This window comes from Helianthus annuus, chromosome 15 (genome assembly GCF_002127325.2).
Source record: "Helianthus annuus cultivar XRQ/B chromosome 15, HanXRQr2.0-SUNRISE, whole genome shotgun sequence".
NCBI classification, from domain to species: Eukaryota; Viridiplantae; Streptophyta; class Magnoliopsida; order Asterales; family Asteraceae; genus Helianthus; species Helianthus annuus.
The window spans coordinates 168230326-168302414 of NC_035447.2; the positions used below are offsets into that span (position 1 = coordinate 168230326).

A 72089-nucleotide genomic window follows, 5' to 3' on the forward strand; every position below is an offset into this window, starting at 1 on the left:
TATTTATTGCAATTGTTTTGTCGACTTCAAGGGCACATCTTATTTTCTTAGTTTTACACCATATGTGGTGGTGAGGTATGTAGTTTTGTCTTTTCTGACAAATAGTGTTCACGTCATCTTAATCAGACCACTTGATAAAAAAGTGTAGTGGTGAGATATGGTAAAAGATTTTGGTGCCAATTTAGATGGAACGGTGGTCAAGTTTTTCCCATCAGTGGCAGATCCAAGATTTTTTTCCAGTTGGTTCACCTTTTTCCGGTGGTCAAGTTTCTCGCTGTTAAACTAAGTTATTGGTTTGTCAATTTATTTATTGTTAAGGGTATTCAATTGTAATTAGTATTATCTATATATAGGACCTTTGTAATCTCCTTTATTCAATAATACAATTTTATGTTCTGATTTGGTATCAGAGCAAATCAAATCAAATTCTATCTCCTTCAAAAAAAATCACGACTCCTAACCCTAATACAGCCGCCACTCAATTTTGACCTGCAACACAACAACATAAAATCTGACCAGCAACATTATATACTCCAGCAGCAACACAACAACAGAATTCCGACCAGCAATATCATATACTCCAGCAGCAACACAGCAACAGTAAGTTTATCTCTTCAATTTCTTCATGGCTGCTATCACAACCTTCACCAACCAGGAGAAAACAACTCATAATTCCCACAAGTTTGCTTTTACCCTAAAACCTACGAACTATGGCTACTGGAAACAGATGGTTGAACCGTTTCTGATCTCTCATAACCTTTTCGGTTATGTGGACGGGACGATTCCATGTCCGTCATCCAAGGTTACTACAGGAACCACAACCACTGACAATCCCAGCTATGCTCCGTGGATATCCAACGATGCTCATATGCGTATGCTAATCATCTCTACAGTGTCTGAAGAATCATTTCAGCACGTTCTGGGACAGACCTCTCGTCAGGTATGGTTGTATCTCGAACGTGCCTATGCACCAGTCTCCTCCTCAAATGAATTCACACTTAAAAGCCAGCTCCTTCGAATCATCATGAAGGGTGATGAGAAACCTGCAGAGTACCTAAGTCGTGCTCAAGAATATGCAACCGCTCTAGCGAACATAGGTGAACCAATGAAGGATAAGGATCTTGTCATGCTTACTATCAGTGGTCTTCGTGAAGAATATAACGGTCTCAAGGCGAATCTTTAAGCCCACTCTCCACCAGTTGACTTTAATGAGCTTCATGGCCTTCTTTGCGACCGTGATTACCAAGTTTTTACCAACCTAAGCAACCAGCCCGCAGGCCTTTGTGGCTACGGCCACACCACAACCGCCACAACCGAACTTGTAGGCCATTCAGAATCAACTCAGCAGTCTTGATGTCTGTCGTTATGGACATGCAAAAACCGAAATAAACTAGTAGCTAGAGTAAGTCGGATATCGAACCAGAGGAGGATTGTGGAAAGTGTGTAATGTTAAGTATTTATTAACAACTATAAAAAATAAACTGATGATTGTTTGATTTGTGGATTAACTAAAAATTACAAACTAAATGTGAGATTTAAATCAATAGAAAGCACAATGGTTCCTCCAGATTTCAGGTTTTATAACTAGATTTAATTATGTGTTTAATCGAAACACTCACATAGACATAAGTGTTTAACCTAATTCATCAATTGTGATGACCAACGACTAAGTACTCCGGTCAATACATAACGGGAGGTTATCGAATGATTATCAATTACAATTACAAACCCTAACCTCATGTCAAATATATCCCAATTACTAGAACTCTCGGGAACTGAATTCTTAGAAATTAAGGTTTAAATAAATGCAATTCTTTACAACCAATAAATCAAATCAAATCAAGGTGAAAAGCATCGAATGCTTAGATCACCAAGTTATACGATTGTCACAAACACATAAAATTGTCTAACTTACAAAAACCCTCCATCCGGAGGAAACCACAAAAAGTTTAGCCGCTCATGTTGGTGGGATGATCTTCACCCCGTCGAACCATCGTTCAACCCTTCTGCCGTAAAGATAATGATGTATTGATGTATGATTATAACATTCCTAGTCCACGTGATTGATCCAAAACAAAAGCCCAGCCGTCACTTCCAAGAAGTCGGCCCATCAGTGATGATATTTGTGTTGTTCACTCTCGATCATTGTGCCTCCTAAACTGTCGTGATGATGATGTATGATGTGATCCGATTATCGGCCCAATCCATGACCTCCAAGTCCACCCTCTTGTCAGCCCACTTAGACTTTAGTGAATGCCCCCAAAACAAAGAATATTAATGATAAAAATGTTGACTTTGTGTGATGGCTGCCAATTAAGTCCACGTGAATCACCCTCTCAATTTTGTAAATGATTCCCACTAATATTATGATAACCATCATATATCTCCATGTGATGTTACTGCCTTACCTCTCCTTTTTAATTGACGGCTCCCCTTGCATGCGTGTGATGTGATATGATCATGTGCCCTTCTCTTATTCGGCCCCCAAAAGAAAAACCAAGCAGTCCACGTGAGTTGATGATATTGTTCATTTAGTTGTTGACTTTTGTGTCACGGCTCCCAAAAGAAGTCCACGTAGCCGCCAATGTTCACCTCTCCATATTTCATGTGACTACCTGCTGTTGTCGGCCTACTTATATCTCTTTGATGTTTCTTTTTATTCTAACCGTAGGCTACACAACAAAACCGTAGCTTACGGTTTTTACATTCTGTTTCCGTTTCTTATTTTGGTCGTAGACTACGACATATATTCCATAAGCTACGTTCGAACTTACTAGAAATCCCTTGTATGCATTGCAACTTTCATTTAGTGACTAAATGGCCCTCAAACTTTGTCACGTCATATTCTAGCATCTCCGAATTCTATCTCGACTCGAATCAATACCCAATCAACATGAAATATCTTGTTCAACATCCTCAGACACTCCGCATCATCTTTAATCACCTTAGCATAACCGAATTATGAGTTTTACCTGCAATAACACAAACTCTCGCACTTACTGTATTCAACGTACATAATTGCTTAAAACACAATAACACGCGTAATATAAGCACTTTAACGCTTGTGTTTTACACTCTCCATCACATCCCCACACTTAACATTGATTGTCCTCAATCAACCATCACAAACACTACTCACCTTATTCACAAATCAACATTAAATCCCCTACCGAATTAACAGTTTAAGGTCCCAAGTCATACCCGTCCCATAGACTGACACAATCGAGGTTGACAATCTGACAAATAAATGATATGCATTTAAAACATTTAAGACTTACCTAACTAAAACTAACATGCTTATGATACTACACACATGCCACACGCCCCTCACAATAATCACTCCTCTCGGTTCAATCAAGACTAGCGTGTAATGTGCTAGTATATATTTCACTCAAAACCAAATATGCTACTTTGTAATCATAAGCTTGTATAGCAATCACACCTCCACTGTATCAAACAACGTAACACATATCAAAAGGACTCTCGGGTTTTGGGTTAAAGGTAAAGGTAAGGAAATATTTTTGGCTTTTTGTATTTATATGGCGAATACAATTGAATATACCAAACCATGATAACTTATTCACAATACTACTAACACATTGGGTGATTTTTCAACCCATTTATTTAACACGAACATAATACTATTTTTTTTTCTTTTTCTTTCTTTTCTCTTTTTTTTTCTTTTCTTTTTTTATTCAACAAACATCTAACACGTACTTGTCATTCATGGTTGGTAAGCAAACGGGTCAAACAAGGTGTATCAAACGAAGGGTAAAAGGCTCAACATGGTTAACTACGGTGGGTGAAATCAACAATCAATATACAGCACAATGGAAGGAATCCTAATGCCTTTATCATTTATGTGCATACGCTAAACCACAGTCTCGGCACGTATCAAACCACACAAGTTCTAACACAAAGCAACATATGGCCTACACTCAACAAATGAACAATTATTGAAATTCAACTAACAATCTAGTAGGCTCAAATATCTCACCGAATAAAAGGAATAAGGGTTGCCGACACGTAGCATGTGTAATTCCTAAAGCATGTTACCCCTAGTTAGGCATCTCTTCTCAACTTGTCAGAAATACTCTCATGAAACTTAAAGGGACAACCATGACTAGGGATCTAAGTTAGCTTAATATCAGTAGGAACCCTTTAGCAATTGAAAATGTTGGTTTTCATGTAGTTCAAGCATACTTGAGAAACAAAAAAAAAATTCAAAAATTTCAATTTTTTCCAATTTCAACCAATTCAAGCATTTAAGATCATCAATCCTACCAACCCTCTCTCGAGTTACCGCATCCCCACACTTGGGATACATTGTCCCCAATGTATGGTGCAATTTATAATCTAAACACGAGAGATACCACCCGCAAACCATGAACGGCTAATACCTAGACGACACAACACAAGGAAACCACTCCCAACACAAAAATTTCACACCACCAAGTACACAAAAACAAATAAAATAAAGGATAGAGAGACACATTGACCTGATCAGTAAATCAGCAAGTGTCTGTAGCGGTCCAGCGGTTGTGATCAACAGAGACGTAAACTCCTCTTGGATTCTCTGACATCTCATCAGGGATGTTGCCAAACATCCCCACACTTGAATCATTGCATCCGGGGGAATTAAACTTAGTAACCTGCCAAACACAACACACACCAAAACAAAACAATACTCTACATCCTCGGGCTGCCTCCCGAGAGCGCTAAGTTTAAAGGTCTTCAGCCAGACCGTACCTGATATGCGCTATGGTGGTCTTAGTGCACATTTACCCCTTGTATTTCCCATGAATGCACGGTACCTGACATTACTGATCCAGCGGGGTCTAATTTTTATCAAGATGTCCACTGACGCACTGCAATCCGGCCTCAGTCCGCACTTTCCTATCGAGTTCCCAACATACACTCGATAGTTAACTCTCCACAAGCTTTTCTTTTTACTCAATATCGGCAAATAAGTCGGATTGTTGCACAACCACTTTTTGATGATCTGCCCGATGTCCTTCACCGTCACCTTCCTCGTCTCTATATGTGCCTCCCCACACTTATTTTGTGGAATGTCTTCTTTCACCTCATCACCTTCTACAATTTTCTCCACATTGGACTGTTCAACAATTGGGGGAATCACCGGTGTGGTATTAACCTCCACAACCTCATCCCTTACTTGAGAACGAGACATCTGTAGAGACACCCATCTATCCCTGGCTTGGCGTTTTTCCATTGGAGTCATTCTTGGCCCATCATCCTTCACTTCAGCCATCAAAAGGTTATACTTAGTAATCCACATCTCCAACTGGTCCTCTATTGACAGGTCAGGTTTCGCCAATTCCTTTTCAATGTATGCCAGTTCTCGTTGTCTCATATATTCCATAAGACTTCTAAATTGGGGTGATTGATAGTAACTAGGTGACTGGGGTGCACATTCAGACTCACCCTGATCAACTGTATACTGGGTATGATAGCCATCCTGATAGTGTACCGGATAGTCTTCATAAGAAAGTCGAGAGTAGTCATCATAACAATGGTCATACTCCTCTTGGTAACTCATGCTTTGTACCATCCCCGGATCATAGCTACTCTCATACCATGTCTGCTCATCATAACAATAATCCGTATCTGACTGGTAATCATATGCAACTCGCTGCGAATCAGAATAAGAATAGTATGGGTGGACATCATCATCAGAATAAAAACCCAACTCATCTGCTCTCCTTTGTTCGTCCTCACACATTTTACGGAACACAGGACAATCGTCACGTGTGTGACATGGACTACCACAACCTCGGCATGACCAGTAAGCACTTTCCATAATAAGATCTGCAATAAATCTGCACAGACAAAACTAGTATACCCAAGGTAAAAGCAAACAGTGGAATATGTGACGAATAAAATACTATTTTTGGATTTTTTTTTTTTTGAAAATTTTTTTTTATCATGAGGGTTTTTGCAACGGCGCCATTTTGATGTCTGTCGTTATGGACATGCAAAAACCGAAATAAACTAGTAGCTAGAGTAAGTCGGATATCGAACCAGAGGAGGATTGTGGAAAGTGTGTAATGTTAAGTATTTATTAACAACTATAAAAAATAAACTGATGATTGTTTGATTTGTGGATTAACTAAAAATTACAAACTAAATGTGAGATTTAAATCAATAGAAAGCATAATGGTTCCTCCAGATTTCAGGTTTTATAACTAGATTCAATTATGTGTTTAATCGAAACACTCACATAGACATAAGTGTTTAACCTAATTCATCAATTGTGATGACCAACGACTAAGTACTCCGGTCAATACATAACGGGAGGTTATCAAATGATTATCAATTACAATTACAAACCCTAACCTCATGTCAAATATATCCCAATTACTAGAACTCTCGGGAACTGAATGCTTAGAAATTAAGGTTTAAATAAATGCAATTCTTTACAACCAATAAATCAAATCAAATCAAGGTGAAAAGCATCGAATGCTTAGATCACCAAGTTATACGATTGTCACAAACACATAAAATTGTCTAACTTACAAAAACCCTCCATCCGGAGGAAACCACAAAAAGTTTAGCCGCTCATGTTGGTGGGATGATCTTCACCCCGTCGAACCATCGTTCAACCCTTCTGCCGTAAAGATAATGATGTATTGATGTATGATTATAACATTCCTAGTCCACGTGATTGATCCAAAACAAAAGCCCAGCCGTCACTTCCAAGAAGTCGGCCCATCAGTGATGATATTTGTGTTGTTCACTCTCGATCATTGTGCCTCCTAAACTGTCGTGATGATGATGTATGATGTGATCCGATTATCGGCCCAATCCATGACCTCCAAGTCCACCCTCTTGTCAGCCCACTTAGACTTTAGTGAATGCCCCCAAAACAAAGAATATTAATGATAAAAATGTTGACTTTGTGTGATGGCTGCCAATTAAGTCCACGTGAATCACCCTCTCAATTTTGTAAATGATTCCCACTAATATTATGATAACCATCATATATCTCCATGTGATGTTACTGCCTTACCTCTCCTTTTTAATTGACGGCTCCCCTTGCATGCGTGTGATGTGATATGATCATGTGCCCTTCTCTTATTCGGCCCCCAAAAGAAAAACCAAGCAGTCCACCTGAGTTGATGATATTGTTCATTTAGTTGTTGACTTTTGTGTCACGGCTCCCAAAAGAAGTCCACGTAGCCGCCAATGTTCACCTCTCTATATTTCATGTGACTACCTGCTGTTGTCGGCCTACTTATATCTCTTTGATGTTTCTTTTGATTCTAACCGTAGGCTACACAACAAAACCGTAGCTTACGGTTTTTACATTTTGTTTCCGTTTCTTGTTTTGGCCGTAGACTACGACATATATTCCATAAGCTACGTTTGAACTTACTAGAAATCCCTTGTATGCATTGCAACTTTCATTTAGTGACTAAATGGCCCTCAAACTTTGTCACATCATATTCTAGCATCTCCGAATTCTATCTCGGCTCGAATCAATACCCAATCAACATGAAATATCTTGTTCAACATCCTCAGACACTCCGCATCATCTTTAATCACCTTAGCATAACCGAATTATGAGTTTTACCTGCAATAACACAAACTCTCGCAGTTACTGTATTCAACGTACATAATTGCTTAAAACACAATAACACGCGTAATATAAGCACTTTAACGCTTGTGTTTTACACTCTCCATCAAGTCTCCAACTAATGGCTGCTCAACTTGGTTACCAATTAAATCCAGTTACTCCAGCCTCCTCCCAACAGCCACAGGCTTTCTATGCTCCTCGGTCTTCCAACAATCATCGAGGAGGTCGTGGCTCCCGTGGATCTTATCGAGGCTATTCTCGCAACAACAACACTGGTCGCAACAACAACAATGGTGGTTCTCGTCAATTCTCTTGGGCCTCTACTCAAAACATGGTGTATGGTCACTGCAATCGCTGTAGCATCGGACACCTCCCATCTCAATGTCCAAGTCAATCAAATCAGCCTCGTATGCAGCCACAAGCCAACTATGCAACTCGTTCAGATGTTGATTCTCAGTCAGGCTTTACTTGGCTTCCTGACACGGGAGCTAATGATCATGGCACTCCAGATGTAGCTAGTCTAGACAACTCTGAGGCGTACTATGGTAACGACTCTCTCCTTGTTGGTAACGATCAATCTTTACCTATTTTAAATATTGGCTCAACTAAACTTTACTCACCTAATAAAACCCTTGTCCTTTCCAACGTTCTTCATGTCCCTGAACTTCAACAAAATCTTTTATCTGTTCAAAAATTTTGTGTTGATAATAACGTTTTCTTTGAATTTCATGCGTCTTATTTTGTTGTGAAGGACGAGTCTACACACAACATCCTTCTCACTGGACCAAGTGAACATGGCTTATATTCTATCCGTCTTCCTCAGCTCAAGTCTTGTCCAAAAGTTTCCTTTACTGCCACCAAAGCATCTTCTTACACCTGGCATCAACGCCTAGGCCATCCTCATGCTCAAGTTTTTCGTTCTGTTATTTCGCATTGTTCTTTACCTGTTTTAGACAAAATATCTACTGATTTATGTACTTCTTGTCAAATGGGCAAGTCTTCTAAGTTATCTTTATCAGACTCAACTTTTCGTAGCAAAAATTTCTTGGATCTTGTTTATTGTGATGTTTGGGGCCCTGCCCCTACTTTGTCTAGTGATGGTTGTCGTTTCTTTTTGCTTTGTGTTGACCACCACTCTAGGTACATGTGGTTTTACCCACTAGTTCATAAATCCGATGTTTATCCTATTTTAACAAACTTTATTAAAATGGTTGAGCGAAAATTTAACACCAAATTAAAAACTATTCAATCGGACTGGGGAGGGGAGTTTCGTAGCCTCGCGTCCTACTGTCACAACCATGGCATACTTCACCGACGTTCTTGTCCCCATACAAGTGAACAAAATGGGATTGTAGAACGCCGTCATCGACACGTTGTGGAAACGGGACTTACTCTCTTGGCACAGTCCAGTCTTCCTCAACGTTTCTGGCAATTTGCCTTTGAAACCGCCTTTTATTTGATCAATCGGCTTCCTTCTCGTGTCTCCTCCAACGAGTCTCCCTTTGAACACGTTTTTAAACGCAAACCTGATTATTCTTTCCTTCGAGTTTTTGGATGTCAATGTTTCCCTTATCTTCGTCCGTATAACCACCACAAAATCGAGTTTCGCTCTACCCCGTGTGTCATCCTTGGTTATAGCCCTGTTTACCATGGTTACCGTTGTTTCGATCCTTATACCGAACGGGTATATATTGTCCAGCATGTTCGCTTCAACGAACATGTTTTTCCCTACCATAAAGTCCCATCTACCGAATCAACATCCTCACACACCAACACACCATACATCTCTGTTTTTCCACACCCACCACCAGGTTTTCCCACCGAACCACCCCACTCCCGTCCACCCTCTACTACTACCACCGATCAAATTCAGCCTACTACTACCGAACCCACTTCCATAGCTCATCATGATCCCACTTCCTCTCCGTCACCTATTACCGAACCCATTTTACATTCCCAGAACAATCTTTCGACCGACCCAGCACCACAGCCCAATATAACCCATTCCAACCCACCACCACGCACTCGCCCCTCCAACCTTCGGCCCAACCCCAAACCTACCACCCGCTATAACCCTGCTGCTTACACTACTACCACCACTCACACTTTACCTGTTGAGCCTACCCCATTTACCGTTGCCAACAAATCTTCGGAGTGGCGTCAAGCCATGGCTGAAGAGTTGACTTCACTACATACTAATGGGATGTGGTCATTAGTTCCTCCTGTTAGGAATGCTAATATTGTTGATTGCAGATGGGTTTACAGGTTGAAAACAGATCCAAATAGGAAGATCAGTCGTTACAAAGCTCGACTAGTGGCTAAAGGTTTTCACCAACAACCTGGTGTGGATTATCATGAAACATTCAGTCCAGTAGTTAAACCTACTACTATTCACACTGTTTTGTCTATTGCTGTTATGAATAAGTGGTCATTTCGCCAATTGGACGTTCAAAATGCTTTCTTGCATGGTGATATTCAAGAAACAGTGTATATGAAACAACCTCCTAGTTTCGTTGATCCCACCAAACCTGATCATGTGTGCCTATTACACAAGTCCTTATATGGGCTCAAGCAAGCTCCACGTGCCTGGTTTACTCGGTTGTCCACGGCACTTTAGCAGCTTGGTTTTTACGGGTCCAAAACTGACCCGTCACTCTTTATTCTTAACTCAAATGGCACTATTATCTATGTCCTTGTGTATGTGGATGATATTATAATCATAGGAAATCAACCTCAAGCTGTTGCTGATATCATTCAACGTCTCAGTTCTTTATTTGCTATCAAGGATCTTGGACAACTGCCTTTTTTTGGGGGAATTGAAGTTCTACATCATGGCACTGATCTTATCCTGTCTCAACGCAAATATATTCTGGATATTCTTCAATGAGTAGGTCTCTCTGATTGCAAACCGGTTGCTTCTCCTATGAGTACTTCTGATGTTTTGCTTCCTGATGATAGTCCCCTCCTTGATGACCCGTCTAAATATCGGCAAACTGTAGGTGCGCTTCTTTGTCCAGACCGGATATTGCTTTTACAGTTAACAAAGTTTGTCAATTTATGCATGCACCTACTGAAAACCATTGGGCTGCGGTCAAACGCATTCTACGCTACCTAAAAGGAACGACTCAACTTGGTTTACTATTCCATCATGATTCAGGTTGTCATCTACAAGCCTTTTCTGATTCAACATGGCCCAATCTTCAGGCTTTCTCCGATTCAGATTGGGCTGGTTGCCCTATCGATCGTCGATCCACGGGGAGATACGCTATTTACTTGGGCTCCAATCTTGTTTCATGGGCTGCTAGAAAGCAACGCACCGTCTCTCGATCTTCTACAGAATCAGAGTATAAGGCTATCACTGATATTGTGGCAGAACTGATCTGGTTAAGATCCCTTCTTCATGAACTTGGTATGGTTGATAAACCACCGACACTTTGGTGTGACAACCTTGGTGCGACATATCTTTCTGCAAATCCGATTTTTCATGCACAAACAAAGCATGTTGAAGTCGATTATCATTTTGTTCGTGAATAAGTTGCTCATAGGATGTTGAAGGTTAACTTTATTTCTACTGATGATCAAATAGCTGATATCTTTACAAAGCCATTGTCCACACAGAGATTCTTATCATTACGGTCCAAGTTGCAGGTCGTTCCCCGCCCTCAACTTGCGGGGGAATGTTAAACTAAGTTATTGGTTTGTCAGTTTATTTATTGTTAAGGGTATTCGATTGTAATTAGTATTATCTATATATAGGACCTTTGTAATCTCCTTTATTCAATAATACAATTTTATGTTTTGATTCTCGCAACCAAACATTAAAATTTTCGAGTCGGATCAGGTCGAATTTCTCATAAAACGTTAAATTTTTTGATTCGTTAGCCCTAAAATTCAAGTTTTAACAAAACTATATCACAAATTCTAAATTGATATTCACAATGACACCAGTACCGCATACTGTATCGAATGTATTTGTTCGGTATGTATTGGAACGGTTCTTGTATCATTAGTTAACATTGGTGTATTGGAATCTATTTGTTCGGTATGACATTGGTGTTTTCCATTTTTACTAGTCTTACTTTGTGATCTGAAATCTAGTTTCGGCCTGTTCTAATATGACATGAAAGTTTTATGAATATTGAAGATTCTATCCATGGCTATGTAACAAGTATAATCAGAAAGGCAGAAACAAAGGAAGAGTTCAAATTCCTTCAATTCAAAGTGCTAACTAATAAAAAAAAATAGAATCTCTATAGACATATGATAAATACAATAATGCAGGTGATTTAATTGAAGGAAATATTCTACCTAATATTCTAGCAAAATGTTAACTTGCTTAGATATTATGTATGTAAATTTAATGGTGCATTTAACTTGGTTAGTATTGTGTAAATTTACACTTAATTTAATGGTGCATTTAAAAAAACTTTGGTTAGTATTGTGTAAAAGAATACGGGCCTGAATTTGACAATCGTTTTTGTATAAATTACCAACAATTTAGTCTTCAACACAACAGAAAAGGGCATGAATTCGACAATAACTAATCGCCTAAACAAGGGCCTGAATTCGAAAAAAAAAGAAACATAATAATTAATAACTAATAAGGGCCTGAATGAGTGAATTCGGCTAAAAACAAAACATAACAACTTAAGTACTGAACAAGGGCCGATTGACGATTGATGATTTGATGTTTACCTGAATACGTGATTCGTGATCGTGAGACTGAGTTCGTCGAACAGACTCTATGCGTGGTGGCCCGTGGTTGCATGCAAGACTGAAATCGAAGAAGAAAAGAGTGCAGACTCTGTGGCTTCTATGGGTGTAGACTCTGTGAGTTCTTCGTCGAACTAGATATGTCTCCTACTACGTTTCAATATTCACAGAGCTCTAGTTGCCGCTCAACAATAATTGTTTTTTATTAGTTTTTAAAAATCATTTAGATATTAGGATCACTAATCTAATCCCAATGGGCTAACTAATCTAAACCACATGATCTTTTTGTAAATGGCCCTATATTATGTTAGTATATACTACGAAATCACGGGCCCCGGCCGGTGGTCCTCCCTGCCCACCTCCAGGGCCGGCCCTGCCTAAGCCTTTCACATCTTCAAAATACCATTAGGCTATAATCTCATGATCAGAAAAATTGTTACAATATTTTAACATACTAATATGAAATTGCAAATTTCTGTATGCAAAATACGATAGTAATTGCATAATCATGTATTTATCAAAAAATATAACACTCCTTTAAGACGCTTTATTTATAAAATTAAAAATATATTTAATGTTATACTTTTTTTGGATATGATAGCTTTTTTTTAAGTAAACTTCATTATTATTTTGGATATGATGATATTGTTCAAATTTTAAATAGTATAAATGATAATATCCTTTTAATTACTTTTTCCCATTTTAATGACACTAACCTTTTTATAAGTATATATCTAGGGTTACGTGTGTTTGTGTGAGAGAGAACGGACACATGCATTCATGGATTAACAGGGTTGTGTGTTGAGACTTCATGCTGGTATTGTTTAACATATCCCAAAAATATATAGTTTTTTTTTTCATATTTTTGTTTTAAAGAAAAAGTTTGATCCAAAACTAAAGTTATGTTTTAGAAAAAGAAAAAGGCTTCTTAGTTCTTACCTTGCCCTCTGAAAATGTGGATCCTGATGACGTAAACAGATTCAAGAAAACAAAAACACCTGAAAAATGTTCAAATCAGGAAGATGGAAGGGTCAAAACAACAAGATCAAAATCATGTTTCAACTGCAGTTTCAGGCAACTCAGGTATGAAACTATTCTTTGGTAAAAACATGATTTTAATCTTTAAAATCACCCTTTTTTATTATGTCATATCCCTGAGATACCTTAATCTTTAATACACATACACAAATGTACATGCGCTTGCGGTACGCGTATATAATGTATATATGTGTGGGCGCTCGGCGGCAAAAGTGAAAGTGCACTAATTTCGTGATGGTTAATCATGCATCATGTGGTGGCGTTGATAGCCGAAAGACAAGTGTACATTTGTCTTAATTGCCAAGTGTTATGTGCCTTATGTCTAAGGTTTGATGCAAAACTACCATCGAGCCGAGGGTCAGTGGAAGCAATCTCTCTATTCCTACAGGGTAGAGGTAAGGCTGTCCACATCTTACCCTCCTCAGACCCTACCTTAGCTTTGCTATTGGCGGGATTTACTGAGTATGATGATGATGATGATGAAATCTACATGCGATATGGTGTCACATACCACGTTAGTTTAATACGAAAAAAAAATACCAAAATTTTGTGCCCCGTATTTTCCCTGTACTTGGAAGTGTTTTCTTTTCACTAAAACTCACTCCAACTCTAATACGTGTGTTTTAGAATTCATTTACAAAAAAAGTGTCATTGTATATACATATTCCCACGTGTTAAATCCCAAGCGAGACAATATATTTCTTTTTATGAAAAACAGCCCGTCCCGATTTTAGAATCTGCTTTAGGCTCCAAACAGAATAAACCGGAACTTAGTCATGGGAAAAAAGTTTGATGCGTTGATGACGAAACGAATGATTTGTTTCTGACATGTCTAATATAAGTATAACGCGTCCAAGAAAATTACATTTTTTTAAAAAAAAAATATATGGTAATTTACATGTGGGTAGATGTGTTGATTCCAGGTGCCAAAGATGAAAGGAAAAGGTTTGATGATAGCTTTGCTTCAGGAAGATACCGCGAAACCCGCAGCTAAACTGAAGAAAGTTCCAATAGTTGATGGAACTTGTACATGGGAAGAACCTGTTTATGAGATGGTTAAATTGGTTAAGGATCAAAAAACAGAAACATATAAGGAGAGAATTTATTACTTTAATGTGCAAACAGTAAGTAGAATATATTTTCAAAAGAAAGATGATGTCATTTTACTTGAAATTTGTTGTAAATTTGTAATGTGTTTGTGGGTTTTCACAGGGATCTTCAAAATCAGGATTTGTAGGAGAAGTGGGAGTTGATTTTGCTAACTTTGTAGGGATAACTGAACCTGTTCAGCTTTCTTTGCCACTCACAACTTCAAACAATGGTGCAATTCTACATGTAAGTGTTATTAGGCAACTTATTGTCATCGTGGGGTGTCCTTATCTCATATGCGTGTGATGGAAGTTCATTTGTTTCGTCCTGCCTTAGACTCATTAAGGGAGTGGCAATCATGTTGGATTGGTGGGTTGAACTAATGAATCTGAACATGACCCGTATATTTATTTGTGTCGAATATAATAACCCTAATCCGGAGACACTTAAAAATCGTGTAACCTAACACAACCCATATATTTAAATGAGTCAAAGTTACTTGTAAACGGGTTGGTGTATTGTAAATGGGTTGACGGGTTGTAAATGGAATGTAATCAAGTTATAAAAATGGGTTAAACTAGTTGGAGGGTTGTAATAAATGAGTTAAACGGGACACAAACTAGTTGACCATATGAAATTTTTTTATTTATTTTTTTCTTCTTTTATTCTAAATTAGAACGGGTTGACGGGTACAGGGGAGGAGCTTAGAGGAGGCCGGACCGGGCCTCGGCCCGTGCAGTTTTTTCGGCTAGTAGTGTTAAATTTCAGGTTTTCGAGAATTTTTTTAAATGTGTATTGGTTCGGCCCAGGCTGATTTTATCTGTAAAAAACATCGGCCCATGCTGAGTTTTAGGTCAAGATCCGCCACTGGACGGGTAGACCTGTTTATCTAAACAAGTTAAAGAAGTCAACCCGAACTCAACCTGTTTATTCAATGGGTTAGCCATGAAACCCCAAACTCAAAATGTGAATGTGAATGTTGTAGATTTTTACTGATACTTATAACATGAGACAGGTTTACATTCAAAAGATGCAAAGAACAGATGAACTGAGGTAAAAGAAAGTGACATTGTTCAATCTAATCTCATCGATATCATATTCGTTAATATTCGGGGGTATTACAGGACGTTTGGAGAGAATGAGTCTCTATCGTCTGAATCATTCAGATCAAAGAATCAAGCAAGTGATAGCATTGAAAATGGCAACTCAAACCCTGTGAATAAACAAAGATCAAGCACCGATTGGTCTTTCGGTTCTCTTTCAGACAGAAGTATGGGTGATACATTAAAAAGCCCGCAACACAGCTACACCGAAGCATCAAAAGATGACGTACACGCGTTAAAAAGTGAGGTTTCCAGGTTGGAAAAACAAGCGGAATTATCTGCGCTGGAGTTAGAATCGCTTCGTAAGCAAATTCTAAAAGAGAATAAACGATCACAAGATTTGTCGACAAAAATGAGTGAACTCAACGAAGAAAATGAAGCGCTGGAAACAGAATGTGATGAGATAAAGGAAGAGTTAAAGTACGAAAAAAGTTTAAATAAAGATTTGGTTAGAAAAATGGAGGGAAAGAATATAGAAATATCTCATCTTGCCGAAAATATTGATGCGTTGTATGCTCGATTAGAACTCGAAAGGAAAGAGAAGGAGGAATTAAAGATCCATATTGAAGATAATGAACTTCAGATTAAGAGATTAGAGGAAAAGATAATGAATCAGGCATTGGAGATCTCGAAATCGTTGGATAAAAACGAAGAATTCGAGACACATATTATAAGATTAGAGAAAGAATTAGAGAAACAAGCACATGAATTTGAAAATGATGTACAAGATCTAATGAAACTTAAAATAGAGCAAGAGGAAAGAGTTGTACAAGCAGAAGAGGCTTTAAAAAAGTCAACGTTGACCAATGCTGCAGAAGTAGAGAAACTTTGTGACCAAATTAATCAGCAAATGGAACAAATTAAGCAAATTTCATTAGAGATTGAAGCTTATAAAGAACATGGAGAACATAACTATGATTTGAAAGAATTAAATTCATTAAAGAAGGAATCGACAAGTTGGAAAAGTTCAATAAGCGAAAAAAACGTTATGATTAGAACTTTGAAGTTGGAACTGAAAATGCTAAGAGGTGATTACAGTGGATTGAAAGAAAAGTTGTCCGAAATCGAGTCGGAGAAAGATAACCTACAGAAAGAGGTTTCTAAATTAGAGAAAAAACATCTGAATCTGGTAAAGGTAAGTACTTGAATTCAGATTTCAGGCTTGCATATAATATTTTTGAGACATTTTTATAGTTTTTTTTGCAAATTAAACATCTTTCTACTTAAATAGCAGAAATACAGAATAAGTAGTACGAGTAAAGTACACGGATGGTCCCTATGGTATACCAAAATTTTGGATTTGGTCCCCAGCTTTCCAAAAGTTCATGGATGGTCCTTGTGGTTTGCACTTTGTAACGCATTTAGTCCCTAACTTGGACATGCTAAAACCCTTAGACCACCCGTAGTGGGCCGTGATCCGGCGTTTTCTCCCCCCAAAACACGCCCCAAAACGCCCTCCCCCAACCCCTCCGGCGTGATCCGGCGTGTTTTCGCAAAAAATCCCCCACCGGCGTGTTTTGAATAACGCTAAAATGGTATTATATGAAGGTTTTTGGCCAATAGCATTTTTTGAAGGTTTTTTTTTATTTAATTATATTTATACCCCCTTTTAACATAATGCCCCATAACCCACATCCCCACTACATCCCTTTTAACATAATGCCCCATAATGCCCCTTTGCTGACTGGACCGCCACATGGCGCAAAACGCCCTAGGGTGGGGGCATTATCTTCCCCTTCCACTACACATGGTCTTAGATTTGTTGGCTGGGGACTAAATGCGTTACAAAGTGCAAACCACAGGGTCCATCTTTGTACTTTTGAAAAGCTAAGGACCAAATCCTTAGTTTTGGTAAACCACAGGGACCATTTGTGTATTTTACTCGCCTCATGATCAATCTTCAACCTGCAGGAAAAGGAAAGTAAAGTAGCTTGTGATGTCACCACTGGGAAGCATGATGAGAGAAGATCTATATTGGAATTAGAAAAAAGGTTCACACAGTTAAGTTTAAAAAAAAAAGTGTTAACCCAACCTGACTCGTTTTCACCCGAACCAAAGTTATCCGTTTTGATCCGTATTCATTTGAAGGCACGAATATACACTAAAAGACTCTTGATCTTTTGTGTTTCGCAGCAATGAAGGAAGATGCTCCGAGGAAAAGCCGTTAACGCACATTTTTAGTCACAATGATGAGCAGAAACTCAACAACTTACTGCATGAAATATCATCAATGGATGAAAGGAACAGACACATGGAAAGTGAGCTGAAAGAAATGCAAGAAAAGTATTCAGAAGTAAGTCTTAGATTTGCTGAGGTGGAAAGTGAAAGGCAACAACTGGTAATGGCCTTGCGTAATCTGCAAAACAGTAAGAAGAAATAACACTATTCTAGATGCTCGATGAATAAAATCATAGCAGTTTTGGATAGGAAATGAGATACGTTAGGCCACCAATAACGTATTAAATTCAACATTATTCTTGTTTTTTAGTCTGTCAGCTTACGTCGAGTAATGTCATAAGCACATTTCATTTGGTAATGAATTTGATTGAAACACGTCATCTCGTGGAAGAAGAGTTTGCGTATACCAACATTTGTTTTACGATCAAGTTGAAAATAGTGAACTATCAAGACTATCTTTGACTACATCTTACAGCTGAAAGCTTGTAGTATAATAAACCTGTTCAGGCGATGAAAGAATGTCTAAACACGTTTATCTGTCCATGCTCAATGACGCAAGATTACAATCTTCCTTTCATTGTTTGATTAGCCTTATCGCTCCACATCAACTTGCTTTGTCCCTTGCTTCCAGTGGTGGAAAAGGTTAGCTTCTGTCTTAACACAAAACAACTTTTCGTTAGATACACACCCACACACACACACACACACACACACACACAAATAGAAGTATGGATAACACACCCTTTTTGCCCTCTTATCAATTGGAGTCTGTACAGCTTTTGATGAACTTGGTGCTTGTATATGACCTTTTTGCCCTTTGTGTTCCATACTTTTCACCGTACTGCCACTCGTGTACCTGTAGAAGTCGAGTATAGACGGGCTTTTTCTCTTTCTACACTTTAATGCATTATTCCCTGAGTAGCCAAAACACGGGGCCGACGATATGTTCGGTAGAGATTGGTGACGCGTCCTACTCTTTTCCTTTATTCTGTTAAGGAAATCTATAGTCCACGGTGAGCCTTTCTGCGGTTGATCACAGGATATCGCTTTCGATAGCGGTGTCCTACCGTAACACGAAACCTTCCCTTTGAAAGGCGCGAAATTGTTCATTAAATCTGAATCTAAATCGGAGTTAATCTCAGCAGCTGTAGAAAAACTAGGAAGACCGAACCACTCAGATGTCATATCATCATCATTAATGTTGATAATTTCCCCTTTATTAGTCTGGGCATTAAACATGTCCGAAACAGGCATATGCGCCTTCTTGCGTTGACCAAATGATGACTCGGTCAAACTAGGATGATTCGGCATCATACGAGCATCCGATCTTTGATTTTTACTAAAGTCAAATATGTCTTCACCATCATCAATGTGAATAATTTCCCGTTTATTAGTGTGGCTGCGTATCTTGTCCGGAATCGGCATGCTTTGACCAAACGATGCATCAGTCAAAGTAGGACGATTCGGCATCATACGAGCATCAGATCTAAAGTAAATCTCATCAAAATCTATATTAGACTTTTCAATACCATCACATATCTCGTCACCTTCTGAATTCCAAAACATATGCGAATTAACGGATTTCGGATGATCCCATTGGAACACGTAATCGACAGGCATGGCTTTCGTCTCGGGACTCGCGACGTACTTTCGTTTCTTTTTCTCATGATCAACCTTAGGACAACAGTAGCCGGAGTCATGACCAGAAGAAACCGAAGAACAACAATCCGTCATTCCCGATCTAGAATCTTCTCTCTCTCCATATCTACACAAAGAACTAAACAACAAAACACTTGCTTGCGGAACAAGATACTTTTGCAGAGCACAAACCCTTTGCTGATGAGACATTTCGAAAAACTCAAGGAGCGTTCCAACCGAAGATAATATCGCATGAGCTGATAGTGGATTAAGTGAAGTAAATTTCGATAGAAATGATTCAGCTAGCGTTTCTGATTCCGGCATCCTAGGATATACGCCTCTAGTTGACTTTGCAGCATTCGCGATACAGTTTAGTATTATCGCATCGGTTGTTTCAGATGAATACGAATAAAAAAGCTGCAAGTCGATTCCTAAACTTGCTGCTGCAGCATATAGTTCATCTGATGATTCCATTATACCACCGAGGAATCCCACTTCTCCTTCGAATATCTACAAAATGTTTAAGAAAAATAAAAAATAAAATATGGTTAAATCAATATTGAATAGGGCTACGAACGAACCGAACAATTCATGAACCGTTCGGCAGGAAGTTTGTTTGTGATCGTTCGTTTAATAAATGAATGAAGATGAACAAGAAATTCCGTTCGTTTAATTAAATGAACGAACATGAACATGAACAGAGGCCGCGTTCGTTCATTTATGTTCGTGAACGTTCGGTAACGTGTTTGTTTGTGTTCACTTGTGTGTAGGGTTTTTTTTTATTTATGTTCGTTCATGAGTGGATCCACTTAATGTCTGTGATGCCGATTATTTAATATATGTTCGAATGTGTTCAGTTTTGTTCATTCGTTCACGTTTGTTTGTGTTCGTTTGTGTTCATGAATGCTCATTTGTATCCATTTCTGTTCATGAACGCTTGTTTGTGTTCGTTTGTGCTCATAAACGCTCGTTTGTGTTCGTGTGCATTCATGAACGTTCGTTTGTGTTCAGTACCAAAAACTAACGAACGAACACAAACTAGTCCATTTCCTTATTGAACAAACATGAACATAAAATCTTGTTCTATAAGTGTTCACGCACGGTTCGTGAAGACGTGAACATATGTATTTCCTTAACAAACGAATTCGTTCGGTTTGTTTGCAACCCTAATATTGAATAATCACATATCACTTTTATACGATACTTACCAGAACACAGCCACTGAGAGCGAAACTGAGTGACATTAAAACATTTGCTGCAATATTTTCAACACATGAAGATAACGAAGAAGCACCATCTGACGAATTCGTCTTTTTTATAATGTTGTTGCTGTCATACAGCACTAAACAAACTGCAGCACTAATTATAACATCAACCGGAAGATTTAGATCCCTTTCAACAACCTGTATGCCTTCTTTTTCCATTGCAAGAATTTTTTGGTATGTGCTTCTTCTGGAAATTATCATTTCGGTTTCACCATTTTGGGTATTTACGATTATAGGCGTGTTTGTGTTGACCTTCTTTGACTCTGTAAGTAACGGCAGTTGTGGTACTTCATAGGTTGCTTCGGTAGATTCCATGCTGTTCTTTAACTCAGTGTGTGTAGAATGTAATGGTCCTTCTAAGTTCTTGCTGATCTCGTTTAGTATTGAAGTAGAATGAAAATCTCCTCTCTAGACCAAATCAAAAACGTACATTCAAATGAGGAAGATTAATTAACCATCACTATGGATATTAAGTGCCAGAATACGTAAAAATTAAAGAGTAAAATGTCATTTTCGTCCCTGAGGTTTGGCAAGGACGAAATGGCATTTTACTCATAAATAAAACTTAATGCAAAGAAAAACCTTAACTGAACGGGTCTCGTTCTCCAAGGTCTGATGTTGTTTTCTTCCGGCATCATGTGTCTCAATCGGGTCGTTTTCCAAAACCATAGGAAGGGCAACATCCGTTTCGTGTATTGTATCAACAGACTTTTGCTTTTTCACACATGTAGCCTCTAAAGGGTTCAAGAAAAAGTCAAGATCATCAAACTGTGACATTGATTCAACAAACTGATGAGCCTTGTTAACCACATGCTTCTTGCATATTTCACCTGAATAAATTTTATCACTAACGACATGCTCCATCAAATTTCCAAACCTTTCGATGTTCAGAACCTCGGTGTTCTCTTTTGTCGTTTGCTCATTTGAGCATGCATCAGATAAAACAAACTCCAAAACCAGACTATCACAAGAACTGATGTCTGCATTGATATGGTAAGTATCGATATCCTCAAACATTTTCAAAGACGCGTGTTTATTACGACTGCAAATATCTTCTTCCAATAGATGCCAGTCCAAGTATATGTCATCTGAAGTGGAGGAAGGCTGCAGCTTCAACCTTACGAATATTTCCTCAACAATCGTTTGTACCGACAGTATGTTTTCATGATCGGAAATAATAGGAACAGGGAGTGATTTGAAAGAGTCATCTGTTAGAACAAGTTCATGTGTAACAATTAAGTTGTTGAAAACGCTTAATGATGTGTTGCCATTGCCAAACATCTGTTCGCAATGTTCTACTTCGCTTATACTTTCAATGTCGGAGAACACTTGAGAGAAATGTGCAGTCTTTGTATCAAAGAATTCGAGTTGTTCAAGGGCAAGTGGGATTAACATTAATGGCTGTTCTATGGCATCTATTATGTACTCAGGAGAAACATTCACACATGGTACCTCAAATTTACGACATTCGGAAGAAGAGTGGTTTAAAAGATTTTCTGATATGTCGAATTTCATGGAAAGCAAAAGCTCGTTGGAATCACACGTCAATTCATCTTTTAGCATCCATTGTTGGAGATCGTTGCTTTCAAATATCGTATATTTGTCCTCGTATATATAGCTGTTGATTCCCAGACTAATCTCGTCTACTTCCAAAACAGGAAATGATCTAAGATCAGATCGTGTTTGGTCCCTGACCGAACTGCCATCTTTAAACAGATCGGATTTATGCTCTTCCTGGATTTCTACACAAATATCTTCTACGTAGAAAATCGACTTGTGTATATCCATAACTGGCTGCAGCTCAAGTGAAAAATCAAGCAGATCCTGTAAAAAAAGTATTCATAACTGAAGTGGCTCTGAAGTTCAGTGTGTGACTAATTATGCAACAGATAGACCGATAACTATTATGCAAAAAATAAATCAAAGAGGGACTATTTGAAATAGTATTAATAATACCAAAAGTATAGAGAAAAAAATGTTTAAGTGAACTTCATACAGTAGGAAATTCTGAATCTGTAACTTCAAAGAAAATTTGTATCTTCTCTTCATGTAAAACGCTAGAATCTTCCTGCAGGTGACATAGATAAGGTGATAAGATATATCGTTACATGTATATGACTGATTCTGTCCTTGAGTACTTAGTATACAAACTAATAATGATGGTAAAAAGTGGGTTACCAAGGATATACAAAGCTCAGGAGTTTCGAATTCAACCAGTGTAAAAGTACCTTCTTCTTTGATTTTCACCTGCACAAGCATATACCATAAATGAAGAGTCTATCACAAATATTAAAATTGAAATGCATGATGAGATGAGCACCCTATTAGTGCTATTAGGAAATTCTGTTTCTCCAGCTTTATAGCACAACAGATGTTGATGATTAACCTGGCCATTACCTAACATAAAAATTATTTATGCTTCCAGGGTAATATCATAAATACAGTCGATATTTCTCACTTTTTTCTATACCAAAATTGCTTTAAATCTTCTAAGTACGAGATTTGTTAAGTTTTAGTGCCATATGATATAAATGACAACACAAAGGTATTGACAATGACTAATCCTGCGGTTGCGACACTTCAAGTTCTTCATCTCACAATCCATTGATACTATACTCAACAAACTTCTATATTCAAAACTACAAATCAGTAAAACCGAATCCTCATAGCAAATGACCTTCGTGATAACTGAAACAAAGTCAAAATTCGGAATCCTGCTTGCTATTACACCGGATATCATCATATCATAGCAAACGATCTTCGTACAACTACTCTAAATTCAACATTCCGCGTTCCTAATCTCTGAACTTAACAAAACATATTCAATCTAAACAACATAAATTTCACTAACAGGTCCAAATCAAACTCATCCAAATCAAATCGTTCATATATCCACTACAAAATCACAACAAATAACCTAACAAACTGACGGAAATCTATTAGATCATTACCTCCGGTGATATTTCCTTCTATATTTATAAATCATAGCAAATGACCTTCGTGATAACTGAAACAAGTCAAATTCGGCATCCTGCTAGCGATTACACCAGATATCATAGCAAACGATCTTCATAACAACTACTCTAAATTCAACATTCCGCGTTTCTAATCTCTAAACTTCACAAAACATATTCAATCAAAACAACATACATTTCACTAACAGATTCAAATCAAACTCGTCCAAATCAGATCGTTTATACAGCAACAACAAAATCACAACAAATAACCTAAAAAACTGACGGAAAATTTACTAGATCATTAGTTCATTACCTCCGATGCTACTTCCGTAACAATCTGCCGATCGATCTCGGTACTGACAGCTTGAGGAAGAACGTCGGATAAGAACTTACAGAGCGATTCATTGACGGAAATTGTATCGATTTCAGGAGCTAGGGTGATGAAATTGAGTTGATCGAAGCACGAGATGCTGTTGAAGATGAATTGATCGGCGGACGGGAGCTCAGGAGGTGGAAATCGGAGGAAGTCTAGGGTTTGTAGGCGGTTAGATGCGGCGGAGGAGTTGAAAACGTCGGTGAGGAAGCGTGTTCTCATGGCGGAGATGTGTCAATTTGCAGGTGGATTCAGTGAGGGCAGTTTTTTTAGTTCTTTTGAGTATTAACGGAATGTTTTCGCACGGATTTGGCGCCCACGTACAAGGGGTGAAAGAGAGAATAAATTTATTAGGGGACTACGGGTGGTTCACTAGTGATGGAATTCCATCACTCCCACTATCCAAACAAGTAATGCCATGTCATCAATCCAATTTCCATCACTAGTGATAGAAATGTAGGAGGGGTGGAATCACTAGTGATGGAATTCTATCACTCCCTCCCAATTTTTTTAATTTTTTATTTTAAATTAGAAATTAACAATAAAACACTAAAATTAAAAATTTCATTAATTTTAAAACATACTACTTCAATTTCACATACTAGAAACATACAATTTGTAAAAAAAAAAAAAAAAAAAAAACCTACTCCTCGAATTTAACATACTAGGAACATACAATTTAAAAAAAAAAAAACCTACTCCTCGTCCGAATCCGGAAACTCCAAACCTAGAGAACCTACTAGTTCGATTAAATCGTATCTCAACCGAAAGTGAGTTTCTTCGTTACGCAATTGTAAATTGATATCTTGTGAAACTTGAACTTGTGTAGGAGGATCCGGTACCCAATCCGGGGATATTGCACGTCCGTCGTGTTTGATCAACATATTGTGCAATATGATACACGCATACACTATGCTATGTATTGCTTTCTTGGTCATCGAACGAACCGGTCGGTGTAGTATACCCCATCTACCTTTTAAAACACCAAACGCCCTCTCAACATCTTTTCTTGCCGATTCTTGCAATTTTTTGAACGCCTTTTCTTTAGCCTCGACGGGAAATGAGGGAGCTTTCACAAAAACAGACCAAGACGGGTAGATACCATCCACAAGATAAAAGCCTCGTCTGTAATGTCGACCGTTAACATAGAAAGGAGAGGAAGGTGCGGTACCATCCGTTACGCTTTGGAACAACGGCGACGTGTGCAACACATTGATGTTGTTGTTTGAACCTGGGACACCGAAATACGAATGCCAAATCCATAAATCATTCGACGCCACCGCTTCTAGTATGATGGTTGGTCTTTTGATGTCTCCCCTCACATACGCCCCTCGCAACTCTCTTGGACAATTTTTCCACTCGATATGTGTACAATCGATGCTACCGAGCATCCCGGGAAAATGCCATCTAGCCTCGTGTGCGGCGTAAATACGTGAGATGTCGTGGCTCGTCGGTTTACGTAAAAACTCGTTAGAATACAACTTAATGACCGCATTGCAAAAAAATTGCAAACACTCACGTGAAGTTCTTTCAGACATAGCTAGGTATTCATCATATTGATCGGGTGGGTTACCTGTCGCTAGTTGGCGAATGGCGGACGTGCATTTTTGAATCGGCGTGAAACTTGGTTTGCCCCTCGCATCGTAACCTTCTTGAAACCATCCCTCGCTTGCCTCGATGTCTCCAACAATCTTTAAAAATAATTCTTTGGGTAAACGAAAACGATCTCTAAACGTTTCGGCATTGTATAGCGGGTTTTCCACAAAATAATCGTTCATCAAAACTTCGTTGGCACGTATACGATCACGGCCGACCATCTTCTTCTTTGGGCGGGATGACTCGGCATCAAGCTCGTTATACACCGACACAAAATAGTTTAGCGTGTCGTTGTCGGAAGACGACTCGGTATCGGTATCGCTAGACATCGGAAACGTCGAATCGGTAGGGAATTCCATTTGCGAAAGATATAAAAATTGTGTGAAATGGGTTTAAAATGGTTTAAAAGATAGAGTTTGGTGTGTGGAAAAATGGTTAAAATGTGGATATATATATAAATAAAATGGATTATTTTTTTTTATTAAAGTTACCGTTCATCAACAACGGTCATGTGCCAACGGTCGATTTTTTAAATTTTCAACGCGTTGTGTGGTTAACGCGTTATATGTTGTGCGGCGGCGGTGTGCCGTTTGATTTTCACGCGTGACCGGTGGCCATCACGTTACCGCCCCGGGTCACCTTAGGGGGTTGGGTGGTCACTGGTAATAGAATTCCATCACTCAGAAGCACTTAATCAAGTTTCGCCATGTTATCAATCATTTTTCCATCACTCACAACCTTTTTTGGTGGCAATGGTCATCACTCACAATACCAACAATAAACCCCCACACCCCCTCACATCCATTATCACTAACACCCCATAACGCGTTGAAATTATCACGGAATCTACAATATCACGCGTGAAAAGGTTGGTGGCGGTGGGAATTTTTGTTTTCCACGCGTTGAAAACGGGTATCACGCAACTATAACGTTGCCACCCCCACCTCTCTTATAATACTATATTAACCACATGCGTTACAGCGGTTGTCATAAAACTGTGTTAAGTAGTAGCAATACTACACCATTGTCAGCGACCACCAACATCGGAAAAGCTCGTAAAAACAAAATAAATAAAAACAGGAAAAAAAATAACGTCGAGCGAAAAGCAGATGTAAAATCTTTTAATCACGCACGCTCGTTGCTGAGAAAGTAAACCGAAACGTAAAACATAGAAAAAATAACTAAGTCCATCCGGGACCCACGTGTTGGACGAATTTGTCAAACGCAGAAAAATAGATGTGACGCGACGGGCCAGTCAAACGGGAAAAAAATATACGAAAAAATGTTGAACCCCACACGCACGTTGCAGTGCGTTAACTCACAAAATTTAGAACGAAACGAAAAACTTGGGAAAGATGAAAAGTATGGTAGACCAAATTGAAAATAAAAAAGAGTTGGGATTAAATTGCAAAAGTTGAAAAACTTTGGGTTAAAAGTAAAAAAAACAAAGATCTAAATTGCAAAATTAAATTTATTTATTAATTTTAGATAAAGATAAGGATAAAAATAAGTGATATCTATATATTGGTTATCAATTAATATTAATACCAAAAGAAATTTATTAAAAAAATATAAATAAAATTTATGAGGTTGAAGGAGAGAATGCCATGTGGCATAATTTAGAGTCTTTTATTATAAGTTAGAGAGTGAATTTCAAGGATTGTCCTTTATATTTATCAGTGGCGGACCCAGGAATTTTTCCATGGGGAGTGCGGACAATTTTTAAAAATTTTAGGCTCCAAGGTATATAAGTAAAAAATCGGTTCGTATCGGGTCGGGTCATGTAAAACAAAAGAACATCGAACTAAATTTATATAATCATCAAAAATATGTCAAACCATGTTACAAACATAATTAAAACGTCACCCTACGGGTTTTCATTTTTTGAAATCTATCCAAAACATGGCTCCATAACATATTACATAATATATCAACTATTCAAGCCCTAGAAATCATTATGTAAATAACCCTAAAAATCATCTGAACAACATATACACCATAAAAAGAAAAAGCCAAACATTCTTCACTAACAAATATAACCCACCAGATCTACTATGTGGTGTATGCGGCTATAAAAAAAAGGCAAAATATCATCACTAACAAAATATAACCCACCATATAACATAATGAAAAACAAAACGAAGCACATGTCTACTGTCATGGTTAGTATGCGGCTAATATCAACCAAAAAATCAACCAAAATTCATCAAAAATAACAAAGAAATTTACCCGCGTTCGATCGGCGGTGGTATGGTGGCTGATTACGGTGGTATAGAGAGAGCGGGAGACAATATGTAAGGGTTTTGGGCTTGTTTATTTTATTTTGGTTTGAAATATTGTTGATTTGTTGGGTTTGTTTATTGGGCTAAGAGTTAGTAGTGGACTAGTTAAAGGTATTGAGTATTTGGGTTTAGTTATTTAGGTATTAAAAGTTATATAATTTAGGTAATATTTAAAAAAAAATAAGAGTTTACTAAAAAAAATTTAAAATATAAATTGATAACATTTTTTACCTAAGGGTTGCAAACGAAAAATTGCAAGAGGTGCGGACGGAAAATTCCAAGGGGTGCGGACGGGATTTTCGACGGAACTTAGCACTAATTTTTTTTTCCCGGGGGTGCGCCCGCCCACCTTGCCTTTCTCTTACGTCCGCCCCTGATCTTTATATTCATTTTCAGACGCTGTCCTTTATGTTTAAAATTGACGAGCTTTGTACTTTATGTTTTCAAATCATACAAGTTTTGTCCTTTATGCCTAACCCAGTTAGTTTTTTAAGTTAAATCAAGTAACACAAGGGTATTTTAGTCTTTTAACTCATTTATTTAACATATTTAAATAAATAAAACAAAATTATATCTCTCTCAACAGTTCTCACCGTCACTACCATTAGTCACCACCATCCCCACCGCTAACAACCATTTCACATTCATCAATACCCACTTAATTTCTCCATTGACCCACCATGAATCCAACTGTTTAAAAAACCCAACAAGAAAAGAAAACCCACCCAAATCGCCCCACTATAAAAAAACCTACCCAAGTCCACACGCAGACCATCAATGACACTTCTAATGACACTTCTCATTAACTTCAGGTGAAAATTAAGATATGTGAAACCCACCGCTGCAATCACCATATCTTTACACCTGATCTGAACTCCTCGATTTCTCCTAAAGCCAACAAGGAAATTGGGATTTCTTTTTTAAACATGAATGGGGTTATAAAAGCCATTAAAATAGGTGAAGAACTCACTGATTATGTAATAACTCTCATTAAAATCAATAATTAGAATGATAATTAGACAATAAGAAAACCCTAATTGAGACACCCAAGTAATTCTGCATTAGCCCTTAAATTTTCAGAACAATCGGAATCAGGATCAGGGCCCCTAAAACTCGAGGGGGGCAAACCCTAGTCGAATAGTTATCTAAAAAAACGTTGGGACAATCTGATTTGTCCAATTTATTGATTCAGCAAGCCTAGTCCCGAGCCTAGGCAGCCTATAATTAGACTGCTTAGCTTACGAACCGTAAGGGATCAGGCATACGGTCCGTAAGGGAGTCCCAAAAATTAGTATAAATAGCAGACATTGGGACATGAACAGAACACTGAAAACGACGCCCAGATTCTCTGTGTACGTCAAATTAGAATCGTTATATTACAATTAAACGCACACTGATCACGAAGTGCTGCCGCAAAACAGGGTAATCACTCGATCGCTATTACGATTCATTTTCCGACTGATCAATATATCCAATGGATGTTTAAGTGCCGCCCACATAGGGTTATACTTTGTCGTTCGTCGTTAAATCGATGGATGTTTAAGTATCGCACTTTGTCGTTCGTTGTGAGAATTTGATCTCGTGAGTTATCGTAAATGCTGTATTGATCACTAACCCGGTTTTGTGTGCATTATTATTTAATTTAGGTTAATCACAGGCAAATCAGTAAGGCTTATATCTTGCTCGTTAAATCTGCAATGTGAGTCATTCTCTTTTCTCACAGCTTGTGAGTCATTCTCTTTTCTCACAGTTTGTGAGTCCATTCTCTTTTCTCACAGTTTGTGAGTCATTCTCTTTTTATCAACTGTTTTACAATACTCCAAATTTATTTTCAAAAAGTTATAATTACAGGGACTAAGTCGTGGATATCTTGATTTATTGGTTAGTGGGGTATTGTGCACATTACTATTTCTCCCAGTTAGGTTCATTGACCTACTAGGGAGGAACGTCACTATTAGAGTTCATTGACCTAATAGTGGTATGACCATCGTCACCATTGTGACTTGTCACCATTGTGACAGAAAGCCAGATAAAGATAAGATAGGAACCATTGTAATCGCTCTTATGCTGTAATTTATAACTATGGGTCATTTCCTAAAACCTGAATGAACTCACTCAGTATTTCCCCGCTGACAAAACCTTTTCAAACATGTTTCAGGTGATATGTTGTGAGCAAAGAAAGAGAAGTGCCGTGAAGCACTCCCAGCTTAGAAAAGTGGCTCATTGTAAATAAATAAAAGAAACATGTTTTGAAAATAAAGATTTCCCGGAGAAATCACATTATTGTAAATTAGGGGATTTTATCCCTCAGTTATAAAACGGGCAGTTTTAATTATTAAAAGATCCTGTTTTAAAAAGACTTCCGCTGTCGCCTAAAATTTAAATACCACAGGATTTCTGTCCCGCGCTCCTGAAACGGGTCAAACCGGGTCGGGGGCCGTGACAGAAAAAGGTGGTATCAGAGCCACTTCTCAAGCCACTGATTTAAGCCAATTAAGTATTTAGAAAATACTTGATTTCCATTAATTGCTATTTTGTGATTATTTGTTTATTTATCTGACTAATTGTGTACAGTATGAGCAGATCTTTATATGCTAGTCAATGTAGCGAGTAATGAAAATTCTTAAATAATTTGACTCAAGCATTAGTACCTTTATTATCTACAGTCTAGAAGTCTTAACAAGAAAATCATAAAAATTTACAAATAAAACCTCGTGTGATGTAAATTTCAGTTATTTTAATAGTACCCAGTAGGAACTAATATTTAAAAAGTTTTCTATAAATTTTATGAATTCTGACTATGTCTATTTTGCTAAACAGCATGAGTAACTTGTCTGAGGCCCTTCAGAATTTAAATCTTTATCCAGTAAGAATAGAAGTTTCCAGAGATTTCAATAGATATATACCAGACATAGAGGAACCTATAGAATTCAACACTGTACCTTTCGAGAAACCCAAGCCCAAGGAAATATAAATTGGGGAAAATTCTAGGCAAATTGAAAAGTTACCATCTCAGGAAGAGTTAGATTTTATAATGGCAAGCTATAATACTATTAAGCCTGTTAATGAAAATATTTTTAATCGCTATCTTGAAACACAACTACCAATGAACTTAGAACCAGCTATTCCAAACCCTTCAATCCACTCACAAATAGACGAATGGTTAATTAACGAAATACAGTTACAAAACCATCCCTATAAGCTTTTTCCTCAGTTCAATTCAAAAGCTTTACCAAATCCATCAATAAGTACCGAGAATACAGCTGAACTTCGCCTTGGTGAAGAACTAATGGACAATGGAAATAGGATCCAAGAGATTGGGGGACAGATCTCCTGGAAATACGATGAGAGGGAACACCATTACTAGAATATCATCTGACCACAGAATAGGGGATCTATGGAACTGTGCTTGTAAAATAGTAATAGCAAAAATCAATCTGTAAAATCATTACAAGGTAAAAATGTGTATTAATGTCTCCTATAAAATATAAAAATAGGAATCAAGAAATCGATAATTTGGTTATATGTATATTCTGAAATTTATATGATAATTTTAGGTATAATTGTTGATACTAATAAATTATATATTTATATATATACATTAATTAAATTTATATGATAATTTTAGGTATAATTGTTGTAAATTATATTTTAGGTATAATTATCGAAACATTTTTATTTGAGCATGTTGATGGCTTCAAAAGACCTATATTATTTTAAGTACTTTTAGAATAACCAGCTCTTTTTAAATTATTAAATCGTATCGAGTTTTCTTTACTAATGGTTCCTCTTATGAGCAACTTTACTAATAAGTGATAACATATATATTGTATATATTCATACAAATCTATAACCTAGAGTTTGATACTAGACGTTCATATTTATTTGTTTGTTATCTATTTTTTTTGCCACATTTACAACTCCATCTAGAGTTTCAAGTTATAGTTGCTTTTAGAGGTTGCAAGATTAGTGGGATGGGTAATTGGTCAAAACAGGTAGTAGGTTTGGATCATATGTGATGCTGTCCTTTTACAACTCTATTTAGATTTACAGGCTACACTTGCATGTAGAGGTGGCAGGTTGGGTCACATGCTAAAACAATTAAATTTTAGTTGCTTAGGCAAAGCTTTTTAAAGGCGTTTGGAGGAAAGGATACTAGAGTTGACCAATCAAGTCAAGGTATGACTAACAAATTTTATCAAGCTTGGATCTTTGACTACAACAAATGATCAGTTCGAAATAAAAGCAGCCTGATATTTTCTAAATGTCGTTACAATTGATCATTTTATCTTAAGGCTTCCTAATCGCTTAAATACACTAATTTGCAGTTTCTCCTATAAGTAATAAAAATTCTTCTTATTGTTGTGACCTTATAAACTCCATTTCCTTAGTCATGTCCTGAACAAAATGTAACTGAAATCTGTGGTATTGTTTTGCTTGGAGTGGTCTGAACCTTTGATCATATTTGCTTTATGCAGTAGCAACTGATCTATGAAGGACTGGAGATGCGAAAGATCTGTTTTTTCAGCATTATTCCTATCGGCACCAAAGCTGCCAAGGTATAGACCCACATTTAAAACATTCTCAAACTTACATTGCTTCATTTATTACAATTTAGGAGTGTTTTGTTTAAAAAAAGACCAAGTTCTTATCAAATGGATATAAAACACAACCCAAATGGGTTTAAGTGAAGAGTCAAAAAGTCATGACTCTTCAACTTTTAACATAAACAAACTGAGTCAGTTGAAATAGGGTTTGTATACTAATAGTTTTTAATCCATATTTATAAACCTTTTGTAAATAAATAATGCACTAAGTGTGATAATTAAAGACAATATTATCATATTAATAACATGCATTTAGGAGTTTTATGCACAGTTATGATGAACCACAACTCAAATGGGGTTGAGTACCAGGTGAAAACGTTAAACAAGTCCTCTTAACACAACTTTTATTAAATAACCGGTGCAACAAAGATTATTATTATTACAATAATAGTTGTAATTAACTACCTATTTGATCCATTTGAGATAAGAGACAAATCACATGGTTTAGCGACTCATCTTTTGCTTATTCTAGCATCTGTCAATTTAGGAAAACCAAGATTGTAAAACAAATTTCATTCCTGTTATTTGTAGGTTATCGAGAAAGTTTTGCTAGCCCTCAATGGCACATTGAGCCAAATCGCCTTCCGTGTGACAACCATGGATGTCTTGGACTTGACCATGAGAATTGAAAGGTCGTCTACTTATGACTAGGACAAGGCCGCCACAAGCAACTTTTGAAGGTTTGTAAAATGAAAATAATCAAATTATCTTTTATCCGTTATATAAGGTTTAATGTCGTCGGGAAAGGTGATTTGATGAAGGTTATACGAAGCCACTAGGTATTGTTTCTCGAATGGTTGGTCTGCTATGGTTCGTGATGTTGGTCTGGAGGATAAAGATGTTATTGTTTTCCATGTTGTTGATGCTCAGATGCTAAAGTTCACTCATTTTAAGGCTGATTGTCTTTCCGGTGTTAAAAACAAGTTTTTTTTTTGTAGAGATGTTATTTCCTGAGAACGGTAACTTGGTAATTTATACTTTACTACTTAGGATGAAGAACCAACTGACCTTTTTATTGACAATTGCATTTATTCTTTATTTAGTGGTTGCCGAAAGAGTTTATGAACAGGTATTTCAAAACCGACACTTTGGACGATAACTTTACAATTCATTTTGGAGGTACATACATGTGGAATGTCAAAGTGAATAGGCTCTGGGGATCGAACTACTTCATTCAAGATTTCTCACAAATCAACAAAGAACTTCATCTCATATCAGGTGATGTAATCGTTTTTGAGTTGGTTGCGAGATGTATTTTCAACATTCTGGTTTTCCATCCTAATGGAATATAGTCTGTTGTTCCCGAGGTTGCCAATAGTGTTGGTGTTGAAGAAGAGGAAGACACATAACAAATGGATGTTAGTGAAGATTTGTTATTAGTCGACGAAAATCAAGACATGGAAGATGACATTGTAGACGTTGAACATGATGTGCTAGTCATTGTAGCGGATCCTTTGTTGGAACCAGACTTTGTTGACGTTCCACATATTCCGGTCGTTGTTCATCAAGCCAACCAATACGAACTAACATGGTGTCCATCTTTTCGTTTTGTAAGTTTTTCATACTCTAAATGCTTTATTTTAATATTATGTAACACTTTGAAGTTTGTATTTTGTTTGTTAGTTTTTTAATTTGTTTATTTTTATCGGACTGTAATGCAGCGGTTCCCAAAGACATTTGCAGCAAATGTAGATATGCATGTCCTTAATGAGATGGTACTTCAAACTGAAGACGGGTTTTCAATGACACTAGAGATCCGGCAAGAAACGGCACGTTGGAAAATGCCACAAGCTGGGTTGGAAAATTGAGCTCAGTTTTTGCTGCGATATTACAAGGATCAAAACACGTTGCGAATTCTTAATCCGAACCCCTAGGTGATGTATCTATTGACAGATAGCGTCAGAAGTAAACAACTAATATCGTTACCAAGCATGTCGTATGTGTGGTAACAGTTTTGGAACAATTATTACTATATATGTTTTGTTTACAAAAACTTAATGTGTAACGAACATTATGTCGATGTACTTTTGGGACGTGCTCAAGTGTCTCAAAATATTAGGTTTAACAATCAAAGTTTAACGTTTCTACGTTTAAATTATTTTATGTGTTTAGTTGGTGTTTAGCCACCCGCGAAAGTCGCGGGGTCTTAGGCTAGTAAATTATATATTTATATATATACATTAATTATCAGATGGAAAACGCGAATAATGAACCAGTTAATAATTCTGAGCAACAACCGGGGGATCAATATATGACTAGGCAAGATATAGAAAATATCGTTGCTCAAGGGATAGCCAACACTATTCCAACAATGATAGCTCAAGGGATAGCCAACGCTATTCCAGCAATCATTGCTGCTGTTAAGAATCCGGTAGAACCACAGCAAATCGTTCCTAGCAAACGTATTTCTGAAGATAACTTCAGTAATAGCGTAAACGGAGGCAATGATCATGTTAATCATGACAATGAACCACAACAAGCGCCGCTCCCTAAGAAAATGAAAGTTGCAACGCCTGGTTGCACTTACAAGGAATTTCTTGCTTGTAAACCATCTGAGTTTGCAGGCAATGAAGGAGCGACTGCGGCACTACGTTGGTTAGAGAAAACTGAGGCAGTAATTGCCATAAGTAAATGTGCTCAGGATGATCAGGTCATGTACGCGTCAAATCTTTTCAAAGAAGGGGCGCTAGAATGGTGGAATACGGTGTTACAATCAAAAGGAAGAAGGATGGCGTATGCTATGAACTGGGAAGAATTTAAGAGCTTGGTAGAAAGAAAATTCTGTCCCGAATATGAAAAGGAACAAATGACAAACAAGTTTCTAACCCACCGAATGGTGGATGTAGATTGTCGAAAGTATACTACGACATTCTTCGAGTATGCACGAGTAGTACCAACCCTGGCTTCGCCAGAGCCGGTACTTATTTCTCGATATATTTGGGGATTGATTTCTGAAATCCGTAACATCGTCAAAGCTGCGAAACCTCGCACGATTGATGATGCGGTGGATTTAGCCAATACTCTGACTGACGAACTAGTACGGACAAGAGAAGAAAATAGAAGGAAGGAAGTAGCCCAAAAGATTACCCAGGTAGTCCGTTCGGGTAACCATAACGATTTCCAGAAAGGAGGGAATGGGCAATCTTCCACTAGTCCATTTTGCAATTTTTGTAAAAGAAAGCATTTTGGAAAATGCAAAGGATACTGCAATTTTTGCAAAATTCCAGGGCATCAGGAAGAAGACTGCAGGAGGAAGAAATTTTCAGTTTGTTACAACTGTGGAGAAACTGGACATCTTAGGCCAAATTGTCCAAAACTAAACAAACCATCTGACACTAAAGCCAAACCTGCAGAAGAAGCAAAAAGGAATGCAAGAGCCTTTCAATTGACTGCTCAGGAAGAAGAGCTCATTCCAGATGTAATGGCCGGTACGTCCTAGGTTACAACGTTTACACAAAAAGTATTATCTGACTCTGGTACAAACCAAAGTTTTATAAATACTTCATTCTGTCAAACTCTTAACTTATCATTAATCGAACTTAGGCAAATCTTTACAGTCGAAACAGGCAAAAAGGAAAATATAGAACTCTCAGGTCATATAATTCTTCGCCAATCTAATTCCTATGAAATTAGCAGAGTTTAATGTTGTGTTAGGAATAGATTGGTTAGTAGTCAACCCTACTCGAATTCTCTGTGATAAGAACTTTATAGAAAATCCAGGCACCCGCCGGAGAAGTATTTATGATTACAGGAAATAAACCACGTAAGGTCACATGATGAATCATGAAGGTATTCACTTAGATCCTGCTAAGATAGCAGCAAATTACTAAAATGGAAGATTTCGCAATCTCTAAATGGAAATTAGGAATTTATAAATTCGGTAAGAAAAGAAGCTAAGTCCAAGATACGTAGGACCATTCCCAGTAACGAATAGGACCAATAGCTTATCGTTTACAACTACCAGAAGAGTTAGCAGGAGTACATGATGTGTTTCATGTATCCAATCACAAGAAATGTCTCACAGACGAATCCCTGGTAGTACCTCTTCAAGATATAGAGATAAATGAAAAAAACTGAAATTCGTAGAGAAACCCTTACAAATAGAAGACCGGAAGATTAAGTTTCTCAAACACAAACGACTAGTACTAGTGAAGGTCAAATGAGATTCAAAGAAAGGACCAGAGTATACTTGGGAACTGGAATCAGAAATGAAGCGGAAATACCCTCATCTATTTCAGTGAATCTCGAGGACGAGATTTTCTTAAGGTGGGGAGGATGTAATAACTCTCATTAAAATCAATAATTAGAATGATAATTAGACAATAAGAAAACCCTAATTAAGACACCCAAGTAATTCTGCATTAGCCCTTAAATTTTCAGAACAATCGGAATCAGGATCAGGGCCCCTAAAACTCGAGGGGGGCAAACCCTAGTCGAATAGTTATCTAAAAAAAACGTTAGGACAATCTGATCTGTCCAATTTATTGATTCAGCAAGCCTAGTCCCGAGCCTAGGCAGCCTATAATTAGACTGCTTAGCTTACGGACCGTAAGGGATCAGGCATACGGTCCGTAAGGGAGTCCCAAAAATTAGTATAAATAGCAGACATTGGGACATGAATAGAACACTGAAAACGACGCCCAGATTCTCTGTGTACGTCAAATTAGAATCGTTATGTTACAATTAAACACACACTGATCACGAAGTGCTGCCGCAAAACAGGGTAATCACTCGATCGCTATTACGATTCATTTTCCGACTGATCAATATATCCAATGGATGTTTAAGTGCCGCCCACATAGGGTTATACTTTGTCGTTCGTCGTTAAATCGATGGATGTTTAAGTATCGCACTTTGTCGTTCGTTGTGAGAATTTGATCTCGTGATGTAACGCCCCAAAACCGAATTATTAATTTGCTAGTTTGTTATCATGTTTAACAAAAGGGGGTATAATAACTAGGTTAGTAAACCTAGTTAAATGTCTAGCAAATTAAGTAAAGGATTGAAACTTGTGGTAACTATGATGGGTAATAAACTTGAGGGACTAGGATTGCCAAAGTGGAAAGTGAATTTAATTAAAACAAAAATCTCACACACACAAGGTGTGTGTGTGCGTGAGAACGATCAGGAGAAGGGAGTGAGGGGTGTAAACCCTAACCCTCAAGAAACCATCAAATTGAAGAAGGATTTCAGCCTAAACTAATGCATGAACACGTTTTCTTGATGATCTAGCCCTATTAAACATGTGGTAAGTTGTAATTTACGATTTAATGATCTTGCTATGAAGTGGGTTATGAACAATCCATGAAATTGTACGAAATTGATCATGTACATGTGTTAGAATCACTATATAGAACATGAACAATGCAAGATTCTAAGTAATTTGATGATTTTGGATGAAACCCACTTGTAGTAGTGAAGATGATGATATGGATAATTATACATGTTTAATTGTTGTGTAAAATTCATGTATGATGTTGTATGTAATGAGTAATTGTTAGTTAACTTGGGTATATTATGAGAATTTTATGATTCTAGCGGAACTTGATGATCTTGATATGAACATGTAATATTATGCATAAAAATACTTGTACATTAGGCTTAGAAAGTTGTACGCACACCAAGTGTTTGATGAAATGTCTAAATGGAAATGATGTGTGAAATTGTATGCAAGTAATAGGTAATTATATATAGAACGTGATAATAATGTATTTGATAGTAAACTAACATGAAAAGTGCGTTTTAGATATAGTTCATGCGGAGGCTATGTTGAAAGGATTTTGGGTTAGCTAAGTATGAGTTAAGGTGTTAGTTGTGAAGATATGAAAACGTTGGTGTGGAAGAAATGGATTATGTATGTACATGTGTATATAATTAGGTGATCATGTAGTTTAATATGTCATATAATACGATCATGAAATGCGTATAATGTTAATACTATGCTCTACCATATTAAGATGGATACATGTTCATAAGTTGAAAGTGTGTAAGTAAGACAGTTGACTTTTTGAAAGTCAACAATGAATGAATAACATGGTTAGCCTTTCGGACACAATTATAATAGTAGAGAAGTGATGTGTTATGTACTAGATGATCTACATGTCGTGTACGATGATGATTGAGATGCGTGAATGTGGAACAAGGTAACTTTTAGTCTATGCCTTATGTATGTGGTATTTGGTTAATAAAAATGCAAGTAATATATGAATGGAAGGAAATGAATGTTAGTATGAATGAGCATTTGTGCTAACCATAATGTGATTGTAATGACATGAAAGGAGAGGGATCACATTAGCATGGACTCAAGAACGGAACGCTAACGGGTCATGAGGAGGTGAGGAAGCAAGCTTGAACACGGACGCTTAAGGTAAGTGATTCCGCAATCACTTCTTAGTTGTTATGTAATGTTATATGCAATCTAATTATATGTGATAATTGAGGTCAAATAGGAATGAGTGGTATGATGTCAATAAAGTATTAAACGGATCTTAGTTTGATCCAAGCTAGGCAGGTGTGATTAAGAAATTGTAGCTAAGAAGTGAGATTGGTTACTCATGCAAGAAATTCCTTTGTTATTAAGGATATAGCATAATTGACTAAAATGCCCTTGATAGGTATATCGGGCAAACGACCTTAGAAGTTGTTTGGAATCAAGATATTCGATTAGTATAATACTTTGGTCAAGCATGAAAATGTGGAGTATGTTTTTGTATGTCATAAACTACTTAATGCATAAATACCCATAACGGGTCCAGGTAAGCTTCTGACCAAAAATATGTTAAAAATAGGTAAGACATCCAAGAATTTAATCCTCTATGATAAATGACGTTGATATTAAAAGGTTCATGAGGAGTCGAGGTTAAGTAATCAGATTATGTTGATAAATGCACGAACGGGTCAAATAGTTAGAAAAGGGTAATATGTCGAATGCACGTAAGTTAAGAAATTCCTTATTCCGGAGGTAGGATTTTAAGTTAATATGATAGAATGTGAATTTACAAGCATGTAGGAAGAAACGGGAGGTTAAACGGGTAAACGGTTCAAAAGTTATGCGCGTTTTAGTGCGTACGGACGACGAAACGGAACTGCAGAAAACTGCAGTTTCTAGAGGGCGTCGCCGACGGGTATGGGGGCGTCGCCGACGGGCTCCAGAAAGTGAATTTTTGTGCTGACGGGTTAATCTCCTGTCTACGGGTTTTTGGGCTACGGGTAAATGCAAGGCCCGTCGCCGACGGCCCTAGGGGCGTCGGCGACGGCCTCCCCAAGTTCCAAAAGCTGAAATCTTGTTATTTAAGTTATTTTATGTATCGTAGGCTTCGGTTTGTCATCCGTGGTCTACGGCGGACCTTCCAAACATGATTTTGATGGTTCCTTAGATGTTTATGAGCTATAAAGTTAAGTCTAAGACCCATGTAAATAATGTATGATTATGTAAGAGGTACGCGTGATCTAGCACGTGTACATAAAGGTATGCACGTAGGTAATGACGTAGGAAGGGTATGAACAAATGTAGATGTGTATGTATGTATGTATAAAGATATGTACGAGTGTATGCATGTATGTAATGATGTAGGAAAGGTTTGTACGTATATAGATGTGCATGTATGTATGTATAAAGATATGTACGAGTGTATGCATGTATGTAATGATGTAGGAAAGGTTTGTACGTATATAGATGTGCATGTATGTATGTATAAAGATATGTACGAGTGTATGCATGTATGTAATGATGTAGGAAAGGTACGTACGTATGTAGAAGTATATGTATGTATGTAATAAGACATGTATGGGAATATACACGTATGTAAAATTGTAGGGAAGATATGTACGTATGTAGATGTGTATGTATGTATGTAATTACGCATGTATGCATAATTTAGTCACGTTGAGGGCTAACGTTATTAATGGTGCACCTTGAGAATGAAAAGTAATGCAGGTACATTATTGAAGCCTCACCAGGAAATAGATACGCATATGAAATGCTTAAAGTTTGAAAGATGACGAAATGTGAAGTGTACGCGAATGAATCTTGTTTATATAATGTGTACTAAAGTTATGAATGTATGTGGTGAGTGCAGGTTATACGGATAACGGGCGGATTATCACAAGAATTAGAGATCGAAGACCGAGTCACGAGATAGATTGTACGGGAATAATTAAGTATGTACTATTAGTAAACATGACTTATATTTTATCTTTGTAAAAGATACATTTTTAAAACGAACTTTCAAGTAAGTCAAGACGTTTGTAATGAAAGAAATTTTATGGTACTAATTTCCGCTGCGACTTTTGACAAATACGAATTAGGGCGTAACACGTGAGTTATTGTAAATGCTGTATTGATCACTAACCCGGTTTTGTGTGCATTATTATTTAATTTAGGTTAATCACAGGCAAATCAGTAAGGCTTATATCTTGCTCGTTAAATCTGCAATGTGAGTCATTCTCTTTTCTCACAGTTTGTGAGTCATTCTCTTTTCTCACAGTTTGTGAGTCCATTCTCTTTTCTCACAGTTTATGAGTCATTCTCTTTTTATCAACTGTTTTACAATACTCCAAATTTATTTTCAAAAAGTTATAATTACAGGGACTAAGTCGTGGATATCTTGATTTATTGGTTAGTGGGGTATTGTGCACATTACTATTTCTCCCAGTTAGGTTCATTGACCTACTAGGGAGGAACGTCACTATTAGAGTTCATTGACCTAATAGTGGTATGACCATCGTCACCATTGTGACTTGTCACCATTGTGACAGAAAGCCAGATAAAGATAAGATAGGAACCATTGTAATCGCTCTTATGCTGTAATTTATAACTATGGGTCATTTCCTAAAACCTGAATGAACTCACTCAGTATTTCCCCGCTGACAAAACCTTTTCAAACATGTTTCAGGTGATATGTTGTGAGCAAAGAAAGAGAAGTGCCGTGAAGCACTCCCAGCTTAGAAAAGTGGCTCATTGTAAATAAATAAAAGAAACATGTTTTGAAAATAAAGATTTCCCGGAGAAATCACATTATTGTAAATTAGGGGATTTTATCCCTCAGTTATAAAACGGGCAGTTTTAATTATTAAAAGATCCTGTTTTAAAAAGACTTCCCCTGTCGCCTAAAATTTAAATACCACAGGATTTCTGTCCCGCGGCTCCTGAAACGGGTCAAACCGGGTCGGGGGCCATGACAGATTATGCTACAATCAATGGTCACCCCACCTCCGACGAACTGGAAGTGTTTCAACCAAACAAGAATCGCCTCCGAAACTCTCTCCAACCAAACCCCCACCTTCGGCAAACTGGACGGGTTTCAGATCGTCGATTTGGTTTGAGAATAAGGTTAGGTTCTCAGATCTAATTCTATCCCTATTTGATTTGGATATTAGGAGTTGATTAAATTGGTTCTATTTTGTTTTAATTGGATCTAGATGTTAGGGTTTGTGAAGGAAGAAGAAAATGATGGTGGGCAGTTGAATTATGGAGAGAGAGATATTGATTGTGATAATGTTTAGAGAGTGAGAGAGATGATATATAACATTTTATATTTTTAAGATGATTTCTTTTTAAAAAAGGGTAAAAAGACAATTATACCCTCATGTGCCTTGGTAAAAAGACTAAATTACCCGTGAGTGATTAGATTTAACTTAAAAAACTAACTGGGGTAGGCCTAAAGGACAAAACGTGTATGATTTGAAAACATAAAGTACAAAACTTGTCAATTTTAAACATAAAGGACAGCGCCTGAAAATGGGTATAAAGATAAAGGACAATCCTTGAAATTCACTCTAAGTTAGATTAGATGATGTTTATGCTTACCGGTAGTGGTTTAAGATAACGTTCCGTCACATCTATACCACGTATATTATTGACTTTAACTAATTTTTTTAATTATTATCTTATAGTTTAACTAATAATTAAATAAAAGATAGCAAATGCTTGATTGGTGCATTGGGGGAGGGGCCCACCTCTTTCTCCCTTTTGCGCCCGTTAATGGGTTACCTTTAACGTCCCGCTTTAATGCCTGTCGGACGGTGTTTTGGGGCATCAACGAACGACGTGGCTAGGACGTCAGACCACAACGCCCAACCTTAATCATGGTATGCGTATGAAGTTAAGTTGAAGTTTAATATTAAATGAGCTATAATAATGGTTCGTGAGTGGTTTGGCTAATTATTAGCGCATGTTTGGTTGTTTAGAATTCATGGGAATTCAGTGGAATTTAAATTTAAGAGTTAAATGTTATTTTAGTTCAAGTGGTTTGGACCATTTTATCAGTTTAGTCTAAAGGTTTCATTTTTCACCTGTGAGTCCAAAAAAGTTTCACCGTTGCCATTTTAGTCCACTGGATTAACTTCATTCATTTTTTCTGTTAATGAGAAGGGCAATTTGATCATTTTATATGGCCGAATTACCCTTCTAGTTAACATAATTACATATAAAATGATCGAATTGCTTCTCGTTAACATAAAAAATGGATGAAGTTAACTCAGTGGACTAAAATGGCAACGCTGAAACATTTTTGGACCCACAGACGAAAAATGAAACCTTTGGACTAAATTGGCAAAATGGTCCAAACCACAGGAACTAAAATGGCATTTAACTCTAAATTTAATTTTCATTCATTTGCATTTTTTATTGAGTAAGGGGTTGTTTGTTTACCTCTTAATGAAGCTCTTAATGGTTCAGACCTCTTACTGGTTCAACACTTAATGGTTCAGATTGTTTGTTTCACGAGCAGATGTCTGAATGGTTCAGACATTTGTCTTTGAATGGTTAAGATTTATACAGAGTCTGAATGGTTAAGACCTCTAATTTGAATTGGTCAGACATTTGCCTCTGAACGGTTAAGCATTATACAGGCTCTTACTGGTTCAGACATCTTACTGATTCAACACTTAACCATTCAGATGTTGCCAAACAGCCCCTAAGATAATGAGTTAGAATTGAAATTAATTCAAACCACATCCTTCAACTAGCAGTATTCAGAATCCCTCAATACTCAACCACATCCTTCAATTAGCAGTATTCAGAATCCCTCAATACTCCATGGTTCTTCCGTTCTTATTGAACGATTACATCATCGTTACCAATATATAGAGACAATCGTCCGTTTCAAAGCTTTTAAATGAAATCAGACTCCATTAAACGAATCTAGAAACCAATTCACATCAAAGACGATTAAGGTGAATGGAGGTGAAAGCAGATCGATTGAGAATCTGCTTAAAGTTGGTCCTTTATATTGAAGTTTTAGTAAAGAGTCTTTCATTCGATTGGGGTTTCGCGGATTCCTCGGATTGAGTTTTGTAGAAGAACGTAACCTACTTGAGTGAAGGAAAGACACACATAAAGACGGAGAGGAGGGAAACCTCGGAGGGTGCATATATATTTATGAGTTATGACCCGTTACGGTCAACCTGGACTAGTCAAACCCATATTTTAATAATATGGTACATATTATTTTAGAATATTCTCATGGAAAGTATAGATAAAATAATATATGCCAAATCTCCAATATATTAGGAAAAGCTGCATGATCTCCTAGATACGGGCCTAATCCTAATGTAACCCTAATCTCTAAAAAAGGGAAACCCTAAAACCACCTAACAGTATTACCCAAGGTAAGATCGCCTACTCTCTCTCTCTCTCTCTCATACTTTACTCTCTAAAAACCTAGACTTATTCTCACACCGAAGGGTTGTCTTTAACCGAGCCGGTTTTTTTGTGGGGAAAACCATTTTTTATAAAATTGGTTCGGTTCAATTTAAAACCGGTTTATGCCAAAAAAAAAACGGTTTTTAACCGGTTTCAACGATCAATGATACTGACTAGTCCACAAACCGCCGGTTCGGTTCGGGTTGGAACCGGTTTTTAAAATAACCGGTTTAGTTTTTTTTTCGGTTTCGATCCTAAAACCGGATTTTTTTGTACGCCTCAACCCGTTATGACCGTGTAACCCATTTTTTACAACCCGATGAACACCTATACAACTTGATTGTTACTTACCAATCCGTCAACCTGTTTGACACATGTAGACAAAGGGTTAAAATGGATCATGTTTTTTTTGGGTAAAGGGTTACCCCGGTGAATTTAATATATCATCAAAAAACAAAACAGGGTGTGACAAGAATTGGCACACACTACTAGACTTGGCATACCAAGACTAGGCAGTCCAAAAACAAACACAACCAACTACAGAAACAACCCAGAACAACAAAACCAAAAACGGCCACAACTAAACTAGACAACTCAAGAATATCAGGAATATTTGGGTTTAAATAGTCACATGTTAGATTTACCCTTCCATTAAGTACATTGTAAAGAATATGTAATTACCATGTGTAATTAATGTAGTTAAAAATTTAGCATTATGGGTGTTGTCACCCGTTAACAACCCCAACGCTAGCCACGTTGGGCCAGCCGCGAGGGCGAACACCAGAATGGCCTGCCGCGAAGGCGAGCATACTAGCCTGGGGTGAGTGTGATCATGGTAATTTTTTTACCGTTTGGAGTGGGGCCACTCATTTGACCGTAGCAGAATTTAAAAAAAAAATCAATTATTTAATTTTAACCTATTTAAACCCAAAATCTCTTTAAAATAATACCCACTTTCACCATTCTCTCATCTCACATTTTATAAAAATATTTTCTTTCTTTTTTTTTACAAAAGTCACGATAAATTCCGATTTGTCTGCCTCGAAAGCTTACCAGGTGAGGTGACGTTAGAAAGCGATAGAGACGACGAGTACGAAACAGAGATCGAGCATAACATGAGCGAAATGCCACCGGTTTCTCGCAACTTCTTTATTCCAGAAACACATGACCATCCGGATCAAATTCAAAAAAATAAAAGTACTCAAAGGGGAACCAAGAAAACCGGAAGAGGTGGAACGTCCGAATCGAGACATGTCACGACTCCTTGGACGAAAGATGAGAAAATTGCATTGCGTCGGGCTTGGATTGAAATATCGGAGGATCGACGTGCGGGTATACTTTCTCAATATTTTTTCTTGCGTCCACTATTTTATATACTTTTATTATATATTGTTCGTGTATACCTTTTATATATGTTGTTCTTATACACTTTTATGGTTTTTAAAGTTTTTTTTATAAATTTTATGTTATGTAGCGGACTATCAAGCTGCAAGAGTTTTTTTTATCAAAAATTACAAGGGATTAATTTTTTATGTTTGTTCTTTAAAAAAAAAAATTGTTTTATGTTTTCTTTATTAAGTTGTATGTTCTATGTATTAATTTATAAAAGAGTTATAGATTCCAGTGGTACAATAATTACACACTTGATCCCGGTAGTTGTAATTTTTGCACCCAGGTGATCCTTATCACTAACTTATGTTAAATTTCTCAGTTAAGTATTGTTAAATAACTATAATACCCTTTCCACCACCATTGAACACCCACCACGACCATCTTCCTTCCTCCACCACTGAACACCCGCCTCCACCGTTTCCCCTCCACCACCGGACACCCACCACCACCACTAAACACCCACATATAACCTTCAATTCAACCAGATCAAAACCCACATATAACATTCCCTGCTTTCTAAACATTCTTTTCTCTTTTTTTTTTCAAAACCCTAGAATTTATCATATCTCTCTCTCTTTGCTCACACTAAATCAAACATTTACATCCATTTTCAATTACCGATTGCTCAGTCACCGCAATCGTCATGCCTAGGAGGTTCAAAGGTTGTTGATTGTTGTTCAAGGTTGTTGTTGGTGGGGGTACGTTTGGGGTTGGTGGCCTCTGTATTTTAAACTCAGATCCCACAAGGTATGTTTTTTTCTTGATTGTTTTAAACCCAGAAAAGTTGAAGCTTGCGCCTTTGATGAGAATTCTTCCATTTTTGCACTAAGGTGCTGGGTTTATGGTGGAGAAGGAGGCGGTGGGTTGAAGGTGATGATGGAGGTGGTGGTAGGTTGAAGGTGGAGGTGATGGTGGTGGGTGGTGAAAGGAGGAAGAAGACAGGGCCCATTGTTTTTTTTAATATTTTTCAAGTGTGTATGTTTTTTAGTTTAAGGGTAATATAGTCATTTAACACATACTTAACTGAAATATTTTATATAAGTTAGTGTAAGGATCACCTGTGTGCAAAAATTACAACCACCGGGATAAAGTGTGTAATTATTGAACCACTGGGACAAAGTTTGTAATATTTGCAAACCACAGAGACCAACCAGGCATTTAACTTTTTATAAAATTTATGTTTTTAATTTCTACTTGTTTTTTTTACGTCACGCGTTACGGCGAAACCGAACAAATGATAATGTAAAACAAACGTAATTTTGAAATAAAACATGCTGGCAAACCATTAGAACGGTTTAGTTTATCATTGTACCGTTTTATGATACCAAATAAATACTTTATTTTGAGTACAACTTCGTTTTTAACAAAACTTATAACAGAATCTCTGAGAAAAATCAAGCACAACTACGTACTTAAGTTTTAGAAAAAGTTATAAACGTAAATTGTTAAAGAAGTATTAAATTAATTGATAAATTAATATATGTTTTAAAAAAAGAAAAAAATATTAAAAATATGGTAAAGGAAATATTGTATGCTTTTAAAAAAGAAAAAAAAGTTAAAAATATATTATTAAAAGTAAATATAATAATAAAGTATTGTAATATATTAAATAAAAAATAATAAAAAACTATATATTTTATAAAAATAAATTTACTATTTATCGTACCTAGTAAACAATATATATATATATATATATATATATATATATATAAATGATTATTATATTTATTTAAAAAAAAACTCGTTCAATTCGCTCGTTCACCTAGATCACAACATGGTGATAAAGCTTGAACAATGACTTTATCAAGTGCCCAGTTATCTATTATCTATATTAAAACAATACATTTTATTGCCACTTGGCATAATTTTAATCCACTAATTGCCACCTGGCAATTTAATACTCCTCTCAATATTGATTTGAGCGGCAATATACATCTTCTATGTAAATCCCGCTTTTCACTTTGGTTGTAACGCTTAGACACCTCTTCATCCGCCTTCTCTTTTGTCACCAACAATTGAAAACCCTAATTTGGTTCACAGTCAATCAACCTACGTGATTGAGACCTTCCTTATTTTCCTCTATTTTGTTTCAACGTTGTCAAAAGAAACCTTAAATGGTGCCTCACAATTTTTCGAATTGAACGCAAGCTGCGTACCCGTTATTACTGCTTTCTCTTCCAATCTTAGGGTTCCTCCTGCGTTCTTCAAATAAGGTACGGATCATGAATCAAATTTCTATAATAAAATCTCAGTTTCACATCCAATTTCCAAAGGTTCGTTTCGATTTAGGGTTGGCCGATTGTCACCGGTAAGGTTGATTTATCATTGTCATCATTTAAACATAGACATGTGAATAATCTTCGATTTTGTGTGTTTTTAGGGTTTTGCTGATATTATTTATGTAGGCCTAGGTATGTGTTTGGGTAATTCCTGTAACTAATTGTAGAGTTATATCTGCTTTGAAGTCTTTGTTTTTGTATTTTTTTAGGGTTACATTGCCTGATGGGACTGTGAAGGAGCGGAAGAAGTGGGAAACAACTCCGTCGATATAGCGAAGGAGTTATCGAAGAGTTTGGCTTCAAATGCTTCGATTTCTCAGGTGGATGGTGTGTTGTGGGACATGTCGATGTCTTTGGAAGGTGATTGTCAGCTCAATATTTTCACTTTTGATATCAATGAGGGTTGTGATACGTTTCGTCGTTTTGGCATTCGAGTGCTAAAATTCTCGGGCATGTGAATTTAGGGGCTCCTTTATCATTGCTCTCCTTCTTCTGTCCTCTTTTGTCTTTCTTCAAGGTTCACATCCTCATTTTTAATTTCCTTTACCCTGAATATGAATGAAATTACCAAACCGAGTTTGTGTTTCTGAATTTATTTCAATCTGGTTAAAGAAGTTCATAGATTTTGGCTCTATTTTCTTTTTTTTAGTAGCTACTGCTTTAGTTAATATCACATAATAAATCATGGACATGCCTTTGTTCTTGATTGTGAGTTGATATTGATTATTGCTCTTTTTTTTTTCAATTTAAAAGCCTCTTAAATTTGTTTCACCTACAATTTTAATCCTTGAGGAGTGTGGTACTATTTTCTTACGGGATCAATGCAACAGGCTTTATGGTTATAGTGGAAACAGAGGAACAATTAGAAATGTCCTTTTCAAGACCATGGGATCCTTCCCTTAAGGGAAAACTTGCTCAAAATCCTTCTCTTCGCATGCTTTAGTTAGGCTAAAGGGTATGGGGAGCCTCATCCCCAAGGGGATGGGCCGCCACATCAGCGCCACGTAGGATCGGCTTGGAGGGGATGAACCTAGAGGGTGGGGGATGAACCCCTTTATATACATCTATACATATATATATATATATGTATGTATAGATGTGTGTGTGTGTTAGGAGAGAGGAAAGTAGGTCCGTCTCCTCCGGCTGTGGGGAGCCGCTTTTGCCGAGCCGAGCCTAGGGGGGCGGTGTGGGGGACCGGCGCCGGTTCTAGCCGGGCCTCAGCCGGCTCCCATACCCTTTAGTCTTATTCTTTCTCAATATCTTATTCTTTGTATGCAGATGGAAATGATTTATCAACTGCTATCGGCAAGAAAGTACTATTTTTCTAATTTATCATTTATATTATTTATTTTTGAAATAGTTTGATACTTGCTTTTGAGCGAGAATGCAGGATGTAGATTGGAGAGAAAGATGGCTTTTCAACACATTCTCTTTTCTAAAAAAGGGTATGCTGCTAATGTTCATCTAGCAACTGTTATTCAATGCAATCTTATATTTTCTTTTGTCTGTATAATTTAGGTTATTGATGTCATCGAGGCAAACACAGATGATTTCGGACCTTTGAGTCTTGATTCATCTTGAAAAAAACCTCTTAGCTTCTTGAAAATTTACCGAGCAAAAACATGTGATCAATAATAATTCCAGTCACGCTGAGGTTAGTATAAAGTTATAACAATAGGCTCTTAGTGCTTATAATTTTTTTGTTGTGCAAAAATAACTGATCCTATTTTTTTCTACTGGATAATAGAACTGATGCGCCTGAAAATTAGCGAGGACGGTAAAATTTTAATCTCGACTCTTTTAAGGAGCATAGTAACATATACCCCTTACATGATGATTAAATTTACAACTTTCTACCATTGTTGTAGAAATGAGAGATAAAAGGTGTGAAACTCGATTTAGTGAAAAACGATAACAATGTCATCATAAAGCTTGAAAATGCTGCCATCGAATGATCAAAGTCATTTGACTCTGCTATTCTTGGAAAGTACATTATATTGGAGAAAAGAGAATGATAATGAGAACATTGACACAGCTATATGATTGGTCTGGGATCAAATGATTATGGCTAGGGTTTATACGAGCATTGCAACAATGAATAACAAACAAGACACAATTAGCATATGAACTGCAAAGTCAACCTAAAGAAAGTCAACGTGCTTTGGGAGAGGCTACTGCAAATGCTGATCTTAATCACAGGTTAGTAGGTGCCTATAATTTCAAGGATGAACTTTAGTTATATGTAATTAATAACTGGTCAAACTAATAAATAAAGTTTTTTTAGCTCACACAAAAATCAATCAAAATATACTCTTTACAACCTCCTAACGTGCTATATTTTAAAAGATGTGATTCTTGTGTATTGAAACTTATTAGCTCAGACCCTGATTACTTTTATTTGAAAATGGAATTGGAATAGGAATCTGTATCTTTTTGTTGATGCATAAATCATAATAGCTTTGAAAGGCTAATGAATGATAAGTTAACACATGTTGCTATCATGTGCGTTTAACCCTGCTTGCTTTGTCGAGCTCTCATGAAAAGAATTGATTTCTAATATGGAATTGATATAAGGTTATCTTTGCCACCCCTAATTATCTCTTTTGTTGAATAGCATTTGATTTTAGTGGTGCATAAACCTATAATTTAGTGTCTCACACCATCATTAAAGGAGTATTGTATTTGTATATCATAATGAGCTAACTTTTCTATTATAACCAAAATCAACTCATTTGATCTGTTTACTTTTCTGACTGTTTACTTATATTAAAACTAATAACATTAAATGTATATGTGACTTTATCACTCTTACCGTCTAGATACCTAAATATGTATGAATTTATGATTTATTTATACATTTATGGTTAAAGACTTTGACTAAAAGTATACATCTTTTTACACACATTTTTACCATTTCCCACCCATATAGAACTTCGTAAAGATCTTGAAATTATGTTGTGTTTGTAGCAAGTAACTAAGAGGGTTAATGTAGGGATGGGCATTTGGTACGAGGTACCGGTACCCATTTTTCCCGTTCTCGATACGGCCGGTACCAGTATTTACCGGTAAAACACCAGTACCGTGCCTGTATTGAACCGGTATATTTGATACAGATATATTTGGTACCGGTACCAATTTTTCCTATTTTTCGGTACTGGTACTTTTAGTACCAAACGGATACCATGCCCATCTCTAGGTTGATGTTTGTGTGGAAGATGAAATCGTTAACTATCTTAACCGGTGTGATGGCCGTAGAGATCTGCATGCACGTTTGGTTGGAGCGCGAAAATGGGATGTTTGCATCAAGTAAGTTTCCGTATATCATTTTGCATATCACGATTGCCTAATTTATGTAGACCAAATTGACATGTTGACTGATCATGAGTCTCAAGTATACGAAATTTTTTTTATAGATCACTATAAATAAGATTTAAAAATAAAAAACTAGCTAGAAGTAAAAGTTATTCTAAAAAACACTAATTTAAAAAAAAAAATCCAAAGTGAGGAGACGATGGTTAGAGAGAAGCTGAAGTGTCGATAAAGCAACGTGGGGTTAACTATTTGTAGTGGGTTGGGTGTCTTGCATCGAGTTGGGACTTCTTAACATATGGTGTGTGTGGGGGGGTGGGGGGGTGGGGGGGGGGAGGGGTCAGTATTAATAAACTCTATGTTATTAATTAGTCCCCTCCTAACAAAGTGTCTTTGAATAAAAATGGATGGTCGGTTTTACCTTTGAGTAACTATGTTGACATGGTTTCCAAGATGGAATTTGCAGGGATAAAGTTTTTTTAGATGATCAAAGGAAGGAGCTACGAGCAATGGAAAGGATATAAAATCTTGGATAGATATTCGGTCGAGTTACGAGCCGTCACAAGTGATCTTCCCGAACCTATTCAAGCTGGTGAAAATAAGTTATGTTTGGTTAAAGATAGCACACCATGAAATTATTGTAAAAAATGAGATAAAATGGATGTGGTCTTATGATACAACAATTTCTGAATTCGGGGCAACGTACCATTGTGTTGTAACTATCATGAGGGATTCTTAACAATGTTTTACGGGTCGTGTGTCCTTTTCATCATAATAGGTTTTTTTTTGTATGTTGATTAAAGTAGTAATGATATAGGTTTTGTGATGCCACCTCACACTTAATTTGGATTTTCTTGTGACGCTGCAGGACTTACTATTCACTTACAATATTACAGTCAATAGATTAGAGAAAATGAAAATGGTACTTGGAAATTCTGCTTCAAATTTTGGTCTCAAGTAGCTTCCCGTGGTTTTTTACCCTTGAAATTTTGTAGTTTATCATCTTTCTCACAATCCCGTTTCATTAGGCCTAGGTGTGTGTTTGGGTAATCATGAATTTATATGATGCATAAACCCTGAAAGTTTATAGTCTTAGCTTCATAGATTTAATGAAACCTAGTGCATGAATGCTTGCTTATGACTAGGTAAGCCCTCATTATATTTTAGAAATAATATAAACTATTGAGTTCTTGAATGATCAGTTTTAGGTATAAATATCTTACCCAATTGATGCTAGCAGGCTAAGATGCTAAAAACGATTCCTTTTAATGTTTAGCAACCCTTATGCCCTTCATATTGTGACATACAACTATGCTAATCTTTAATGTTCAACTTGCACCATGATCTAGCGATTTAGTGATTTGTGATTTTCATGTAATCATTTATCTATAATTTTTAGTTTAGTATAATTTTTATACGTTTATACGTTTATATTGAAAGGTTATTTTATTATAAAGTTCATCTCAATACCAGTAAATATTATATGTTTGTGTTAAGCCATCCGCGAAACTCGCGGGTTCTTAAACTAGTACCATATGAAGCAACATTACTAGATGAATTCGGGATGCTCACTTTGGCTCACCTGACCACAACGAATAATCTTAGAGCATAACAAGGGTTATTTTAACAATAAAGTAAAATAAAATAAAATAAATTATTCATTAAATATATTTGACTTTATGCATGGATCATGTTGTCATGGATAGTCAAATAAGTCAACATCCGAATTAAACTGAAGTGGAGAAATCAGTGGACATGGATACTTATTTAATAATTTTGTAATTACTTGTATATGTCATATTAGATCTACTTGGCCATTTGGTGGCCATATTTCATCATGCTCCACCACCACGTTTCATAAATATAAATTCCAAAAAAGTTCGAATCTTTTGGTGAAAAATCGACCAATGCCGCTCAAAATTTTGGGTTGTTTAATACTTTTTCTTGTCTTTATAAATACTTATCTCGATACTACATATATCGTATATACATACATGTGATGCTTCTTTACCCTTTGTACGTCTTGTACTAAAACGCCATTGGAGTGTAGACAAGGCTCAACCTCATGGGCATTGGCAAAGCTTTATTCGGGCTGGGACATCGATTTTTCGGAGTGTTTATTTTACTGAAAATTTCTAAAGTTTTTTTAGTGTAAAATATTGGATTTTTAAGAGTCTGACCCCGATCGATCTGGATTTTGAAAGTCCGATCCTCATTGAGTTTTTGTTTAAGCTCCGCTACTCCTCACGGGCCTTCTAATATGTTGTTCATTGTTTCACAACCCCGTTCCAAGCTCTAGAAGACGCACAACACCATCGAGACAACTCCAAATCACAAATGTCTCGCCTTTCTGCACTTCTGCATATTATCTAGTCTAAATACGTAGATTTTTGTAGCAACGCATTAAAAATTACAACTAAGTACAACGATTATAAAAAACAATCAAGATATGGTTTTATTTGGTAATAGAGTTGGTTGGATGCTTGCAAATGAATTCTAAATACGTTGATATGAAGTTCATCATCCACATTTTATAACAAATTTATTTGATTTTAGAACACAAAATAGATGATTACAAATAAAAATTATAAAAAAAAGGAAACTAAATTATTTCTTCTCTTCTTTTTTTTCTTCCTTTTTCTCCTCTTTCTTTTCTTCTTTTGGCTCTTCTTTCTTCTCTTCTTTTTTCTCCTCTTTCTTTTCTTCTTTCTTCTCCGGTTCTGGTTCTTTCGCCGGTCCGACCGATACTATCTCCACCTTACCTACTTTCTTCAGCCTTTTCGCCACCTTCACCGCGTCCATATCCCCTATCACCGTCAGTTTCTGCTCGTTCAAATCAGCCGCTATTGCATCCACACCTGAAAAATACATCTTTCCATCTCAATTCTCTTAAAATTTACACGTAAAGTTATCCGATCGAACCCCGTTTAACCGAGCATTCAATTACCATGTATATCAGCAGCCGCTTGAAATGCTTTTTTCCTAGTTTTATCATCAATCATGGTAAGAACTTTGAGGACCACCTTCTATTCATCATGATGGATAACATGTATAAACATGCAGAAATAAATTATTAGAAAAAGGGAATAAATAATAATAATAAAATGTTTGAAATTTGAAAAAAAAAAAATGTGATTACCTGAGCCATGTGAAGAGGGTGGAGAACAAAGTGGGATTTTGATTGAATTTGATGATAAGGAAGAAATGAAATTGAAATGCTTCAATTTGTTATATATATTTTAATTTTGGTGATTTATATTGTTGGTACCACATATCTATTATCTAGTCATGTTGCATTGTACAAGGGTGAGCTTTAAAACTTGTACCTTGTGCTTTATTAGTAGTACTTCTAGTTCAAATTTGGTTGCTAACTTGCTATGACGTAGGTCATGTTTTAGAAGTATATATGGATGTTCACATTAATCTTGATAACACATTCCCTTTGTGGGTGTCAATTTTAGGATCGAATACGGCCCATACCCGTATTTGGATCTTATCGAAAAAGAAAACGTATCTATCACGTGAGTTTATTTGTTTTTTTAACCGAATTGTGTAAGATTAGTGAGCAAAAAATAGGCCTTTGAAAATCAGATCGGACACGCTAGTCTGACCAGTTATATAGAAATTATAAGGGGGAATTTATGAAAATGGCCAAGAATCATGTTGATTTACCAAATTGGCCATCTCATGCGTCGGAGGAGCAGCGCATCACCGATTACGAGACACCTTTTGCGTCTGCAGGGCTCATTCATGCGTCTTTAAATATAGAAGTGCCACGTGTCTCAATGGGATGCGTCTTCACGCCGTTTTATGAGTCACGGACGCATGGGATGAGTCACTGACGCATTGGACCCAAAAAAACACATGGGATGAATCACGGACGTATAGGATGAGTCACGGACGCAATGGACATTGGGATGAGTCACGAGCGCATGGAATGCCTCAAATCTCGCTAAAAGTAAATTTTATGAGTCACAGACGCATGGGATGAGTCACGGACGCATGGGATGTGTCGGCAACGCATGGGATGAGTCACGGACGTATGGGACGCATGGATGTCATTGAGACACGTGTTATTTCTATATTTAAGGACGCATGAATGAGCCTGCAGACGCAAAAGGTGTCTCGTAATCGGTGATACGCTGCTCCTCCGACGCATGAGATGGTCAATTTGGTAAGTCAACATAATTCTTGGCCATTTTCGTAAATTCCTGAATTATAAGTGTTGTCAGATTAGTTACAAGCTAATAGACTTAACACACATGAACCAACTGGTTTAAAACAAACGTATGTAATCAGTTGAAAATTATCGATGTTTTGTTCAATTAACTATAGGGATGGTTTTTAAAATTGTAACTTTAAATAACATATCATTGTATTTTTTCTTTTGTTAACAAGTAAATTTAAACCATGTACAACGGTTTATAAGTATTTTTGGGAAGAATATTAAATAGATTTGTTATTATAAGTTTATTGAGCACAAATTAATATTTTATTTTTAGTTATGTAACATCAAATAGTTCAGAAAGAACTAGTAATAAGACCCGCGTGGGTACTTCGCAAATATCGAACAGATTAGTCCAAGCATTTGAAAACGCACGTTTTGACGTATCCGATTGAACTCAATGTATCCTATAGTTGCATTGTGATTGGATCAAAACGTAACATAAATCGAATTTATATTGTACAACCAGAACGTATTATACACTACCCGACTAACTCGAATTTATATCGTCAAGCCAAAAACTCTCGAGGGGGTCAAAGTGACATTTACAAAGTTCATAAAAAGTTAAGTGGTTAAAAATTGCATTTCCTAAACTTAAGGGCTATAAAAGGGTAAAGATAAAATTGGTAAAGTTTTGAGGTAAGAAGGAAACTATAACAAAGTTGGGGCGGAAAAGGAAACTACCGCAAAGTTGGGGTGTCAAAAGCAAACTATTTGTAAATGGAGTAGTAGTTTAGGGACTAAATTTTTCATTTTATGAAACTTTGAAAGTACAAAATCAAGGGGCTAAAATTATAACATCGTTAAAGTATGGGGGAGGCAAAGCCCACGGGGTTTCCACTGAATTTGTCTTTTAAGTTACAGTATAAGGGTATAAGGAGTGGTTAAACACTTTCAATAGGTAAACTTTCAAATCTACCAATCAAACAGTGTCACGTCATTTTACCTATTATGTTTACTAATTGCTCAAAAACATTGGTGGTGGTTAGACACTTTGAAATGGGTAAACTATTTAAAAAAAATAAAAAATGTGTGATTGGTTGAGAAGGCATGGACCCCACCACACACCCCCTCTCTCTCCCCTTCCCTCCCTTCACCGAGTCGGTGATCCTTCACCAAATTTCACCCCATTTCAGTAAACATTCAAGCGGCAAAAGGTTGGCGGTGGTTAAGATGCGGTGCCGAGTAGGTTTACCGCACACACTCCGGACACCCTAACATAATATAATGTGTGCAACTATGCATAAATTTGTCACGAGGTGATTTTGTCGGTGAGTTTGGAGATAAGAAGATTCTTTTTTATTGTTCCTAAAATTAAAGGTTGGATACAAGTGGTCCTAAAATTAAAGGTTGGATGCAAATGGTCAAGAAACTATATATGATTAATGATTGTGATGTTAAGAGTTATTTGATATTACTGATTGTGATGGGAAGAGTTATTTGATTAAAAAATGTTTAAGGATCTTTATTATTGTTAAAAATATTTTTATATTATAAGAGTTTTGTCTACTAATAAATCAAATATATTGCGAAAACAAACCAGAAGAAAAGGTTTTTAATTTTATGACCATCTTTTATGTAAAAGCATAATCTTATAGGATGTTAATACTCAAAAAAAAATAAAAAAAAATAAAAAATTGATTAAGACTGTTATGTGTTGTGGCTGAAGCCACAACCCGCATTCATCCTTTAATATTGTAACACATGGCGCTGACTAGACCGTCTACTCATCATCTTGCTTACTCGCCTCCTCCCCCTTGAGCCTGTTGTGATAACTTGACAAATAGCGCCTCAAAACACCCCTAAATAAGCCCAGTTGCGCCTTCTGTCCCCCCCCCCCCCTCCCCCCTCGCTCATTTAACTTTAATCGAACACGAAAACCTAGTCGAACGATTTTTTGTGTTCACGTTCGTTCTTTAACAATACGCTCATGTTGGTTTATGTTTATCGTTAAAATTCTAAAACGAACATAAGCAAACACAAATGAACGTATAAAGAAAACATAAACAAACATAATTAAAAAAGAACACAAATAAACAAACATACAAAACCCAAATCTTATGGATATATTAGCCTCCACTTGGTTTAAGCGTTCCTATTACAATTCTTAATGAATAAGGGATACTCTTGCATAGAAGGTGTCTTTCTATCGGTTGCGGATTTAGAAAATTCTTATAGATGCAACGTTTTAAAAAAATGGTAACAAAATCGAAAAAACGTTAAATTTTTCCAAAATTTACAATATCGCCGAGAGTGTCAAGAAAAAGCGGAGGCTACCTCTATTTACAAGCTATATCCGCCCCTGTTATCTACATAATTGTGGTGAGATGACACATAAAATATGAAATATAAAGCTAACTTTAAGAAGTTATAAAAGATAGGGTGAGGATCAAATAGAAAGTTTATTTTGGCTAGGAAGTATAGGAAGCAATAAAATTATGACATGTCGCAAAATTTAAAATAAAGAGAAAGGGTATTTTAGTGTCGTATCCTTTCTTCTTCCTTCTTCTCCCCAGTAACTTCAAAACCATCATTTTCAAAACACACAATCTTCAACCTTTTCTTCACTTACTATCTCAATAATCACTACATTATAGTGCGATTTTCGTCATCAATCAATTATTCAAACACCCGATCAATGTGTTCTTCAGTTTTTTTTGAAGAAAACCCAGTTTAATTTCATTCAAAATCTCGTTTCTTCCCGTTATTTTGAAGATAATCACTCGATCCGTTCGAGTCGATCGCTGATAAGTGTTTCTATTATTCAAATTTGTCAATCGTTGAAGAAATCGGATTCGATCCATGTAAGAAATTCTTTAATTTCATTTTTACGATCTGGGTTTTTGATTTAGTCATTGCGTTTTACGATCTTAGTGGGGGGTCCGGGGGCAACGCCCCTGGTAGCAGGGTCCAAGGGGCAGAGCCCCTGGCTGGGGTCGAGCTTTAATAAAAATGCATCAGAAAATTTAATTTTCTGTAAATTGCCTCTGGAAAACTGCATTCGTAGACAACTTTTGATCTCCTACTTCCTGGTTCAGACAATTCACAGACAAAGCTATTGTCCTGGTTCAATGCGTTTTAGAGAGAGAGAACACTTTCTTTGGTGTTTTTATATCATTGCGTTTTAGAAATAAGAGAGTTTTATGTGTTTTTTGGCCATTGCGTTTTAGAAAAACACATTTTTGAAGTGTTTTTAGTCATTGCGTTTTAGGTAAAACACATTTTTATGTGTTTACGGTCCATTACATTTTAGAAAGTACACTTTCTTTTTTGTTTTTTAGCTATTGCGTTTTAGAAATAAGACATTTCTTTGTGTTTTCTGACCATTGCGTTTTACAAATAAGACATTTTTTTGTGTTTTTGTTGCATTGCGTTTTAGAAAAATGTCATTTTTAGGTTTTTTTTTCCATTGCGTTTTACGCAACTGGGTTTTTTCCATTGCGTTTTACACAACTGGGTTTTCGATTTTTTTTCTTTTTTGAAAATATAGCAATAGTATACTCGTTTTAAAGATAAAAAAACGCTCGTTTTTTTGTGCAATTTTTGTAAAAAAAATAATGTCGTATGAAAGAGTTATTAACGTTTAAAAAATGGGGGGGAATTGGAGGAGAGAGAAACTATTGCCTTGGATTTACTAGATTGCCCTAAACAAACCCACGCGCCTACTTTTTTTACTTCAATTTCACTCATTTAATCTTAGCCCTTAATTAAATAAATGATGGTCAAGATTACTTCCTAAACTTCCTACCCAAATAAACTTTGTATTATATCCTAACCCATAATCTATAAGACCCTGTGTAATGGGGCGTTTTTTTTAAAAAAAATTCAAAAAAAACGCTTGAAAACGCCCATGTACCATTACATGGGGCGTTTTTTTAAGCAAAAAATCAAAAAATGCCCCTTTAGCGTTTTATAAACCACGCCCAACACCCTTTGCCTTTGTCCAATCAGATTTCATCCCCCTTGTCCTATCCAATAAGATTTTTTCTTTTTTTTTTCTTTTTTTTATTTAATGCCCCAATAATGCCCAATAATGCCCCATCCCCACTACACCCATTTTTCTAAAACGCCCAATAATGCCCCTTTGCTGACTGGACCGCCACGTGGCGTAAAATGCCCACACTTGGGGGCATTATTTTCCCCTTCCACTACACATGGTCTAAGAGACGTAGGTGAAAACATGATGGAACGAGAAAGAAACCAACCTTAATCAACAATACCAATAGGGCGTATTTCTAGTCCAACAAATGAGAAAAAAAAATCAAAGGGATGAAGGCCTGAAGGGTCAATGATCTACTGGGCTTATAATTTAAAATTCACTTATGTATATTACAAATTACAAACTAAAAACATGATATATGTTGATGCAACAAATAATAGACCAAGGGTAGTAGCTGGGCTGTTTAGGCAAAAGGGTTGAAGGGTTCAACTTTACCTAACGTAGGTCATGGGGTACCCTCACGTTTGCAAGACGTGGAGAGAGGTTCACTAGTTTATTCTTGTTGTTTGCTAAAGATCCTTCTCTGAAGTATGCCCAGATTCGGATGAATTAGCAAAAGGAATGTGTGTGTTGATTGTGAAAGAAAGTAACTTGCATGAAGCAAGTACTCGTCGTGAATGACCAGAGATCTTAGGAATCAGAGCTGGCCAGGAATATCTGCTTAGTAAATGAAGTGTTTAATTTATAGGAGAAGGCATCTCTCAAAGAGGAATGCATTTGACTAGTGACCATGCTTGCAGTGAGGGACTTACCCTTTCGGGGGTTGAAGCCTTTTGCCCCACGGATAAAAGAGTGTGCTCTGTGGACCTGCGCTACTTTTGCGGCTGGTGAGTTGGTGAAGCAACCCAGAGATGTGACTTCTTACTGTTTCCGAGTTGCTTTATTTCTACTCCCCAGGTTTTGAACCTTTGAACCGTTTAACCTTTTGGGCATCTATGTATTTTAAGTCATTTATATTTGGCTTTGGGCTACCCCCGTCATCAACATATATGAAAATATTGAATATTCTATTAAAATTTAAACGAAATAAATGAATGAACATAAATAAACATGAAAACAAATATGTATTCATTTTCGTTTTGTTTAATCAAAAGAACAAAAAAAATGTTCTTGTTCGCTTGTTTGCTAAATGAATAAACATAATGAATAGTTCGCGAACAGTTCACTAAACATTCGGTTCGTTTATAGACCTAACAATGATATGTTGTTGCCCATTTAGTTGAGAGTTCTCTTTATGTTTTTCTTTTCTTCTAAATTGATAGATAGATACCTGTACTAAGGACCCCGAGCCCGAAGGACGCTAGGTGGCCATCCATCATGGACGCCCATGTTGGGCGGAACCTTCATGTCCGCCATCTGTTGAGGACGCGTCTATGGTAGCGAACGACAAACATGAAAGAAAGACCGGACAGAACCCCCGAAACCATCATCATCATTATACTTAGTAAATCTCACAAATAGTAAAGCTATGGTAGAGTCTGAGGAGGGTAAGATGTAGACAGTTTTACCTCTACCCCGTAGGAATAGAGAGGTTGCTTCCAGTGAGATCCCCGGCTCGAAGAATCCGAAACCAAATTGCATTAAATTCTAAAACCAAAGAGCGGACCGGCGAGCTAATCGGATCATGGGTTGGGCCAGACCAGAAAAAAGTAGGCCCTGACTTTCTTTAACCCAAACTATTACTCGTTTAGACTTGTTCACAATGTAAAACTCATGTTTAAAGATCTCAACTGATTGATACTTTGTTAAATGCTACTAAAATAATAAGCAACATTCTAAACCAAAATCATGCAAAAGAGGAATAACCACAGCAGCAAAATTCCCAATCTCCTTACAAAAGCGTATATCACGGATAGTGGTTTTTTTCTGTTGGTTTATTAGCCCTTGTGTACTCGTAACTAGGCCGTTTAAACCGCTTGCCGCTCGTTCGGAAATTGCTCGAAAAATACTCGTTCGATTTGACGCTCGGTTATAAACAAGCCACTCTGCTCGGTTCGGTTTATAAACGAGCCAAGCATGAGCAAAGGTCCGCTCGGCTCGGTTCGGCTCAAATTATTATCTTTAATCTACTACTTCTAATAAAACAAAATAATTTTTAGCCACTTGTCATACTTTTAACCTATTACTTGACACTTGGCATTAGACTAATCCCTATTTTCTTCTAATGACCGCCAAAACCACATCCCTCACTCTTCTTTTCTTTTCCTTCTTCTTTCTTTAACCTAATTAATATTCACCACCGTTTCACACAAAAATCTCTTCAGCTTCACTCCAATCATCTTCCAAGAATACCTTTGGTTTCCTTATATAACAATGAAATTCGCTGGATCTACATATATTCATTGGATTCGAGTCTTCTGGTTCTTCATCGACGTCTACCTTTTCTTATTTCGGCGATTCAGAGATTCTCAAATCGATATACAAATCTGTAAGTTGTTTATGTTAAATTTCTTCTTTAATCATTATCATGTGTTTTTTCATTTCTTTAATTTCTTAAAATTATGTTTATGTTGAATTAACCCTAAATATGATTGTCATTGAAAAATCTGTTGAATTTGGGGTTTTAATTTATGGTTTTCTATAAAAATATGATGTTTATGCAAAACCCTAAACCCGATTTGGATGCTGAATAATTTTAATTTCTAATGTTTTTTCATTCAATCAAGTTTATATGAAACCCTATATCCGATTGTTATGTAATATCTGTGTTAAGTTTTATTTTAATTGATGTAAATTAATATTATTTGATTGTAATTGTTAATAATTTTGTGATTGTGATTCAACAGTCTATATCCGAATTTGCATATAAAAATCAATTGATTTTGGGGTTTTAAGATTTTGTTTTCGAAGATGAATATTTTTTATTTATCATGTTTCTTTGTATTATATTAATTAACTTTATAAAAAAACGTAGATCCGATTGTTATATAATATAGATTTTTATGAATTTTTATGAATTAATCTGTTTATAGGTTTTTTTTCAATTTGATATTTTCGTTATTTTTTGTGTTATAGAACTCCTGATTCAACTGATTGTAATGGAAAATCAGTTTATTTTTTTTTTTTGTTATTTCACATGTTTATGTAATCTATCAAATTTTTATGTAATCAGTTTATTTTTTATGATATGATAATATGATTTTATAATTAATTGACATAACTTGCTTTGCACATTATGTTTATGATAGATAGTTGTTTTCATATTAATTTTTTCATGAATTTTCTGTTTGATTGCATAATTGGATTATTTTGTTTGTAATTATGTTGAATGCATAATAATTTATCTGATGTCGTTTGTTTATGTAAACTGTTTTTTAGGTATTTACTATGGGTGAGAGTTCATCAAGGTATTTTGTATTCATTTTAATTATTTTGTAACAATAACCTAAACATGTTTTACTTTATTAACATTTGTATTTTGTAATTCAGTTACAGAGCACCCTGGTTCTGTAGGGAAATGAATCGAGCAGACCAACTTATTATGGTAAATGAATAATTTTTTATTGAGTTATTTGTGTTCTTTTTTTTCTTCTTATTTAATACAGTTTACTATAATTGTTTTGTTTAAATCTTTTGAGTATAATTATAATTTGTTTTTCCATTTTATTGTTTTATTAGGCCATTCCAGATGACGCTGCGTCCAAACTATGGGGTGTTGACAAAGGCCCTACTAATGTTATGATACATACTGAAGATGGTTGTGTCTTTAATGTTTTTTTAAGCGCTTCTAAAGGGAAGTTATTTTTTTTCATGGTTGGTCCAATGTTGTAGGACACTTGGGACTAACCAAAGGATGTTTGGTAGTTTTTAATCCACTAGATCCTACTACTTTTAAATTAACAAGTTTCGTTGATGGGGTTAGTCGTGGCTCTTCCTGGACATATATGCTCTCTCCGTCATGTAATTTTTATGTAAGATAAACTCAGATATTATTTTTCCTAATGTATAGAATTATTACTTTAGTTATATTAATAGTAACCTTTTTTTCTTTTGTTTTTTTATCATCCTACAGGTCATTCCTCAATGTACTTTGCCGAAAAGTTACGATTATTCCTCAAATGATGTAACATCTACTGTAATGATAGACAACAAAACATTTAACGTTTCCATTGTAACATCTGACTGTAAAGTCGGTTTTACCGTTGGTATGGACGTAATTGTTAGTCTGTTTCAGTTGGAGGTTGGTTGTTTATTGTTATTTACAAAAGGTTTTGGTCATTTTTTCTATTTAAAAGTTTTTGGAAAAAACGGTGTTGAAATCAATTATCCTGATGTAGATGTTGACGAGGTAAATTACATATTGATACTTATTTATAAATTTAATATATATGCTAATTTATTACATGTTATATATATTAATTTGCAGGCTGAAGTTGCACCCGTAGATGCTGAAAATGAAATTGATGAACACATAGATGGTGGTGTTACTCGGTTTGTTAATACGGCTGGTGAAGATTATTTTGTAAGTTTGAATATACTTTTACAAACTGCTTAAAAACAAGTTTTCTCATTTTTTTTTTTACTTTATAAACATTCATATTTATTATTAATTATATTTTTACAACAATGCAGAGAATCCCTGATCCTGTTTCACGCAAGGCTAAACTTGATGAAAGTTTAAAAGATTTGACCATAAGATTTTTGCATATGGATCCGCCACTGCAGATTACCAATGGTACAAGACGTGAAAAAAGAAGCAACGGTCGTGGTTTTCGATACGCTTTAACCTGTTGGAAGAAGTTCATGAAAGCCGCTCGAATTAAGGTCCGTGACCAGGTTCACTATTCTTTTGATGGAAATGAGCAGGTTTTGAGTGTTGAGAGGGTTGTACCTTACGTTACGCGTAGTAATTAGTTATATGACAATTACGGCATGTTTTTTGCCTTTCCAGTTTTTTGGTTTTAACATTGGTTTTGGTTTTCAATTTCAAGTTTTTATATAATTTTCATATCTTAACTGTTATTTTAATCACTATATGCCATGTCTTTAAAGTTGAATCTATGTTATTAGTAGTTTTTATTCCCACTACATGTATGATATATCAAAAACGATATACAAACTACTTATAAGGATAAAATTAAATTGATATATTCCAACATTAACATTGGTGATTAATGTTTACAAATAATATAGTGTTTATATAACTCACTGTTCAATCTGTTATAATAATATTGCTGTATATTCTGTAATCGTGAGAATTTAATGTATAATATATTTTTATGGCTTTTAAAAAATATAAAAAATTTAAATTTTAAACATTAAAGTCAATCATATTTATAACTGATTGATATAATACCTTTTAATTTTAACCATTTAACATGATTTAAAATAATCACGATCCTATTCGTGATTTTATCTTTTTATTTTCTGCACATAGATTATAGTGTTGTTATTTCTAGATTGTAGAAGATTGTATTATGTACTTAGTCCTACATATAGAATATAACACTAAGTATTATGAATTAGTACTACATATAGAACATAACACTATGTTTTTCATTTTTAAACCTTGCATTTTAGTTTGTACCTGTTACATTATAAACTTTTTATATAACATTTAACATTTAGCATAAATAAGCTATTTATATTCTTTTTAACTACAGAAAGTCAACTTTCTCTTAATAGGTTGCAAATTCGAAACTTTTTACTTTGAAAGTTATTAATCATAAAAATTCCTTCCTTTGCAATTTCATGTAGATAATTATGGAAACTGATGAATCATAATAATTTAGATAAATGTAATTTTTTTATTTTAGTAAAGGTTGTCAATTATAATTAAAATAAATAATATTGCTACCATAATTAAGTGACCACTTTATTTTATAAATAAGTCTCATTTGTTATGATTCATACACATCACAACTACTGAAGTTGTATATTTCGATATACATATCTTCTGGTATGAGTTTTGTCAGTTTCTTTGTCTTTCATATAGATATAGTTATTTTAGTCATCAGCAAACATACGATGTTTTTCATGTTCTTTTCTTCAAAGATTGTTCTATATGATCATCAAGTAACCTATTTTAATTGTTTTTTATTAATTTCAGAGATGGAACAGGCTGCTATCATACGTCTGAATAATGTTGATCTTAATGTTGATGATTACACTATCAGAATCCGCATAGTTCGGCTATGGACAAAACCTACGTTCAACAATCCTAGAAAGATTTATTGCTACGACATGATATTCATGGACCAGGAGGTTTTTTTTAGACCAATTCATACTTTTGTTTGAATAAAAAAATAATTAGTTTCAGTTTATAATTAATTATAAAACTTTTATTTTCAGGGCACGAAAATGCAGGCCTTTGTTTTACAGAAAAACACTACTGGTTATGAGCATTTGCTGAAAGAAAATCAATGTTTAACTATTCATAACCCTTCGATGGGTGAAAATCGTCAAAAAGTCAAATATGTTCATAGTTCGTTCAAGATCAATCTAAATGACAACACTACTGTCCAAGAATGCAACGAGCCTGTTGGTGCTGAATGGGGATTTGACTTTTCTTCATTTGATTCTATTGTGGATGACCCTCATGATGATAGCAAGTCTTTCAAAAGCCCGATTGGTAAATTATTTTTAATTTTTTCTTAATTTTTAATCAATTTAATATTATATATGTTATGTAATATTAATTTCATTATTCTGTGATGTTTAGATGTTATCGGTTTTGTGGTCAAGTGTTTTCCGTCAGATGATAAAAGTGATCATAATAACGACAAAGACGAGAAGAAGACTACCTTTATTTTGGAAGATTTGCAGTACATTCTTATATATATATATATATATATATATATATATATATATATATATATATATATATATATATATATATATATATACCTTCTTTGACTTATATATTTATCCCATTTTTTATATATTTTACAACTATCAAGTTAATTCTTTAATTTTTGTTTTTTAGATACCATCAGATTTACGTCACGTTATGGGGTTGTTATGCTGATCAGATTTTAGATTTTGAGAAGAACAATAAGGATGAAAAGAATGTTGTGGTTGTTGTTCAGTTTGGGAAGTACAGATTTTGGGGAGGTATATTCTATACTGACACTCTGACTTTTCATTAAACTACATATTGTTTTTTATACAAGTTGGACTTTTATTTACATGTTGTTATAATTAAACAGGTAATTTGTTTGTCTCCAATTTGTATAATGTAACTCGAGTCTTGATAAACTCTGAGGTGAAAGAGATTTTGGATTTCAAGAAAAGGTTTGTAATCTTATTACATTTTTTTATAATATCTTTTGAATATGTATTACTTTTAATAATGTTCTAAATAATTATTTTTCATTTTTATTAGATTTATCGAGAAACTTTCTCCTGAAATTTCTTCCAGTTATTCTGGCTTAAGTTCTTCTGTTGTGAAGTCTGCCACTGAAGAGTTCCTATCTGACTTGACTTTTTATCCCATTGGGTCGTTAAACTCAATAGATACGGTAACACGGATAAAAATTGTTTTAATATGTTTTCCTTTATCTATTTTGTTATACATTATCTATATCTTAAACACAGACGAAGTTTGTTGTCATTGTTGGGACTATCAAGAGTTTTGCATCGAATAATGAGTGGTTTTACAACGCGTGCATAACCTGCAACAAAAAGGTTTCAACCATTACTGTTGTTAAAGAGAAGCAGGATGGTACTGATGGTTTTGAAGAGGTTACTGTCTTGGAATGCAAGACTGATGTTTGTAATACAAAGAACGTTTCATCAATTCCAAGGTAAATATTATCCATGTTAAGTTTTGTTTATCAAAAAAAGTAAATCTCATTAATATATTTTGCAGAATTAGGCTTTATATACGTGTGCAAGATTGTACTGGTATTGTTAGTCTGACATTGTTTGAGCGTGAGGTGACAAAGCTTTTGAAGGTTAATGCTAATCAGCTTTTAGACAACAACATTGAAGTAAGTACTAAATAATTCCTTTTTATCATATTTTTTCGTTATTATACAACAGTAAAGTATATTTTGTTTTTCAACAGTTAGCAAACGAAGGAAGCTTTCCAAAGGAGCTAAATTCTTTACTCAATATGAAGTTTGCGTTCAAGATTGCTGTTTCTTCTTTTTAACATTAGCAAGAAGTCTGATGGCTACTCAGTCTCCAAGATGACTAATAACCCGGTGGTTTTATCCGAGCTTGATAAACATTTTGACACTATTCAGGTATATTTATTCCAATTCACCTTTGTACTATTATTACAATTTGCCAACAATGTTTAGCTATTAATTATTATCATTTTTGTTTTTTTAATTTTTTTTTTTTAAAAATCAGCCTATTGATGACGAAGCCGTCAATGTCGAACCATCCGATTCAAATCGTAATAATGATTTGCCTGTTAAGGTTTACTATCCTTTACCTTATATATCATTTAAGTTTTACTCATTATCTGTTAAATGAATATTTATAACTCATCCCTATTTATTTATTTATTTTATTTTTATAGGATTCTATATCCCAAACGGGAGACGATGTAACCCCTTGCTCAAATGTTTTTAAAGTTGGCTTTACAACATCGTTTGATCAGAAGGATGCTGACTTGGATACGAACAGCGAACGTGACTTGAAGCGCAATTTGGATACCGTGTATGACGTGGATGATGTTTCTTCCCAGTCTTCATCAAAGATGCGTAAAGACAGTGGTGTCGATGAAGTGCTTCTAATTCTAAAGAAAGAAACTTAGTCATCTATAATTCAAACATTTGATATCATCGTTGGTTTTGTGTTCATTATTTGGATATTTTTGTTGGGTTTTTTTTCGAAATTTGACAATGGTTTGACTCGTGTGGTTATTTTATATGAACGTGATTGTTTCATGGTTTAGTTGTTTATTTCGAAAAACAACTTTAATTCTATGATATGACATGATGTTACGTTTTGATAACTATGTATTATGTTTTGTTTTTATTATGGTATTCAATTGTTATATCAATTAAAGATGATATTATTAAACACTATATTGTGTTACGTCTTAATAACATTCTAATTATTTTAAAGTTTTATTTAAAATCTTAACACGTTTCCATTATTAATAAAAAAGAAGCATAATATTTATATTAAAGTTCTAATGTTGGAATGTTGCCATATAAACCAAATTTATATATGGTTAATATAAAGCATAATATTTATATTAAAGTTTGAATGTTGGAAAGTTATTTATATATAGTAACTTTTATCGGTTTTTTAACTATTATTTCCAAAAAAAATTTTAAACTGTTGACTTTCCAAAATTAAGATATTAATCATTAAATATCATAAAGAATATCCTTAAATGTTAACATTACTAATGTTTCCTTAAAAAGAAATTTTACAACATATAAATCTCTTCATCTCATTTCAAGTCATTTCTACTCTTTTGTTCAACGACTACATCCCTTTCACTCCAAGGGTATTGTAAGGCAGTTTGAACAAACGATTAGTTTCTTATTCCAAAAACTTATTCCGCAATGTATAAACGGTCAAAGCATGATTCCAATACTTCGGGAATTCAATCAAACCAGGGAAACACTTCAGGTTGTGTTTTTTGATTTATCTTTGACATTCTTTTGTTTGTTTATATATAATAATAATTTTAATTAGAATCTAATTCATTTTCTTTATTACAATGATAGCCATTTCAAGAAACTGCAAGCGTAGATCTTCATTTAACTCCAATAATGAAGTTAATATAAACAACTCAACAGGTAACACTTTTTGTACTATTGTGATTTTTGTCTATTTTGTATACCTATAATAACCACCTTGATATGCTTTATTTATGTTATGTTTCTTTACTTTAGATGTTGCGACTGTTAGCTCAAGAAGTCCTTTTTCAGACATTACCAATGGTATTGAACTACTCTCATTTACTAACTTATGTTCCTATTCTTCAACATTTATTTAAAAATGTATATCAATTTTATAGTATTCAATTGAGCTGAAGGCCCAAAATATGTAATAAATATTAAATATAGGGTAGGGATATGGTAAAAAGTGTCCAAAGTGTAAGAAGTGTAAGAAGTGTTTTAAGCCATTGGATCTTTGATCTAATGGTTGAGATCAATAGGGTATTAAAGTGTAAATTGTGTTTTAATTAGAAGGGGCTTTTGTAAAATTGAAGGGCAATAGTGACTTTTCCAACATTTCAAATATGGTAACCGTTTCAAAACCACCCATCAAACTCCTAAAGATCAGCGAATTATATGTAACCGCCATCAATCTCCAAAAAAAAAATCAGCGAATTTCTTCATACTTTAAAACATTCCCAGATTTTTAAAACGTAATCGCAGATTCAAGTCATGGAGTTTTATCTGGAGACATTGTTGATGTCGTGGTGTTTTATCTGGAGACATTGTTCATGGCGTAGTGTTTTATAAATACAAAACATTCCCAGATTCAAGTCATGGTGTTTTATCAGGAGACCTTCTTCATAGTGTGGTGTTTTAAATATCTATGATTCAAGTCATGGTGTTTTATCAGGAGACATTATTCATGGCGTGGTGTTTTATCTGGAGACATTGTTCATAGCGTGGTGTTTTATCTGGAGACATTGTTCATGGTGTGGTGTTTTATCTGGAGACATTATTCATGCCGTGGTGTTTTATCTGGAGACATTGTTCATGGCGTGGTGTTTTGTCTCCAGATGTTTAAAACACTATGCCATGAACAATGTCACCAGATAAAACACCACGCCATGATTCAAGTCATGGTGTTTTATCTGGAATCCCCAGCAACCTTCTATGAATATAACACCATACAACTTAATAGAACACCAGAATAAAACACTATGATACACATTAACCTGCATCGCTGGACTCCCTAAATATATTTTGTTCAAATCGGAGAAGATGATCTGAATCGGAGTTCGGAGAAGACGATGACGGAAGGTTAACAAGATGACGTGAACTGTGATCAATCCCTAAACATTCTCATAGTCAATTTTTTTTCAGTTATATTGTAAATCAATTAAATGACAAAAAAATACAATTACTAATCTACCCTTTTGAATTAATTAAGAGGAGGGACACTTGTCATTCCAAGATTATTTCTTACACTTCTTACAAAAGACCCACTTTTTACAGGATCCTCTACCATTAAATATAAGCTATAAACTAAAAGTACAACAGGTAGATATATATAAATACGGTTAGATAGTAGCGGTCCAAACTACATAAAGATCGTAACTATCAAACATGTTAACCACATACAAAACAACTTTTAAGACTACTTAACTTACGCTACCTTACTTCATTAGCCAAAACAACAATATGTTATGCTTCTACCGTGATTCCAAGTTTCAAACATTACCACTAGCCGAAAACATTGGCAAGGAACAAAGCACCAATTTGTGGAAAGTACTGGAACTTGCAATGATCACCTTCTTTTATGTTGTTATCTTTAAGCCATTTTGCCCATCCTTTGACAACGTACTTGATACTGTTTTTATTTGGCTCTGCCCTAACATCATGTTTTGTCTCGACATTCTGCCTGTTGACGATCTTAACTTTCAATGTTTCGTCAATTCCTGTGATTCGTGCTACCACAACTGGTATACGCTATAAGTTTCAAAACATATTAATAATTTCCATTATTGATGTCAAATATTTAAAAAAATAGCAAACTTCTTCAAAATATGTAAACATATTAGACGTCTACTAACATATAATTTAGTTTGAACTTACAAAGCGTTTGATGTATGGCACAATGAATATCAGCGGACCAGTTTCATCGTCATCATCATCAAACTCCTCTGATTCAACCAAAGAGTCTTCAGAATCCGATATAACCACAACATCGTTTTCAGCTCCGGCCATGCTAACAAACAGTTCAAAGGTTGACCCATTTTAAAGAAAACATAGACTCATAACATATAATCCAATCATTTTTATGTAGTTTAAAGTAATGTTAGTTTTCTAACTTTCATTAACTTCACACACTTTAAAGACATTAGAAGTAATCGTAACAAACTCTGTTGTTCCATTTCATCTTACCCAATAACAAACATTCTTGAACTATACAAAGTTTAAAAACATAACAAGTACGCCTAACAATCATTCTTATTGCATTTCATGTTACCCCCTAAATGCATATCCGAAAACAACTTAACTTTACAACCTAATCATATAAAACACCTAATTATTATTGTTTTTTTACTTTAAAAAATTATTCTTTCGTTAAGTACAACATTTTTCATATAGACATTTCTTCAAACACCTGGTGTGCATTGTATTCTTTATGTCTTCGTGCATGTGAGTGTATTCAAATCACTACCTAAATCAGTTATTTTCATACCAGAATACATGTATGCAGCAAATACACTAACAACATCATGTATGTTAACTAACTCAATGAAAATAAAACTGCCAATGAAACAAGTTACATTTAGCTTCTGGTATCCAGATTTGTATTTTTATTAAATAAATCCAACCAGGAAATCATAGATGAACATCAACATTGAATTTAAATGATTTATGTTACCTGATTTTCGTAGTGTTGTCAACCGTATGATGCACAAATTTAGAATGCAGATGAGAGCAATGTTTTAAACCATTATTGAAACTAAATGAAATTATAAGCTTATGTAATGATAGGTATAAAGATCATGAAGTATGATGTACAAGCAATTAGTGAATGTTGACTATTTGATATGCCTATCACTATGACATTTTTGAGCACAAGAATCCATGCAATCAGATTCATTTTTAGCCGTATATGTGTCTTTGTTTGGTTATTTTTTTTATTTTATATATTCATATATTTGTTTATATAGTTATTGTGGCATCAATTATTAAAAGTAAATTA

At 35.7% G+C, this 72089-nt stretch overlaps 3 protein-coding genes and 5 long non-coding RNA genes across 13 annotated transcripts; 6 read left to right on the forward strand and 2 right to left on the reverse strand.

The window, feature by feature from the left end:
- Window positions 1–13218: 13218 nt before the first annotated feature.
- Window positions 13219–17920, forward strand: LOC110914602 (coiled-coil domain-containing protein 18). Its single transcript, XM_035984509.1, has 6 exons — window positions 13219–13393; window positions 14272–14472; window positions 14561–14683; window positions 15453–16675; window positions 17452–17531; window positions 17674–17920. Exons 4-6 carry the CDS (start codon window positions 15710–15712, stop codon window positions 17918–17920), a joined length of 1293 nt encoding a protein of 430 aa, XP_035840402.1. The 5' UTR covers window positions 13219–13393; window positions 14272–14472; window positions 14561–14683; window positions 15453–15709.
- LOC110912938 (protein SHORTAGE IN CHIASMATA 1) lies at window positions 17701–24269 on the reverse strand. Of its 4 annotated transcripts, none has more exons than XR_002578279.2 (8): window positions 23892–24269; window positions 22800–22868; window positions 22618–22689; window positions 21210–22445; window positions 20565–21029; window positions 18460–19866; window positions 18218–18368; window positions 17701–17803 (listed from the first exon to the last, which is right to left on the reverse strand). XR_002578279.2 is itself a non-coding variant. In XM_022157776.2 (7 exons), the coding sequence occupies exons 1-7, from the start codon at window positions 24171–24173 to the stop codon at window positions 18279–18281; spliced, it is 3621 nt and encodes a 1206-aa protein (XP_022013468.1). In that variant the 5' UTR covers window positions 24174–24269; the 3' UTR covers window positions 18074–18278. The 4 variants fall into 4 exon arrangements, 2 of the variants coding, with proteins under 2 accessions (XP_022013468.1, XP_022013469.1); XR_002578278.2 differs by having other exon boundaries at window positions 17769–17896; XM_022157776.2 differs by lacking the exon at window positions 17701–17803 and having other exon boundaries at window positions 18074–18368.
- A 13235-nt stretch (window positions 24270–37504) lies between these two features.
- LOC110912937 lies at window positions 37505–40622 on the forward strand. 2 transcript variants are annotated; one of them, XR_002578276.2, is made up of 3 exons: window positions 37505–37684; window positions 38715–38803; window positions 40515–40622. It is a non-coding gene; the product is annotated as an uncharacterized LOC110912937 (long non-coding RNA). The 2 variants fall into 2 exon arrangements; XR_002578277.2 differs by having other exon boundaries at window positions 38720–38803.
- Window positions 40623–49025: 8403 nt separating this feature from the next.
- LOC110912936 lies at window positions 49026–49667 on the forward strand. Its single transcript, XR_004880304.1, has 5 exons — window positions 49026–49064; window positions 49142–49196; window positions 49270–49405; window positions 49499–49528; window positions 49620–49667. It is a non-coding gene; the product is annotated as an uncharacterized LOC110912936 (long non-coding RNA).
- Window positions 49668–53565: 3898 nt separating this feature from the next.
- On the reverse strand, window positions 53566–54335 carry LOC110910853 (heavy metal-associated isoprenylated plant protein 39). 2 transcript variants are annotated; one of them, XM_022155434.2, is made up of 3 exons: window positions 54200–54335; window positions 54008–54086; window positions 53566–53918 (listed from the first exon to the last, which is right to left on the reverse strand). In XM_022155434.2, the coding sequence occupies exons 1-3, from the start codon at window positions 54206–54208 to the stop codon at window positions 53668–53670; spliced, it is 339 nt and encodes a 112-aa protein (XP_022011126.1). In that variant the 5' UTR covers window positions 54209–54335; the 3' UTR covers window positions 53566–53667. The 2 variants fall into 2 exon arrangements, with proteins under 2 accessions (XP_022011126.1, XP_022011127.1); XM_022155435.2 differs by having other exon boundaries at window positions 54008–54083; window positions 54200–54290.
- An 8385-nt stretch (window positions 54336–62720) lies between these two features.
- LOC118487117 lies at window positions 62721–63146 on the forward strand. The gene is made up of 2 exons (XR_004880306.1): window positions 62721–62769; window positions 62904–63146. It is a non-coding gene; the product is annotated as an uncharacterized LOC118487117 (long non-coding RNA).
- Window positions 63147–66174: 3028 nt separating this feature from the next.
- On the forward strand, window positions 66175–66647 carry LOC118487118. The gene is made up of 3 exons (XR_004880307.1): window positions 66175–66338; window positions 66434–66518; window positions 66610–66647. It is a non-coding gene; the product is annotated as an uncharacterized LOC118487118 (long non-coding RNA).
- A 421-nt stretch (window positions 66648–67068) lies between these two features.
- On the forward strand, window positions 67069–67652 carry LOC110914601. The gene is made up of 3 exons (XR_004880308.1): window positions 67069–67216; window positions 67294–67474; window positions 67584–67652. It is a non-coding gene; the product is annotated as an uncharacterized LOC110914601 (long non-coding RNA).
- The last annotated feature ends 4437 nt before the right edge of the window (window positions 67653–72089 follow it).

Coding starts and splice junctions, on each gene's coding strand:
- LOC110910853 (XM_022155434.2), bottom strand. Junction 53,919..54,007: donor AGCGGCTGCTGATATACATG/GTAATTGAATGC, acceptor TGTATTTTTCAG/GTGTGGATGCAATAGCGGCT.
- LOC110912938 (XM_022157776.2), bottom strand. CDS start 24,173: ATGAGAACACGCTTCCTCACCGACGTTTTCAACTCCTCCGCCGCATCT. Junction 22,446..22,617: donor CAGATTCAGAATTTCCTACT/GTATGAAGTTCA, acceptor CTTTTTTTACAG/GATCTGCTTGATTTTTCACT. Junction 19,867..20,564: donor CTCTCAGTGGCTGTGTTCTG/GTAAGTATCGTA, acceptor AACATTTTGTAG/ATATTCGAAGGAGAAGTGGG.
- LOC110914602 (XM_035984509.1), top strand. CDS start 15,710: ATGGGTGATACATTAAAAAGCCCGCAACACAGCTACACCGAAGCATCA. Junction 16,676..17,451: donor AACATCTGAATCTGGTAAAG/GTAAGTACTTGA, acceptor TTCAACCTGCAG/GAAAAGGAAAGTAAAGTAGC. Junction 17,532..17,673: donor ATATTGGAATTAGAAAAAAG/GTTCACACAGTT, acceptor TGTGTTTCGCAG/CAATGAAGGAAGATGCTCCG.